Source organism: Solenopsis invicta, chromosome 15 (genome assembly GCF_016802725.1).
Source record: "Solenopsis invicta isolate M01_SB chromosome 15, UNIL_Sinv_3.0, whole genome shotgun sequence".
Classification (NCBI taxonomy): Eukaryota; Metazoa; Arthropoda; class Insecta; order Hymenoptera; family Formicidae; genus Solenopsis; species Solenopsis invicta.
The window spans coordinates 9062576-9130961 of NC_052678.1; the positions used below are offsets into that span (position 1 = coordinate 9062576).

General features: G+C 38.5%; 10 protein-coding genes and 2 long non-coding RNA genes across 22 annotated transcripts in view; 6 read left to right on the forward strand and 6 right to left on the reverse strand.

The window, feature by feature from the left end:
• The first annotated feature begins 932 nt into the window (after positions 1 to 932).
• LOC105193098 lies at positions 933 to 13724 on the forward strand. Its single transcript, XR_850573.3, has 3 exons — positions 933 to 2315; positions 2395 to 2430; positions 13613 to 13724. It is a non-coding gene; the product is annotated as an uncharacterized LOC105193098 (long non-coding RNA).
• Positions 8584 to 11644, reverse strand: LOC105193097 (NADH-ubiquinone oxidoreductase 49 kDa subunit). Its single transcript, XM_011157433.3, has 4 exons — positions 11484 to 11644; positions 10922 to 11355; positions 9851 to 10322; positions 8584 to 9207 (listed from the first exon to the last, which is right to left on the reverse strand). The coding sequence occupies exons 1-4, from the start codon at positions 11582 to 11584 to the stop codon at positions 8802 to 8804; spliced, it is 1413 nt and encodes a 470-aa protein (XP_011155735.1). The 5' UTR covers positions 11585 to 11644; the 3' UTR covers positions 8584 to 8801.
• On the reverse strand, positions 12729 to 20937 carry LOC105193099 (ankyrin-1). 2 transcript variants are annotated; one of them, XM_011157435.3, is made up of 8 exons: positions 19767 to 20937; positions 18665 to 19088; positions 16367 to 16419; positions 15735 to 16078; positions 15311 to 15551; positions 14663 to 14906; positions 13684 to 14310; positions 12729 to 13303 (listed from the first exon to the last, which is right to left on the reverse strand). In XM_011157435.3, the coding sequence occupies exons 4-7, from the start codon at positions 16076 to 16078 to the stop codon at positions 13757 to 13759; spliced, it is 1383 nt and encodes a 460-aa protein (XP_011155737.1). In that variant the 5' UTR covers positions 16367 to 16419; positions 18665 to 19088; positions 19767 to 20937; the 3' UTR covers positions 12729 to 13303; positions 13684 to 13756. The 2 variants fall into 2 exon arrangements, with proteins under 2 accessions (XP_011155737.1, XP_011155736.1); XM_011157434.3 differs by lacking the exon at positions 16367 to 16419.
• LOC120359667 lies at positions 15451 to 15878 on the forward strand. Its single transcript, XR_005576437.1, has 2 exons — positions 15451 to 15590; positions 15665 to 15878. It is a non-coding gene; the product is annotated as an uncharacterized LOC120359667 (long non-coding RNA).
• A 4530-nt stretch (positions 20938 to 25467) lies between the features above and the next one.
• Positions 25468 to 39989, reverse strand: LOC105193100 (broad-complex core protein isoforms 1/2/3/4/5). 6 transcript variants are annotated; one of them, XM_026138554.2, is made up of 4 exons: positions 39434 to 39989; positions 32674 to 33079; positions 30782 to 31238; positions 25468 to 29967 (listed from the first exon to the last, which is right to left on the reverse strand). In XM_026138554.2, the coding sequence occupies exons 2-4, from the start codon at positions 33046 to 33048 to the stop codon at positions 29690 to 29692; spliced, it is 1110 nt and encodes a 369-aa protein (XP_025994339.1). In that variant the 5' UTR covers positions 33049 to 33079; positions 39434 to 39989; the 3' UTR covers positions 25468 to 29689. The 6 variants fall into 6 exon arrangements, with proteins under 6 accessions (XP_025994339.1, XP_025994338.1, XP_011155738.1 ...); XM_026138553.2 differs by lacking the exon at positions 39434 to 39989 and adding an exon at positions 35863 to 36270; XM_011157436.3 differs by lacking the exon at positions 39434 to 39989 and adding an exon at positions 35242 to 35849.
• On the forward strand, positions 37847 to 39405 carry LOC105193101 (DNA-directed RNA polymerase II subunit RPB9). Of its 2 annotated transcripts, none has more exons than XM_011157438.3 (3): positions 37847 to 38195; positions 38300 to 38373; positions 38766 to 39405. In XM_011157438.3, the coding sequence occupies exons 1-3, from the start codon at positions 38067 to 38069 to the stop codon at positions 38953 to 38955; spliced, it is 393 nt and encodes a 130-aa protein (XP_011155740.1). In that variant the 5' UTR covers positions 37847 to 38066; the 3' UTR covers positions 38956 to 39405. The 2 variants fall into 2 exon arrangements, with proteins under 2 accessions (XP_011155740.1, XP_039313886.1); XM_039457952.1 differs by having other exon boundaries at positions 38065 to 38195; positions 38305 to 38373.
• Positions 39990 to 40373: 384 nt separating the features above from the next.
• LOC105193102 (prenylcysteine oxidase-like) lies at positions 40374 to 42685 on the forward strand. Its single transcript, XM_011157439.3, has 7 exons — positions 40374 to 40658; positions 40745 to 40951; positions 41042 to 41183; positions 41255 to 41561; positions 41641 to 41764; positions 41832 to 42181; positions 42269 to 42685. The coding sequence occupies exons 1-7, from the start codon at positions 40571 to 40573 to the stop codon at positions 42539 to 42541; spliced, it is 1491 nt and encodes a 496-aa protein (XP_011155741.1). The 5' UTR covers positions 40374 to 40570; the 3' UTR covers positions 42542 to 42685.
• Positions 42686 to 43259: 574 nt separating this feature from the next.
• LOC105193103 (solute carrier family 35 member E2A) lies at positions 43260 to 45741 on the forward strand. Its single transcript, XM_011157441.3, has 5 exons — positions 43260 to 43909; positions 44149 to 44400; positions 44509 to 44695; positions 44766 to 44969; positions 45042 to 45741. The coding sequence occupies exons 1-5, from the start codon at positions 43630 to 43632 to the stop codon at positions 45232 to 45234; spliced, it is 1116 nt and encodes a 371-aa protein (XP_011155743.1). The 5' UTR covers positions 43260 to 43629; the 3' UTR covers positions 45235 to 45741.
• On the reverse strand, positions 45225 to 49735 carry LOC105193104 (cystathionine gamma-lyase). The gene is made up of 7 exons (XM_011157442.3): positions 49475 to 49735; positions 48403 to 48549; positions 47075 to 47362; positions 46810 to 46941; positions 46422 to 46710; positions 46112 to 46277; positions 45225 to 46039 (listed from the first exon to the last, which is right to left on the reverse strand). The coding sequence occupies exons 1-7, from the start codon at positions 49718 to 49720 to the stop codon at positions 45892 to 45894; spliced, it is 1416 nt and encodes a 471-aa protein (XP_011155744.2). The 5' UTR covers positions 49721 to 49735; the 3' UTR covers positions 45225 to 45891.
• A 914-nt stretch (positions 49736 to 50649) lies between these two features.
• LOC105193092 lies at positions 50650 to 54274 on the forward strand. The gene is made up of 5 exons (XM_011157426.3): positions 50650 to 50849; positions 50934 to 51232; positions 51351 to 51465; positions 51670 to 51947; positions 52044 to 54274. Exons 2-5 carry the CDS (start codon positions 51092 to 51094, stop codon positions 52374 to 52376), a joined length of 867 nt encoding a protein of 288 aa, XP_011155728.1. The 5' UTR covers positions 50650 to 50849; positions 50934 to 51091; the 3' UTR covers positions 52377 to 54274.
• LOC105193093 lies at positions 54115 to 61578 on the reverse strand. 4 transcript variants are annotated; one of them, XM_026138540.2, is made up of 6 exons: positions 61412 to 61578; positions 56738 to 58410; positions 56146 to 56350; positions 55833 to 55942; positions 55263 to 55715; positions 54115 to 55170 (listed from the first exon to the last, which is right to left on the reverse strand). In XM_026138540.2, the coding sequence occupies exons 2-6, from the start codon at positions 58127 to 58129 to the stop codon at positions 55024 to 55026; spliced, it is 2307 nt and encodes a 768-aa protein (XP_025994325.1). In that variant the 5' UTR covers positions 58130 to 58410; positions 61412 to 61578; the 3' UTR covers positions 54115 to 55023. The 4 variants fall into 4 exon arrangements, with proteins under 4 accessions (XP_025994325.1, XP_039314006.1, XP_025994323.1 ...); XM_039458072.1 differs by lacking the exon at positions 61412 to 61578 and adding an exon at positions 60822 to 61019; XM_026138538.2 differs by lacking the exon at positions 61412 to 61578 and adding an exon at positions 60124 to 60450.
• Positions 61579 to 63873: 2295 nt separating this feature from the next.
• The window catches only part of LOC105193090, a 5170-nt gene continuing 657 nt past the window's right edge, over positions 63874 to 68386 (reverse strand). The window contains exons 2-9 of the mRNA XM_011157424.3: positions 67097 to 68386; positions 66839 to 66920; positions 65758 to 66755; positions 65500 to 65677; positions 65256 to 65402; positions 64808 to 65069; positions 64428 to 64689; positions 63874 to 64348 (exon numbers count right to left, since the gene is read on the reverse strand). The exon at positions 67097 to 68386 is cut by the window's right edge and continues 21 nt beyond it. Coding sequence (XP_011155726.1) covers positions 64286 to 64348; positions 64428 to 64689; positions 64808 to 65069; positions 65256 to 65402; positions 65500 to 65677; positions 65758 to 66755; positions 66839 to 66920; positions 67097 to 68362 — 3258 coding nt within the window. The 5' untranslated portion in view covers positions 68363 to 68386 and the 3' untranslated portion in view covers positions 63874 to 64285. The remainder of the gene's footprint in view (positions 64349 to 64427; positions 64690 to 64807; positions 65070 to 65255; positions 65403 to 65499; positions 65678 to 65757; positions 66756 to 66838; positions 66921 to 67096) is intronic.

Consider the following 68386-nt stretch of genomic DNA (forward strand, 5'->3'; position numbering starts at 1 on the left):
GGAACTCTATTATGTAATATTATAAAATAAATGTTTTATATATTTTTTTTTTTTTATTAAATAAACTATGTTAAACGCTAGAACTCTTTCTAGAACTCATCTAGAACTATAGATCTTTTAAAATCCTACAAGAATTGGGTCTGGAAAATGACGCAGGACAAACTGAGACGCTGCGTGAACCTGGCGTCTCACTTTGTCCTATACGTTTTTTTCGCTTTAAAGGCCAGAACTATTTGTTTTATCTATCAGGAACTATAGAACTATTGTAAATAAAGCCAGAACTCTCAACATTTCGTGAGTTTCCATGAAATGATACGCCAGCTTCACACACACGACTTCGTGCCTCTCCATTACAGGAAATGTGAATCATCGTGTAGCTGTGCTGATATATCATAGATAGAAAACAGAAATGCCTAGCCATTTGAATTTGCACGAGTATCAAAGCAAGCTCAAGGCGCATGCTCCTTTCTAAATACATATTCGTGCATTATGACCAATGAAAAAAATTACTTGGTGGATAGACACTCGGAAAAAAATTATAAATTTATTAAAATACGTTATTCGGACATAGATTTAAAAAATACGCCAACCAGACATATGTATATTAAAAAATACGTCAACATACAAATACGAAATCTAGGTTAGAGCTAGATAAACAATTAACATTAAGACTGATGTAATGTCACTCACCACAGGATTCTTCCGTTGCTCGATGCCGCCCGGGCCTCCGCCTCCTCTCAGGTCCAGTCAATGCATAAATAACACTCGCGAATGAGAGATCAATTACAATCGCGCGCTAATTATTATCGAAGCAACGTGCGACACTTCGTTGACGGCGCCCCGGCGAAGCGGCATCACCACGTAGCGAAAGAACACACGACCGCGCGAGGTTATGATCCAGAATGCGTAAATCGATATTCCGGAACGTTCATTTCATTATCGGCCACGAAAACTGGAAAGTAACTGCGCATACAACGCAAAGTCGTTCGACATTGATAACACGCGAGCTGGAATGCGCAATGTGTTGGTCGGACGAATCTCGCGGTGATTCGCGCGGGATGAATTAACCTTAACCTTCATGCCGTCCCGCAACAACAAAAACGCGCGCGTCTTCGAGCGATCTCGCTGTCTCGTTCGAACGCGTTTATCTCACTGCAGGTTACTCACGAAAACTCGGCAAATACGTGTAAAGAAAACTCGGTTCACGACATCGATGACGCTACGCGAAGGAGTACGCGTACGAACGGCACGAAGCTTGCGACGAGAGAGACTCGTTGGTGCCAAACTTCACGCTTCACGTCCAGAAAAAAACGGGCGGTAAACCGTGCGGTGCGAAGATGGCGGACACCCTCCCTCGCGTCCATCGCCCGGCGAAGAGTCAACACAAATGTCCCAGGACGATCGTCACCGTACAGAACACTCATTTCACTGCACATCATTGCGCATAAACACTCGAATTCGGTACGTACCGAGACACACGCGGCGAGATCGGAACTTGCACGGCCGTCAAAATGCGTAGCTGCTCCGGTCCTTCGACTGCTGTTCCGCCATGCTACTGCACCCAGTGAGAAATAATAATGGAATCGATATCGAATCGACATCAAAATGATGATTTTGACGTAGAATCGATGTCGAAATCGTCACTTTGATATCGATTCGATATCGATTCCATTGTCATTTCTCACTGGGTACAGGCTCATCGTCCATCGGTCACGCATATCACGGCGGCTCCTCGGTTGTTGTCAAAATCAAAAATCGAGCTTCCTGCGGATCTACCTACCGCGGAGAAACGCGACACGAAATCGATCCGCGATCCGCCGCATCTTTCACCCGCCGCTGCCGCCGTCCGCGACCCCGCGACGCTTCGCTACTAGAGCAGCAGCGCCGCGCCCCGCCCCGCCGTCGAATTGACACCGCCATTGATCACGGACCAACGATTGATAACGTACGTGTGCACTTTCCAGAAAGAAATCTTTTCTCGGAGAAAAATCGCGCACTAGCTCGCGTGCTATCACCGATGCCGACTTTACTTTATACATACGCGCAGTTACTTCCGAGTTTTCGTGGGCGACAATGAAATGAACGTTCCGACGAAATGATCTACGCATTCTGGATCATAACCTCGCGCGGTCGTGTGTCCTTTCGCTACGTGGTGATGCCGCTTCGCTGGGGCGCCGTCAACAAAGTGTCGCACGTTGCTGATAATAATTAACGCGCGATCGTAATTAATCTCATTCGCGAGTGTTATTTGTGTATTGACTGGACCTGTTGGCAGAGGCCCGGGGAGCATCGGGCAACGGCGAAACAGCCCTGTGGTACATTATATTGGTTTTTTTAATGTTAATTGTGTCGTTTATCTAGCGCTAATCTAGATTTCGTATTTGTATGTTGCAGGTCAACATGGCGTTGCAACTCCGCTGCTGAGTGTCGGTGAGTGAAAAGTCAACGCTTATCTTAGATCGGAATAATGAATCCGTGTAAGATATTTATGCAAATGTATATTTTGCGCTCCGACCGAATATCGATTTACGCTTCATATGCACTGTGCGAAAATAAATGTTTCCATTGAATGTATTTCAATTTATTCTCCACATTGCATTTAAAGTTGTTTTGGCTATACAATACGAGCTAATAAGAGTTATCGAAATTTAAAAAGTAAAAACTTCTTGAGTTTCTTTTTTTTCGTAATCAACAAAAATTTTGATCACAAGTGTCCAAATTTGGGCTTTGAATCCAGCTGCAAAGAAGAAAATAATAAGAAATTTGGTTATAATGATTTTTGCATTGAAAATGACTAAATAAAAATTTTGTTGCAATTTTATATAAATAATTTTTAAACAAGTAGATAATCTAATTAATTTTTGCACGAATGTTTATTAAAGTTTTATTAGTATATGTAAAAATTCTGATTTAATTAAATAATGCTACTTTCTTATCAAATTTGCAAATAAGTACTATAAAAATGTGATGTTGCATAAGAATCAATAGTAAATAGAAAATTTAACAACTTTAAACCAATAAGAGAGTAATGCTCAAATTTTACAGAAATACTTAAACATGATAGAACAATCTATGAAGTTTTTAGATTTATGATAATATTTTGAGACATGACACGTACATCCTTAAAAGATAAACTAGTTTCAGTCTACTATTAGCTAATTTCATCTTAGCTCAGAACGTATTTTATCGTCTTAAATTTATTTTAATCACGAGGATAGTTAATGTTAAAAATTACAAAGTCACGACACTAGCGGTTTATCGCAACGCTCGCCGCAAAGAGAAATACCGGTTTGAAATTTGTCGTGTCCGCACGAGGACGTTCAATGATTCCCCCAGTACATCCTATATGGCATGCTTTGGTAACAAGGCTAATTCTTATCCGAAAGATAGAGCTCGATCGATCACCGCAGGAATGTTAATTAGGATTGCATCGCAATAGTAACACTGCTACGGCAAGTGTAACTTTCCTTCGAAACACGAATTTCGATTCTTAAAACAATATATCAGAACCGTTATATAATTTAGAACCTCATTTCTAATTTAAGAGATTTTTATAACAGCTTGTTTCGTTTATCGCCCATATTTCTTATCTTATTCAAATGCACTTCGCTCGCACCATCATTTCTCAAATCTGTCTTTTGTTATTACGTGATCAGATGTAATAAATCATGCGTATCGTTTATACGATCGCGTTCGCAAAAACTCGAAGAGCATCATCGAGTTAGCGGAAGCAGAGCGGAAACGTCAATATGTAATCGTTCGTTTCTGAATTATGAGTAAACTGAACTGCATCGGATCAGCGAAAGCGATTTCCTATTCGCGTTTTTATTTTTTTATTTTTTTTAACAGTTCCAGAACGCTTTCTCCCATCATAAATTTTTAAAATAATAAATAACTGAATATAATAATTACATAGTAATCTAAAAAAGGATTGCCTGTAAGTTAGGAAATTCTGGTGTACGCCAACGACTCATTAGTCTCTCCCCATCGATATACGTAGAGTTAGCCAGTGGCATTTTTGCTGTTTGCACGATCGCGTCTTCGTATTATATGACGTGTGCATATACACAGGTCGCTATCGACCAGCTTTCATCGGTGACGTAAGTTCCGGCATTTACTCGTTTTGAAGAAAGACTCTCACTTCGTCAAGCGCAAATCTCTTCGATACTTGAATGAGCGTCGCGAGGCGAAATGAAGCGCGAGATAGCTTTGAGTTTGGAAATTTTGCAAGTTAGCGAAATTTTTTTTTTTTAAGAAGTAATAATTAAAATAAATAGGTGTATAGAACTACTGACGTCATTTTTTTCAATTCATCGTATTTTATGTAATCTTATTCTTTTGTATCCTATTTCATTCAAATGCGCTTCGCTTGCACCATCACTCTTCGTCTAAATCTGTCTTTTATCATTGCGCGATCAGATATGTAATAAACGATATTAATTCCCATCGTTTCGTTTGAACTATTGAAAATAAAAAAAAAATATACGATGTTTAAATAACCGCCTTGAATGAAAAACGTGTTTGATATAATTAAGCGCGGCTCGCGCTTTTGCAATAAGCGCAATAAAGTGCATCTCGATGGGCCTAGTTCTCAGAGTAATACGCTGGAAAGTAATGCGTGGGTATAAAGAGAGAAAAGATCTCAAGAAAACTGTCGGACGCCGCAATGCCGCGGCAAAAGCAACAATGTTTTCTGCAACGCACATAAACTTATGGAAATAAATTCTAGGTCGCGCGGCACATTTGCCCGGAAAGAACGTTTTTGCCGACGTACCTAAAAATTTAGCTGGATACAGATCCGAAAATAATTTTTCTGGACCGTTAAAATAATTATGTAGGTTGCTCAATTATGATGATAAATTCTGCAAAAAGCTTTTATATTCCAACAATTAGCTTGCGTGTCCTACATAATTATTATTTTGAGAGGCCAAGAAAATTATTTTTAAATCTATGTCTAGCTAAATTTTTTAATACTTCAACAAATTCGCTCTTTCCGTATCTGATCTCTTAAATGCTTGAACGATAGAAAAATCAAATAACTTTTTGGAATACCATTTTTTTTTAAATACAGATAATAAATTCGCGGCGTATTGCATAGATATTGTGTTAATTAGCATAGATATAATTAGCATAAAAAATATTGATTTGATGAATGGCAAAATCAAAAATGAAAGAGATTTTAGTAATTTGCGAGATTTTTATGAGAGGCTATTTGAAGAAACATTTAAATGTAATTTGCAAATGATGGTCATACATTATCGTTATATGCTCCAGATGCTTAAGGTTTTTTCATAATTACCGCAATTTAAGACATCGCGCACATTAATAATCGCGGACACGATGTTTAATCCTATAATTACGAAAAAAGTGCTGCTAAATAGACACTTAAATGGAATCGGAACATGTCGCAATACTGTATAAACTAACAAGCATTTTACTCATTATGAAGAAAAAAGGTAAATTATTGCGCAACAAAAAAAGCTTTGCTATTCGTATTTTAGCTAATTACATACGAGTATCAAGTATGATGATATTTGATAATAAGTATACTATGTCATTTTCGATTGCTCTTGATGAGATAGAAGCTCATTATCAAAAATATTATTTTGACATTAATCGGTAGTAATCATTACGGCTCATTCCCTCTAATTACCTCTGTGATGAACTCTTACGAACCGAGGTCTTTTCTTGTTTGCTCCGCCAGGAGCATTATTGCTTATTTTAATTATATATCTACGTTAGCAGAGTGTATCAAGGATACTCCTCTTCCGTAAGCAAATAAGAAATTATTTAATTTCGTAATTGAAAAAAATACTCAAATAAAAACCATAAAAAATAACTTTTTTCTTTTACGTAATTGTTTCAAATATTTATAAAAGTATATTTAAAAGATAATTAAATTTTAACACTCTTTCAAGTAAAATAGCTCATCAAACAATTTTCTAATTACTGTTGAATATTCGAATATGAGAAAGTAAAAAATCAAAATTTGATAAAATCATACAAACTTAATTTACAAATAAAATATTAAATTTATTTGATGAGTCACTGCAATTATTTTAGTATTTTTGTGTAATTTAATTAAAAAAAAATTATATTCTAATTTTATATAAATGTTTTTCAAAATTAATTCATCGTATTTTATGTAATCTTATGTAATTTAATCGTAACGCAACTTCTGAGTTAACTTTTTATTCATGACACTTTTAATATAATTAAATTAATTTTATAAATCATTAATCTTAATTTAATTTAGTTAAATTCTATCTTAAATAAAGTAGTTAAACCGGATGTTTTCTAAATTTTTAGGTCTTGAAAAATTCTTTACCGATACATAATGTATGTACAACCAATGTATCTCTCTTTTAATAATTTAACTTATTATCTTCATTATCTTCTTTTTTTAATTACTTTTTTCAGTTAGAAAAAATACCTAATAAAATTAGCACACGATTACATCTTCATATTAATTGTGCGTATTAATATATTATCATATATTTGTAGAGGATAATTTACTTGAGTGAAACTACAAGACTAATATATTATATAATTACGTATTTTTATATTTGAAGTTCCTTTATTGTAATTGTTTTATTATTTAGAATCATCTAATTTAAAAAAAAAACTACTACATTTCAATTTAATATAATTTAAATAATGCCTTTTAAAATTAATTTTTAATATAATCTTAACACACTTTTTTTCCTGAGTTTTTTGTTCATACATTTTTAACGTAACTAATTAATTTTATAAGTCGTGAATTTTAACTTAATTTAGTTTTAAAAAAAATTAACTTATCCAACTTTGATTATATACCACTAGAAATCAGGCTGATAATTTGTGTGATCGATTTTGCGTAAGTTCTCTAAGGCCCGTTTGCACCAATATAGATCAATCTTTAGTTTCGCGGTTTAATTTACTTTCTATCGTTTTTTTAATTCTTAGCAAAAAAAATAGAAAACGATAGAAAGTAAGTTAAACCAAGTTTAATTTATATTGGTACAAATAGGTCTAACTCAATGTATTTTCGTAAAGGGAGTCTCTTGGGTGTCGGCAACTCATTTGAAAATTACATTATCGTCTCGCTGGCATATAAACGCGAACTTCAGTTTTCACCAGGGAAAGGAATAGAGAAAGCCAACGCTTTGACTTCTCGTCGTGCTTGACAGGAGGACACGGTAATTAGATGAACTACGATTTCCTCCCATTGCAACGGACATCTATCGCGAGTATCATCTCCGTCGTCTCGACTCTTGACGTATGAGTCCTCTTTTTTTTCGTCGACATACAACAAAAAGGAAAGAAGAAAAACATGTATTTACTGTCATAAATACATGTTTCTTTGTGATATTACTTTATGATGTTGATTAGCTTTTATTTCTTACGCAGTTGTTTGAAGTGCAAATCCCAGTTACTGCGCGTTGCGCAGCATTGGGTACAGAAGTTCTCTCCTCTCGACGACGGAAGCTCATACGCATTCACACATAAGTGCGGTATGGATAAATGAAATGAAATGGCATAGTGGAGGTCGACCGGTGTCTTGCAGGCGCTGCCGATTCCATTCCATAAGAGGAATGGATTCGTAAGTGTGAATCAACGTGCTTCTATGACGTGTTTCTCTTGCATACCACATTAAAGGACGAATGAAAATTTAACTTGTTCTCTGTTCTCTCTAACCAGTTTAGAAAGCAATAAAATGAACTTGACATTCCATCAACGTCAAATTCATCAATGTAAATGAATTCGAGTATCACGCGCTGCGCCATACTAATTTCGCAAGAACAAGATGTTAAATCTATTGACAGGCTATAAATAGTGATAGATTTATATGCGAAATACTCATCTTGTGATTAGGCAACATCTATAAAAAACAAATTTGTGAAAAAATATTAAAGTTTTCCATTATTGCAGTTGAACAAATTTATATTAAAATGAAAATAAAAACTTTTGAAATTATTTTTTTCTTTGGTATAAATAACATTGTAAAAAAAGATTAAAAATAATTTCACAAATAAACGAAAGGTTTCTCCTCTCATTTTTAGCTTCTTGTTTCGAGTTATAGTGCAAATTGGAATTTGGAATTTAGGTCAGTCATTTTGTTTCTTTATTGCGTTTTAATCGATTCCGCCGTAACATTTATAGTATCTAGATGTAACTGTCCTCAGAGATAATTAATGCCGTTTCATATTTGTATTGAAAGAAGAGATTTGCGAAACGACGTCTCCGTTCTCCGTTCTTGCGCGCAACGAAGGTGTCTTGTAATTCTCTCTTGCCATTTGCCAATTGCATTTTGCATTATAGTTTGCGTGCGGAAGAATTGCGCATCTCTCATAGAGACTCAGAGAGCGCGTCGCGTACTGCGACACAGCGCCGTACCGCAAGCTGTTACAGCGTTTTAATTAAAAAAACTCGCGGCTAGAAGAAACGCGCGGTTTTTGTTTTCTTATCGCACGCGAATCAACGTGATCTCTGAGGATTGGACAGCTAACACTTTAGGTACAACATCACCACAAGAAACTAAAAATGAAAGGAGTTTTATATATTCTCGGTATATAGGAGCGCATCATTCAACGTAAACAATAATATTTATCATCATTTCATTTTATTCCGTGCGATGAGTTATATATACACAATATTTATACGCTCATCGCATGTGTTATGTGCACGCGTGATATTACGCGTAACACGCAAATATATACCAGTTTCGTAAATTCTTAAATATGTAACAAATACAATCATATTTATATTACTTACTTTTTAAATTGTTTTCTACGCTATACAAATTATCGATCATTAGGAAATTATCTATCAATCTCGCCGAACACGACATCCAGCGTGCCAATGATAGCGACTATGTCAGCGAGGAAATGCTTGGGCCCGAAGCGTTGCAGACCCGCGAGATGGGCGAAGCCTGGCGCTTTGATCTTGCACCGATACGGTTTGCTGCTACCGTCGCTGACAAGGTATACGCCAAACTCGCCCTTCGGTGCCTCGATGGCGGTGTACGTCGCTCCTGGTGGTACTTGGAAACCCTGGGTAAACAATTTGAAGTGATGGATAAGCGCTTCCATGCTGCTCTTCATCTCCTCCCGCCGCGGCGGTACAATCTTGGCGTCGTCGCATCGCACTTCTCCCGCGGGCATCTGATTCAGACATTGGTGGATGATGCGCAATGATTGTCGCATTTCCTCGACGCGACACAGGTATCTAAAATCCAAGAGAGGCATGGCGCCAAATATGTTATAAATAATATCCAAATTGCATATATCGCATAATGGTATTTTCTATTCATTTAAACAGCTGTTTCGCAAATTATTATCAAAGTTTGATAAGTTAATAATTTTAACAAAATTAAGTTAATGACTTATAAAATTAATTTACAATAATAAGTTAAGTATTAGACCGAGTACCATAAGGAATAAGAAGAAATGCCACATTTTTGGTCAAAACAAATCTTACTGCTTAATATTTCCATATCAAATATAAAATATATTTTTAAATTCTATAACAAAAAATTAATATTTTATAAAATTAATTTTGCTAAAAATTGCATTAAAATTGAAAACTAATTAAAAAATTTTTAATTTCAAGACTTATTTATATGAAATTAAAATGTCGTAATTATTTAAAATTATTAATGAATTGTTTTGTTATTTAGATTACACTGAATAATAAAACAATTTACTATAACTAAATGGATCATCAAAGGATTTCTTCAGTGTATTACATATATATCTTTGGTTAGAATATTCAGTTATTTTTTCTTTTAATTTTTTAGTAATTTATTCTTTCCTTGGGTTTTAATACCATTTTTTAAATACTATATTAATTCAAGTCTCGACCCTCTTACCTATCGTAACAATCGCCATTCGTGCCAACCGGAATATCAAAATCCACCAGGTGATAAGCGTCATAAGGTGCAACTTTTCTCAGATCCCACTTTATTCCAGAGCCTCGTAACATTACGCCGCTGAAGCCCCAGTTTAGCGCATCCTCCGCGGATACACAACCGATATCGATAGTGCGCTGTTTCCAAATTCTATTCTCCGTTAACAAATCTTCCACCTCGTCCAATCGTTCGGAGTACTTGGAGGCCCAATCGTATATATCATCCATCAGACCCAACGGCATGTCCAAGGAGACACCACCGGGTCGTACGTAGGCTGCATGCATGCGAGCGCCGCTTACGCGCTCATAGAACTCCATCATCTTCTCTCGTTCTTCGAACAGCCAAAAGAAAGGCGTTAGAGCCCCAATATCCAACGCGTGCGTTCCAACGCCCATAATGTGATTCAGAATCCTCGTGATCTCCGCGAAAAGAACTGCAAGCAAGGAGAGATTTCTATTAGATTTGAAGAGCTTTGAATTACAAATTTATAAGAATTATAGATGTATGAGTCAAGGTTTTTTACATTGAATCGAATTGAATCAAATTTTCTTTCTTTCTTTGAATCTGAATCAAATCGACAAAATTTTATTCAAATTGAATCGTTGAGACATAACTTTTAATTAACATAATTATTGTTTGATAAAATATAGATATTATATAGAATATTTAATATATAGATAATAAAAAAAGAATCTTATGAAATATTGATTACAAAGTTATTGATACAGTTATTTTTAATGTAAGTTTATAAAATTCAATATGTGACTCATATTCGAACTTTCTAGATTCACAATTTTCGAATAGGTCAGATCCAAATAAAGATTAAAATCTGAATCAACATACACTTTTAATCAAAATAAACCTCAATGTACACAGAAATGCGTACTCATTCCAGCATGAACTTTTTTAATTCATCGATCAATCATATTATTTGCAAAGCTTTTGCAGAGCAAAATTGTTCAATTGATGAATTAAGAAACTCACCTATATTCAATGTTATTTCAATTAAGAGAGAACACATATTGTTTTTACCTCGAATATATTTCGCGCGCAGTGGCACGTCTATATTCAGCAGCTTCTCAATCGCCAAGGAGAAACATTGTTCATTACACATCATAGAGACGTAGTCCAAGCGATCAAAGTAGGGTAGCGCCTGCATGTAGGTCTTGTATTCGATCAGTTTCTCCGTGCCACGGTGCAGGAGACCAATATGTGGATCTGCGCTGAGCACGATCTCGCCGTCTAATTCCAGGATTAGCCGGAGTACACCGTGCGCAGCTGGATGCTGTGGCCCAAAGTTAAGTTTCACATTCTGTATGGTTTGCTCCGCCAAGGGGCTATCCGCCAGCATAGACTCGTTCTGTGGCGGAATCCAGTCGAGCTTCTCCGTGGCGTACATTACCGGTCGGTTGAATTGCTCGAGGAACTCTCTGTCTGGGTTCCATTGATGGGCATTACGATGCTGACTGCAAAACACGCGTATTGTTAGTAATGTCTGTCATACAGTACGGCGGACAGATAGGTTATGTCGTTACATAACGCACATACGCGATTAAGAACAAAGCCACGTTTAAGCATAATTAATTTTACTCACGCATCAATGATCGCCGGTGCATTATTTGGTGCCAGCAACCTGCTGGCGCCGAAGAATCCTGCGTTTTTACGCAGGATTGAACTCAACAGTCTAGCCGCCATGGCTCATGGCATGTTGCTAGCAAGAGTAGCTAGTAGCGAGGCCGCATTTTTGCGCATGCGTGGCATTTCGGTATAAATTTAAACGCGAAATAATTGCTGTCACTATCAGTTTGTTAACCATAGAGTTCTCCCAATAACTCTATAGATAGAAATTCATTGGGTATCAAGAGACGTGGAACGAACTTAATTTACAATTTACTAAAGAGGAAAAAAAGATGCCTAAATAACTTTTTCATAACTTTTGTCATGAAAAGGACTTGTTCTTCAAATTGTGCATGTAACTTCCATACACTATCCAGAAGGTATGTGCAAAGTTTAAAAAATGAGTCCCTCTTAGATAGAAAGTTATGAGAAAATTAATTTCTAAGGGAGTTGATCTTTGAAATTAATTTTTCAGAACTTCTTTTCTAAGAGGAACTTATTCTTTAAACTTTGCATGTAAACTTCTACACACTACTTGCAATATTCATATTTGTAATTACAATTTTGTATATTTCCGTTTCTATATATATTAAAATTAATTTACTATAAATAGTCTTTCCCTCTATTCGCGCATCTCATTTGAAGCACCGTCCATTTATTTCCGCGAATCTGAATCGTAGTCGCGAGCGCGCGGATCTTGACCTTTGACTACTGCTTCTATTTGCGCCTAAACTTGAAAAGTCGCACCGCGAATAGGCGCTCGTTCGCAAAACGAAAAATCGCGGGGACCGTCGCTTCTCTCATGGATATATTTCGGACCGAGCTTGGAGGAGTGCCATGGAATTTCCATGGATCCTATTCGTGAAACCAATGCAGTGCAATTAACGCACCACTGTCACATAGTTTCATTTCCAATTTTTACATCTTCTTAATATTAATATTATTATAAAAAGATAAAAAAAAAACTCGTTCGTTCACGCGAATCGTTCAGGCTCATTAAACTCGCGCCCGCGCAGGTGTGCAGGAACCTCGAGTTTCCTCACGGGCAACGCGACTGCCAAAAGTTTGACGTAAGTCACGGTATTGAGGCTGCTATTTCGAGGATAGCGATGGTGTATGGATCATTGTTGCTCCCACCAACGTGGGCCAACATTCTGCACGTCGTAATCGACGCGCGGCCGAGCATTCGTAGGGTCCCCTAGGCTGATCAGGCACAGGTGGATAGCGTCCCAATTTCATTCTCCTTTATTTCTCTTCATTGTACATTGAGCGTATATATCGTCGTATATACAAAGGTACAAAAAAGTCGATCACTTCGCGGCTTCTCGCGACCATTGGAAGAGATCTACTCCGGCTGTTTGCCCAGTGACAAACGCGGGGCGACGAACCTATGTAACTTCGCTGTATAACTCCGAAATTCTGTATGCAATATATTGATTCCAGAGTACTTTACGATGAACATACAGTTATAATCCCGGTTATTCATGCGTTTGAGCAACAAGAATCCTGTATCGCTTTTCTGATCGCGAACGTTCTTCTCAACATACGAAGTAGAGAGAAAATACATACAAAACATTTGGTAACTAGAATCGTAATAAGTACAAGTAAAATATATATATACGTATACATATATACTGCTGTCTAAGAATTATATCACTTTATATGCGCCGTGTAAAAGAAGAATACTAAATAGAAACAAGAGGTCGACGCCTCGACAGCCTCGTTATTGTACTCATTGAATTGACGTAGACTCACAGTAGTGCGCAAATACTTTTTGTCTTCCGCATCACCAGCAATCTTAAACAAAAAAAGTAGACGATTGATCTCCCGATACAGATTGTTTTTAGCGACATAACATTCACCTTTTTTTATCTCAAGTCTATGATTTTGACGTGATTGAAGCTTTGTAAGAGAAACCAGCAGTGATCAGTATTAAAATTTTGAAACAATTTCTTTGTATAGTTTTAGATGACATCTATGAAAGTATTAATATAACGTTGGCCAGAATTACGAGTAATATGTTAAGAAATTTAATCAGATCAATAAATTCTTCATTTATGATTAATAATTCGAAAAATATGTACTCAATGCTGTTTCGTATTCCAGAGAGTTTTTAGTTATTCCCGAGTACCAAACCCTGGGCATGGAATATAAGAATCCAAAGCCTTGCAATTTACCGGAAATTTAAGGAAGGGCTCCAACAAATATCATCCATCCTGACAAACGTTTCGATCCTGAATGATCTGCTGGCTAGTAGTAGTCGTAGAGGAGATAACGATGCAACGACTGCGGCACCTGCAGCTTCCTGACGATCTTCGGTAGCTTGGTGCCGCAGAGCTTGCGAACTATCAGTCTCGCCTGATGAGTCAACGGCAACGGGGTCCTGGCCGCCTCCATCACCAGGGCCTTTTGCGCGTCCGTCAGACTGCTGGACCGTCGTATCATGCAAGGATCGAAGCTCTCCGCCGCCTCCAACAGTGCGCGCAGCAGCCGCGGCTTGTCGGCCGTGTTCTGCAGGGAGTTAAGGATGCCGTGCGGATCGCGGAATTGCGTCTTGATCACCACCCGGGCGCCGTACTTCAGCAGCAGTGCCACTATCTCCACCGACGGGTTCTCGTTCGAGGCGACGTACTCGGCGAGCACCGGTCGCAGCGCCGGTCCGTCATCGCTACGTATCACCAGGTTGGGATCGGCACCGCGCTCCAGCAGCATGCACAGGATCTCCAGCCGGTTCGGGATGTTGTCCGCGCACGCCACGTGTAGCGGCGAGCCGATGATTGGCGACGAGGCGTTCACGTCTGCGCCTAGAGAACCGCGATTGAAAGAATATATTTTTTTTTTCTTTATCCGGACGATCTTATGATTCGATTAAACTATGATTATTATTAAAATATTTAGATAGTTATGTAATTTTAGACATAATTGTCAACGTGTTATCTAGCCAATTTGTCAAAATAAAAGCGACAGTCCGTCGACGTCGTTAATCAACACCGTCGAGAACGGCTCTTGGCCGACGAGCGGTCTAATGTACGAGTGAAAAAAAAAACAGTTGCACGACACGGATAGATTTAATACCGGACGCGCGTATTCGGCCTTCGGATGCCGCGCGATTTCGGCCGTATGCCAGCGTTATCGGCCCGAGATACCGCAACTCACCCGCTTCGAGCAGCATCTCGACGATCGACGGGTCACCCTTGAGTATGGCCAGATCTAGGGCTGTCGGTTTCTGATAGTCCGGCCCGAGATCCAGTCGGGCGCCTTGCTTCAGCAGCAGATTAATCACAGCCGGGTCGCCGCCGAGAATCGCGTAGTGCAGCACCGTCCGGTAGTCGTGCCTGGCGTCCGCCGTCGCGTTTACGTCCGCGCCGTAACTCAGCAGCAGGAGCACCGAGGCTATACCCTGCAGCATTCGCGATGAGAATCAGTCTTCTTCGCGATTACAAAGATTGTAAATGAAACATTTAAAAACATTTAAACATTTAAGAACGTTTAAAAACAGTCGAGATTGGATAAGTTAATATTCTTTTTCAACTAAATTAAAGTTAATAGCACGTAAAATTTATTAATTTAGTTACGTTAAAATAATTATGAATGTTGGGAAATTTGAGGATAAAACTTATTTTGAAGTATTAAAAAGATACCCTTGAAAAAGGTTTAAAGAGAAAGAAAATGGAATGAAGTCTTTAGAGATCTCTTTCTTTCTCTTTGAAATGATTTTTAAGTAACTTCGAACCGGCTTCGCGAAAAATATGATTTTACGGTTGTTCGGGCAGGTCCTCTATCTCACACATTGCTTTTGTATACCTGCGGTAGTCTGGCGGCCTTCATGAGAGGCGTCAGACCGGCACGATCCCGTGTGTTCGGATGGGCGCCGAAGGCTAACAGCAGCTCCATACATTCCAGGTCCAAGGGCGATACCAGATTGATCTCGGAGCCAAAGAAGTACCTCTTGTTCGGATTAGCGCCGGCCTCGAGCAGGATCCTCGCGACCTCGACGTGACGGTTCCGTAGGGCCAGGCGTAGCGGCTCATCGCACAACATAGTCCTGAATCAAAAAATGGCGAGAATACAGAATACTGACAAGGTGATCTGACATAAAAAGTAAAAATTATTAATTGTTGAATGGTGCACTTTTTAATGACATTTTTCTTTTACAAGTATTTTAAAAGATATCGATAGCTATGGTCATCAATGACTACCAGTCGATGCTACAAGTCGCACGACGCACCTGGGGAAAAGTTCCCCCGTGTCCTGCCGATGATCCACCTTGGCGCCATACTTCAGCAGCAACTTCACCAGGTCCAGGTAGCCGTGCTCGGCGGCGAGATGCAGGGCCGAGTAGCCGCACTCGTCGGTGGCGTCGATGTCGGCGCCGCGCACCAGCAACAGCTGAGCGGCCTCAGTGTACCGCTGCCAGACAGCGTAGTGCAGGGGCCTAAGGCCCTGGGTGACCGGTTCGTTCGGCTTGGCACCGCAAGCGAGGAGGATGCGGATCTCGTCGAGTGGCTGCAGCCGTATTATCGAGTCGGCCAGTTCCCGCTGCAACGGGTTGGCGATGCACTCGGTCGGCATCTACGTGGCGTAACACGAAGAGAGGTACAGAGATAGAGAGAAGTGCCGAAGTGAGAGAAAGAACGAGAGGGGACGATAGAAGGAAGATTGCATAACGCGTGCATCATCTCTCGCGCAATGAGGATTTTACAGCGAGACGGGTTTTTCATCGATACGTAACGCGAACGTTATTTCTAACAACGAAAATTTAGGATATTTCGCAGAGAGAGAAACTGATGAAAAATCTTTCACGAGGATTTGTCACAGGACAATACACGTGCACGACATGCATCTAACGTTGATACGCACTTTAAGATCGAGTCTGATTTGCCTTACACGACGAGCACGGAAATCCGATAAATCTGCAATGTAAGAAGCAAGGGAGATTAATAAGCATTTCGACTCACACTCATTCTAACTCGCACAATTAGAAAAATATTTTAATGCTGCATAATTTCGCATCTTGTCTCAATAATTAATTAACAAGAGAGACATAACGAATCGTGTTAATTATGAAAAAAAAAGATGGACGTAATTTTTTTAGCGAGATTCCGTATATAAAAGAAATATATACATTTCTGAGGTTTCTCCACCGCATCCCTAGTTTACGATCTTTTCTACTGCAAAAACACAGTAGAAATTAAACAATAAAGATATTAAAAAGTCGCAAGAGAGTATCTGTAAGATTGGAAAGAAACATAACGGTATTGGTAAATGTAAATTTAACTGCAATGAATACAAAAAAAAGTGTTGTACAAATTTTATATCGCGATAAAGGAGCATCCGGTGGGATACAGTGGAAAAAGGCCTCGATTCCAGAATCCGAGCATCGCTGGTATTGCAAATCGCTGTGAAATCGCAGCCGCGCGAAGTCTTTCCTCTGACGGTGATCCCACAACGACCTCCGCGAGACACGATTTGGCTGACGATAGGTGAGTAATGCAATCGCTGTTCCCCGCAGCGGGAAACTTCGCTGACGCGCGTCACGAGCACCAGAGACTCTGCCAAGAGGACAGCGCAATTTTGGCGATGATGCCGGAAGTTCCGCGGCGTCGTCGATTGAGAATCACGCAGTCTGCGCCTCCGCGGAGATCTGGCGCGCGATGCGCTCTAACCGCAGCCACTTGCCCCTTTATTACCCGAACAATCGCGAAATTCAGTGTAACGAAGATCCAAGCGATTTTTTTCGAATTGAAAAAGAGCAACCTAAATTGTATAATTTTGGGATTTATCTTGTCGAATTTTCAGAAAAGCGCAAATTTATTTTGGATAATTTTGAAGTTGAATGAAATAGCTAAATTTAATTAAGGAAATTCTTTGCCACTCTCTATTTTAGTTGGTTAATCTCAAGAAGAATCTCGTTAGATAAAATTTTAATCAAGATCATCTGCGAGCTTTCAAATCATTATACTGAACCTTAATTTCAATTTGCGATTTTATTTGATTGTTCAATGTCAATGGTTGTTAAAAATCGAGTCAGTTATATATTATAAAAACTACAGTTATAATTATTAACTTCAAACAAGTGAATTTTTGTAAAACAAACCCGCGAACGGAAATTAATGTGATAACGACACATTCTGTAAATTTATACAAGGTGTGATAGGCTGATTCTTCATTGCGACTCTTGGATCGTTAAAACGGCAAGTAATAATTATGTATCGAGCGACGTATTCTTAGTTTTCTCGTAAGATAAAGATCGATCCGACCAGCGCGGTAACGACGCAAAAGACTCGATATTCACTGCCAATTTTCGCCGCGCATATCTGACTATCGTAAACATTTAGTCCGAATTGATGCAAGATCTTGATAATATCGCGCAATTTGGCGATATACTTCAAGCATCGAAGCGGAAGTAGCTTGTGCTCCAGATATTACAGTTTGACACCTGTCGCATGACGCAACTGAGACTTCCGTCGTGAAACCGGAAGCAAAAGCTGCCGGAGTTGAGCAAAAAAAGTATTATTAAATATAATAATACCCTATAGCATTGTAGTAATATATTATTAAATTATTCACTAAGTTTAATCGTTTCGAGTAACGCAATATTTTTTATATTTAAATAATTCTACAGTATATCTCTACACAAAACGTGCAGATATCATATATATGTATAAGAAATTTGTTGGCACGTAAGCTATTAATTAAAAGACTTTAGTCGTATATTAAATTAGATTTTACTCGGTTCTCCTGATTTTAATTTAGTAGACGATGTATTTCGATCCAGATTGATTTTCGTGCAAATTTAAGGGAGGAAAAGAAGAGGAAAAGAAGAAAATAATTATCAATCTTACTATAAATTTTTTACAGAATATAGTTTCTGGAAAAAAATATTCTAGGCAGAAATTAATCATGGGGCAACATCGGAATCTCTCGGCAGTTTATTCTTCAATCTTGCATCAATTGGAAATCACAATAAAAATAAAAAAAATCCCATACTGCGAGAACAACCGGATTGCTTGTCACTCTGACGTCTCGACTCTCGGGTGGTCGGTGCTGATCGCGACATTCGGTATCGGTGACCGGTTCAACGACGATGACGAACTCTCGCCCATTTCCCGTACGCACCGTGTATTTGATGTTACCACGTTTATATTGTTTACTCACGTCAAAAATGGTCCGGTGCTCCAGCATGTAGGAACGGTGTCGTGAGAACTGCCTTCTTCTTTGGACGACCCGGTCCTATTTAAAGCCTCCGGCGAAGCCGCGCGACTCGCCGCCCGAAAATAACACAAAGGGGGTACGCACTCAGGAGTTCGCGCATGTGTCTTTTGGCTGCTACGCAATTTTTGTCTTTTAGCGCGTAGACGAGAGGACGCGTAAGCGCAGCCATCCTTTGCTTCGCGCGCGAGCTTTTTTCTCTGATCATCCGACAGACGGAACCACCGCGGATCACGTCGTTGCGCCGCGAGCCCTTCTTCGTAAGGCGGACTCCGAGGATGCCCTGCTCCTCGCTCACGTGCGTTTGTTTTGAAAATATTTTGTGGTTTGACTTGGCACAATCCGCGTGGTAAAAACATATTTGCCGAAACTGCAATGGTAATGACAATACACCGGGTGAGTTGCAAAAATCTTAGAATAATAATGATGAAACAATGCATCTCCCCGGGATTGAGTAGTAACCAATTAAGAAGTTAAGAATGAAAAATTTTTTATTATATAATTTTAAATGAGTTAATTAATTTTAATTTCAATTAGTTATTTTTAAATTTTTATTTTACATATACTTTAACTTATTAAATTTTTTTTCTTAAGTTAAAAATTTATCTATATAAAAGGAAAAAAAAGTAAAAAAATACCTCTTTCTATATAAAAGAAATATTTCTTCGTTACTTCATAAATATAATTTACAAATAAAATATTAAATATTTTATTTAATCATTTATATAGTAATTTTGTTATTTATATAGTAATTTAATTTTAAAAATTATTTTAATTTAATATAAGTTAATAATAATAATTTTTATTTAAAATTAATGGTTTATAAAATTGGTTACATTAAATGTTGCAATGAACAAAAAATAAATTCAAAACTGCATTAAAATTAAATCAATTTCTATTCGATTAAAAGTTAATTTTGGAAAACATTACTTATATTAAATTAGGAAGTTGTAATTTTTAAAAATTAATTTAATAAAAACGACAAAAAAATATTAATTTACCTAAGACTGCGTTTAAAAATACTCGAAAAATTGTGTTATTAATTTACCTCGTACATTTGAAAAAAAGGAGGCTATTTCATTGAGCGAAGGATCCTATCATTGGACGAACTGTATTGTGTATGTGTTTTCGTCGATGAAATTTAGATCTGTGTTTCGGATACACCGCGTATGATTGGCGCCATCCAAGGAATCTGTTTACACAAACAACGACACTGTAACATTAACAAAATGCGTTATAATTCAAATGATTCTTTATGCGGAAATTTATCAACAACAGTGACATTATAGAGATTATTGATTTGAGTATTAAAATAAAATATAGTTAATAATTATTTAATTTTAATATGTAACAATTTTCGACAAGTTTGTAGATAACGAATACTTTTCATCTTTCTCCAAATACCCGGGATACTCCGAGAATCACACTCGGTGCAGCGATGATCCTAAAGCTTCGGGTACAATGAACGAAAAAAAAATAAGAAATAGAAAACAAAGAATATAAGCTATAACTCAATATGTTGAATAAGAAATATTTTATACGCTTTCTTTATTCAACATGTATTGAACGATTTCTTATTCTCTGTTCCTATCGCTTCTGTTTTGCATTGTGCATTAAGCTCAAACGACACATCTCTGTGACCGTTCGGAGAAAAGTTATCAATAGCCTATAATCGTTCAGCACAATAATAATCCTATACAATGCGCACCGCCCTGTAAATATCCGCGACACGTGGCGGCATGCACAAAGAGATTCCTTCTCCATCTTCCTCTCTTTCTCGTCCCACCGGATACATATGTAATAGCGGAGCAACAACTCCGTTGTCCCGTTGTCTACAACTACGTCTTTCGGAAAGTTCACTGATCCTCCGATCCGAAATTAAACCGAACCCCGCGATTTCTCTGAATTTCCCGGCAGCATGCGACCGAAAACACTCGTGACGGTGACACCGGAGCCAATGAGGGGCACAGGGGAGACAAAGAATTGTTTTCCATTCTGCGACGAAGCGAGAGAAGCTTGATTTTTCAAGAAAAAAATAATCATCACTTTGAAAATAATCTCGCTTCAAAACTTACCTCTTACCGTTCGGACAACGTTAATACTTTAAACAAGACCTTCTCCACATGCCAATAAAAAAAATCACCTTGATGGTCACCATTCAAATACAGCTTCACGAAATTTTTAAATCTTTTCTACTGAAAAAAATTAATCGATAAATTGAAAACATTAATTAAATGATCGCGATTTAAAAAAAAATATACATATACATTAAAAATTTCGAAATCAGCGTTATAAAGAATTACGTATGGACGCGTGTCCTGCAAATCTTGAAAAAAAAAACAAGAAAGGCAATTTTACCACGCAAGGTAAACCACAAGTCAAGCGCTGATATAAGCTAAAAATTTCATTCTTGTACGTAACCTTGGGAAGCGCAAAAAGGTCGACGACCAGAATGAGACACGCATAATGAATGAGGAGAAAAAATCGAAGAAAGACTTCTATACGTATATCTCTTTCCATAATAAGAAAAAACCCTGGTCTCATCATGGCTCCTTCAACTCCCCTGTGCGAACAAAGACGTTCGCCGAGCGATACCTGAACGCGCGCGAGATCGACGAGAGAACGTAGGCACACAAGCACGTCTTTTTTTTCAGCAGTACTTTTTATTAGGAAATACTTTGCACTTATATTAAATACCTTATGTTCATAATTTTAATTATAATAATTATTGTTATAGCGTTGTCCTAACTCCCTACTAAGAAGCATGCTTTTTCACTAACACATGGTACATGATCTTAAAATTATAAACCGATGTTTTCTCTTTTATCGTTTTTCTCGTACTTACAACCCTTAAAATACAGCTCTTACAATACTTGACGAAAAAGATATATTTGACGAGTGTGCCGAAATATGCGCCGCGTTTCAAGTGACGATCCGGCAAGATTTTTTTTTTCGAAAAGTCATAATCAAATTCTTACATGACGCAAAAATCAAACGATTGTTATAAGGGAGGGAGACATGGGCATTATCGCTACATAGGAAGAATTGCTTAGACGCGGTTCTTCGTTATAGAATGACTGAACAGTTCACTCGCTATACACATACATACATACATACATATATATATATATATATATATATATATATATATATATATATATGGACATATGTATATGTATATGCATATAAATATGTATACAATATATATAATGTATATAATACAAACATATATAATATATATTTATAATATATACATTATACGGTTTTAAATCTAGATTTGTGGATGCAAGAGAGTTCTACAACGAAGTACGAATTAGATGTCGAGGATGATAGTGATTAAATTAAATAACAATCGTTATCTAATAAATTGGCGCGAATCGTCGGCGGCAAACGCAAATTTCGTACATCCCCTTCGGACAACGCACACTTTCGCAATTTTTTCTTTCTCCGCTATCGTTCTTTTCTCTTCTCTTTCGGAAGCCAGGGCTACTTTCAAAAGTATTCTCATATACATAAAACTCTCCATCATCAAGACATCTCCTCCGTCACGCCGGAAAGACCCTTTCTCTCCTACGCAACTCTGATCTGTCTACGCCTGAAAAACTCATCCTTAGAGTTACACACTTAACATTTTTCCGCTTGTTTTTTCTATACTTTTTTTTTATTCTCATATTCTTCCTGCACGTTGTGTACGTAGTGCCTTACTATATAACGACACCCGTAACCGATTTTAATTAGATCTTACACCCTAACGGTGACCTTCCAGAACTCCTTACCCAGAATTATAAAAGCTGGTTTGTTGCGATCAGCAAAAACCGAACGGCACGGTACATTCTGCGAATATTACAGTCGCGGAACGAGTTCGCTTTGCTTTATCCCTCGTCCCTTATATGTCTCCTCTATTCGCTTCTGTGTATATGTGTGTATGTGCGTGTTACGGTATGTGTCACGTGTTTGCGTTAATTTCCACGTACATGTACATTTTGCCGTATTACACTGAATCTGCACGCTTCTCACCTGTATTCAGTCGCGCTTACGATAACAATAATCTAGTAAATCGAGACACATCGTCACCTCGGCGCCGATAGTCGTATATGAAACATAGGCATACTGCCATACTGCAGAACTAAATGCGTCCGTGTGCGCAAGTCTCGTCTCCGACGAGAAAGAGACGCGACAAAGGAATTAATTGACAAGTACAATTAATTTCAGCGCAGTGCGACGAAATGTCCAATGACATTGCACTCGAAAGCGAAGATGTTAACGCGTACAAGTGTATCCCGTAGCGAAGAGCGTAAACAAACGTGAACGAACGAACGAACGAGCTTGTCCCAATGTGTATCGATATACATCAATGTTCGAGTACAAAAGATTTCTCTTGCGTATGCACACAAGATCGCCACATAAACGATTAAATCAATTAAAGTTACCAATTGTCATTCCTCGTCTATGCATCAAAGGGAAAGCGAACGTTACGCTCATTTCATGTTCATTCGTGGATCTTGGATTCGTCCTTGGGTCCACTTGTGCAGCGTCTTCGAATACAGGCTCTCGTTACAACAGCGCAAAATATACATTTGTGTAGTAATAACTGAACGGCGTATACACTAATAGTCCTCGACGAGAAAGAGACGCGACGAAGGAATTAATTGACAAGTACAATCAATTTCGAAAGCGAAGGGCGTACAAGTATCCCGACAAAGCGAAGAGCGTGAACACAAATGAACGAACGAACGAGCTTGCCTCAATGTGTATCGTTAGCAATATGCGATTACAAACGATTCCTCTTATCTTGTGCCACAACCGTCATATAAAGAATTAATTAAATTTGTCAATCGTCATTCCTCGTGGATACATCAAAGGGAAAGCGAACGTTACGTTCAGTTTATGTTCATTCGTGGATTTTGAATTTTTTAGATCCACTGGCACTCGAATACGAAGATGTTATCACGTACAAGTGTATCCCGAAGAACGCGAACAAACTGCGAATGAGTGAACGAACGAGCCTGCCTCAATGTGTATTGATATCAATGTGCGAGTACAAACGATTCTCTCTCTCTCTCTCTCTCTCTCTCTCTCTCTCTCTCTCTCTCTCTCTTTTTCGCAATCGCCACATGATAAATTAATTTATTTCAGCACTAAAAATCTAACTATGACCATTAAGGCTTGTCAATTATTTGTGTTTATCACATAGCGGTTGGTGTACTCTTATTAAATTAAATTTACCAATCATCACTTTTCGTCGATACATTAAAGGAAAAGCGAACGTTACGCTCAGTTCATGTTTGTTCGAGCATCTTCGATTCATCCTTACAGGATCCACTTCGCATATCGTTTTCGAATACGCTCTCGGCACAACAGCGCAAAATATACATTAGTGTAGTAATAATAAGTGTAACTAATGGGATTATCCTACAGGATCTAAATGCTTAAAGATATAAGTATCGAAAGCTTTTCGCACGTGATGTACAATATAATACTGAATCGCTCGGGACGCAGTATCGCGCGAATACTGCGAAGGGAACTGAGTAACAAGTACTTCGGAGAAACAACGATCGAAGCGATCGGCGGCGATTCGGCGTAATATGGCATTGTATAATCCTGAATACATACAAATCCCTAATAATAATCGTATTAGATTCATTAGTCTACAGTTAGAAAATTGGTTATAAGTTAATCATCTATAGTTGCTACAAAACTTATTTTCAGAACACCAAAGTACGTAATTTCTGTCGTAAATAGGCAAGCAACTATACGTCATGATTTCTTAAGAAGATTACTGAATGCAATTGACTAACATATTTAAAGAAACTGACTAACATATTGTAATGTCTCAGTAAAGCTTTCCGACGTAATATAGAGTTGTAACGAATAAAACAGTCAAAAATATCCATGCGGAATATCTCGATAAAAAGATCCGCTTATTTCAATTTATCCCCATAAAATTGCACCCTCGTGTCTTACGTAGGAAGTATTAAGTCGGAAAGTTTACCGCGTATTTAATGTAATCTATCGTTGAAATCACTACAAGTAAAAACTTAAACTAAAAACAAAATATAAAAAATACTACTTAAGATAGGAATTTTCAATGTAATCATACATATATATATATATATATATATATATATATAAGTGTGTGTATATATATATATATATATATATATATGTATATGTATATGTATATATATCTGTATATATATGTATATGTATATATATATATATATATATATATATATATATATATATATATATATGTTTATGTATATATAGACTCATATTTTGGGTACGTATTATGGAACTATTCAAAATGGATTTCGATCGGAATAATTCCATTTTTCCTAGGTTGTCTTATTATGGTTGTCGAATTATTTCCGTTAACAATCAAAAATATCTCCCGAGCTATGACAATTTCGCCCTCTTTTCTTTCCTTATTGCATTTTTATTTATTAGAATGCGCAAAAAGACTGACTTCGTTTGGAATTCATAATAGCACAAAGCAGAATCTTAATCGGAAAACTTGACAGTCGAAATCTCGTGTTTTCGATCGGAATCGTGACAAATTCCATAAAAGTGCCCAGAACACGCTTATAACAGTGTTAGCGTGCTTTTATGTCATTTTATTCTTGTTTTGCGTCTAATGAACGATAAAGGTAAAATGACACAATAGCGTACTAATTTCGTTAGAAGCGCGTTCTAAATACGAACCGTCTACAGTCTAAAAGTTAATAAAAATCAAATGAGAAAACATCTTTAATCGCATTAATTAAACGAACAGATCTCTGTATGTCACGTGTTTATCTGTGTGTCCTGTCTTTTTTCCTTCTTTTTCTTTTGTTTTAATTGCATTGCCTATTTAATCAATTAGATAATCGGTAACTGTAAAAAAGACTTACAAATAAATGATTCGAGGTTCAATCACTCTAGAGTTATGATGCTATCTACAAATAATAATACCATCGTACAAACGGAGACCAAACAATTACAGTGTAATTAAATATAATATAAACTGCCTCAAAGTGGCTACCTATTTACTGCTATCATAAGTGGCTATTATGATAATAGTCATTAAGTATCGTTCACACTTCTTTGATTGTGGTTTAGTTACATACTTTAAGACGTTATGATACATGTGAGTATGACACGGTGTTCTACTAAAAATATCTGTTAGATACGCTGAGCATTAACTGACTTATAAGCACTGTACTAAATTCACATAAAATTGTATTGTTATTATTATTATTATTATTATTATTATTATTATTATTATTATTAGAAAACTAATTATTTTTCATTGGTTTGAAATACTGGTTTAATAGATCCGTATAAAACCTTTGTCAACTGGGAACTCTTAGAATAATGATTTACACGATACCGATTCTCCTTGCTGGAAAGAATGCTATATACGAGTAAGTCATTATAATTCAACTCTCTCATTGGACATTACAACAGGCAACAATTGCAAGTCATGTTTTTAGGTTTGCGTTAACATCACAATATCGAATATGCGACTTGTTCTTTTTTTCCTTTTTCTCTTACTTTTTCGATATATCTCGATATATTGTGAAACATGTACAGAGACAATCGAGTGTCTTTTTAAATACATAATAATCGCAGATAATAAAGAAATGATAAATGAGAATAAATACATTTATGTAAGATCTGTGACATATGTCTCGATAAAATGTTCAACTTCAGCTTCTTGAAAATGTGTTTGTCAGTCGGATGGCAGCAGTCTTACTGCAATTAATAGAAGCTCTAACAAGCCTTCTAAGTTAGATTAGTTTCTTTTTCCCTCTTTACATGTATTTTGTATATTGTCTAATATAAATAAATTAATGATCCAGTATGAGGCCAGAGAAAGGCAGTTACATACTCTAAGTGATAGATAAACTTTATCTTCTATGTGTTATTGTTCATATCCCACTTTTTTGTTTTGTATCTGGCACTCTTTCCTATTTTAGGCTGCTTCTCAGTTTAACTGTAATTTATTTTGCTGGATTATTGCGTTGCATGGAAAAATATGGCTTTATCCAAAATGCTATTTAACAAAGGCAATACATCGTACAATTACATTGTATGCGCGCCACAGTTGTTGTCACACAATTAAACTTCTTTGAAAAGGCAGAACCAGTGTCCGTAAAAAGCGACGAGAGACTGGCGTTTCGACGATTTTTACAGACATCAGGTAATTCTTATCGTCAATTACGAATGCTGTTATTTTGTACACTATGCATGTAAAAAGCGTTTACAGTACTACCATACGTCATGATCGTTTATCTCTTGTGATGTTCAACAAAGCTAAATGGTAAACTTTGAATAAATACCGGTTCCTCTTACTGTATAAGTTATCAAGGTATATATAGAATAAAGGCAGAAAGAAGAAACCTTCCTCGACAAAGTGCCTACAAAAATATTTATATAATAGATTGAGGATTGCTGTGTGTCTAAGACTTTAATCTGGTTATATTAGCCACGTGTTACCAGTCTTAAACATAGTGACTAATCGATCATCATGGACAAGTCCTCCTGTCTCTTTCTATAACTGTATACATTTTTGATCTTTAAGCGTCACTCTGGTGCGGGTATAAAGCGTGTCGTAATTAAGAATCTCTTTCCCCATCCGTGGGGCTTAGTTAAAAATACAGAAAGATAAATACTCAGTAAATACGTACATGTGTACAGATGCCACAGATAACTTAACGAGAGCAAGCCGAGCTTATAACTGAATATATAAATATGATGTAATAAAAAATAACTTATGCTACGAATGCTTTCCCGTCAAAACATTTCAAGGTCATTAAAAAAATATCGGTTATATGACATAGTCAATCTTTTTTCTCTTTTTCTCTTTTTTTTTGCCTTTTCTTCTTTTTTGAACTGCACTTTGTTACTTTATCTTGTTATATCGATGCAGGATTCAAAAACGTATATCTCATATTATCCATATGGGCTAGCTACATCGGTCACTAAGTAGAAGAACGGAACACGGCTGATAATCAACCATACGCGTAGCGTTCGTCCACAGCATGAAGGAATTCTTATCATAGATACATATATATATATATATATATATATATATATATATATATATATATATATATATATGAATATCCTATACAACTCGTATTCTCGTCATTGAAACTTCTCATTAAGTGCGCTTACATACAAATCCTGCGTATAAAAAAGTCTCAAAATAATAAGATTTTAAACATATTTGTTCAACGCTCGAATCAACTCGTTTTGATCTTTAGTGTCATTTCCCTTATATAAGTATGACGCCGTTACAACAAGCACTTATAAATAGGGAATTAATATTTTTCAATATTAACTCATGATGGATGACGGATGGAGTTCTCGCACAATGTCGCATTTGTACCGAGAACAAACATTAAAAAGGCAGCTTATTTTAAAGTTTTAAAAAAAGAATTTTTTCAAAAATTGTTTTTTTGCGACTTGATTTTTTTAAATCGATGCATCTCAAGATAAAAATCAATTAACTCTTTTTAATTTGAAATCTTTTGGATGATTTTCGTAATTGTGTTAAAAGTTTAAATCTATAAAAAAAATAAAAATAAAAAACTTATATAAAAATAAGTTTAAATAAAAGTAACAAATTTGACTTTAAAGCAGTCATTTTAAAAATTTCAACTTTCATTTTCTGAGATCGAAGTCTCTTCATATTCAACATTTTGATGAAACAATAGTGTTACAGTATTGCAAATCACTTTGACCCTCTATATGTTATTAATTTTAAGAAAAAATTCCAAAAACTTCAAAATAGGCTGCCTCTTAACACTAATGCCATATCATAAATAGCATTAGCATAAATTCATGACACAATTCTCGATTCACAATTTGCAGTAGATTTGCGAAAATTCATTGTCTGAAAAAATACGCTTAAAAGAATAAAAATAAAAAAAATACAATACCTTCCAAACGGTAGAAGATCTTGGAAGATGTAGCAGATATCAAAGAAATCGAAGAAAGTGAACGTATTAGCGGGATAGTATAAGAAAGACGTTCCTATTCTTCCTCAGCTCTGAATTTTCCGAAGAATACAACCGAATTTTTTTTTTATTTTGTTTGCGTTTTTTAGTTTTAGAAGAATAATAAACTCGAAAAATAACTTGTGCCAAACGACAGGATCGAAAAACAAATCTGCTCTCTTTCTCTTTTATTTGATAAATAACTGTTCTGTATCGCTAAGCTATCCATCTCATCATCTACCATCCTATCCAATTTGTTTATATAATGCACTATATAGAAATGATCATGATTCGTAATGATTCGCGCCTTTTAGTTTTATCAAAAAATCACTCTACTGGTAAACGAATCATCCGTTCACACTATTCGCGAATCTCATACAAGAGGCGAACCGAGAATTACATCGAGAAAATCATCTGCGTCACTTGCCACTGGCTCTACATAGCGTTATTATAATACATGTAAGTATACGATCGTACTCCAATACACTCTATAATAACCAGTATCTTTGTACTTAAAAAAAAAAAAAAAAAAAACTGGGTTTCAAGCAGTCTTTCTAAGGACACTGAATTCAACATAAACATGGTGTAAGACACGATCGTCTGCAAGTTTCTTAACTTAATGCTGTGTCCGAACTTTTACATATGGTATCTTCTTTGTATATACATGGAGCGGAGCTGTTCGAGACACAAATTATATTTCTAGAATGCACACTGGATCGGTAATGGCGTAAATGCAGAAATACATTACATGCTGTGAACATAGAAGTCTTGTAAATCAGCGCGCAAACGCGCCACTACGAGTACAAACGAATAATGAGATGCGAGCTGAAAATAAAATTAAAAAAAAGAAAAATAAAATACTTAGTAAAGGAGCTAAAGTATAAAAATCGACGAGACGGTCTGGAACAGCTCTATGATGTGGCGATAAAAAATTTGTCCGATTCAAAACTGAAGTCTAAAAAACTCACTACTTCTTTGTACAGCACTACTGTAGGCTGGAATTTAGGCTCTCTGGCAAACGATAATTCATCATCTGATACGGTGGACTGACGGGACTACTCGGTTGGCTGTTCATACTGAGATTACTGGAGCCGCGACCGCGTTTTCTCCTCTGCAGAATGCCCTTTCTGACCATGTAGAAGCGAATCGTGCTGATCGGTATCTTGTACTTTTCTGAGGCTACTTGAAACGTCATGCCGCGTGCCACCATGTCCGAAGCTTGCTTGAGTTCTTCTTCCGAACGCCTTTGTCGTCTTTGATAACCTTGAAGGATGACATTTAGCTTGTTGCCAGTGTTCCGTTTAAACTTTAACTTAAAATTATCTAAATATAAATTATATATAGGATAAGATAAAGACAACTTGATTTCAATTTATTTGTCTGAAAGATAAAATGTGATTTTATTTATATAAAGATAAAATTATATGTCGTTTTATTTAGATAACTTTTAAATAATATCGCTATAAATCGAATAAAACAATTTTTAAATATAAAAATATTTATATTTTTCTAAATCTTTATTTCTTAAAAACAAAAGTTCTTCAAATAATTTAATCTGACATAAAATACTCCTTTTTGAATTTGAATCAATATGTAAATAAAAATTAAAGTTAGAAAATAGGAGAAATATGTAACTTGTACTATGTAACGACTGGCACAATTCTTTCCAAAAGTTTTCAAATGCATAGTTTTGAGATAATTTTTACATTGCACCACTACTAATCTATGCAATCTGGTCTGCATTACGATATATACTGTCAGTACTAAAAATTTATAATTCATGTTACATGTATTATAGATCTTCAGTAGTGGCAGTGAGTTTTGAAATGATAATTTGAAGGTTGAGGCTAAAAATAATAATTCATTCTTGTCATTATTCACATAATTAGATAATTTGAAAAAAGATAGCGCTTCTTTTATCTAGAATAAAGATGAAAATAATATACATTATAATCTAAATTAAGATAAGATAAAGCTCTTTCTTTATCTAAATGACTACCTAGGTAATTAACGGTAATTATTGCAACTTGTATAGAAATGACGTATAAGTCACAGAAAAATCAGATCGAAAGCTCACCTTCGATCGCGGGGAATGGGCTGCTAGGATTATTACTGCAATTATTACTGGATACCATACTAATGGAATATGGTTTGACATCCTGCTGTTGTACGAACTGCTCATCGGGCTCCATTTTTACCATACCCGGAGTTTCGGTCAGAGTTGCTTCACAAGCGCTGAGAGCCTTCTCTAAATGTTGCAGCGCTTCGCTGTGTTCCATGTTTACGAAGTTGGAGGAGTTGGGGTTATGTGAGACGGGAGGAGTAATAGTGGACGAGTTATTTCCTGTTGTGCTAGCCATCGGCGTGCATGAGAGGAAGTCAGAGGTGCTTCCATCGTTAGACGAAGTATCCGCCTTAAAATTGCTGTCACCGTGAGTAGGAGTTGATGGGGTGACAGGTGCATTAGAATCGCCTGATTGTGTATTGCTCTCATTCGCCGAATTATCGCTTCCCTGAGTGGATAAGCCACGAACCTATAGAAAAATATATACTGTCACACACAAATATTCTTTTGCATATCGGTGTAAAGATTTATGCTATACAAAGTGAGCCAAAATTTGTGAATTAAAATATTATAGTTAAAAAGTTCTCATACTAAAATAGTTATTTGTAATTTTTTATTTGAAGTAGTAATTTCTGAGACATAAGAGTTTAAAAGCTAGATTATGTTTAGGCGCAGTCGCTAATATTACCGTACATCCATGCAAATGTCTAAATGTAGTTTGTCATTGACCAGCTTTAAACCCTTATGTTAAAAAAGAAAAAAACTATTTTACTTAATTTTTCAAGAACTTTGTTGCCACATGTGTGTACATATATATTGATTTGCAAATTTTAGAATAGTCTGTACAATTTCATATTATTATTCTAAAATGCAAAGAAATATTACATTGTTTGATACTATTATACATTTTTAGGCTTTTTATATAAATTTTATGTTTTTACAGGTTTTGCTCGAATAAAATTTTTGCTAAAAGAATTAGATCTTAAAATCCAAGATAATCCAAGATAATCAAAGAAACATGCAACATTGCTGAAACTAAAAACAATTAGCAAGATGCCAGGGCATAATGTTGCAGCAATCAGCTAAAAATATTGTAAAATAGATCATCTTTTTTTTATTTTTTTTTCAACCTTTTTTAATTTGTGGCACATTAAATATTCAGTCAAATTTATTGAAGCACATTATTAGTTAACTTTCTATTTCTTTTTATTTCTAATGCAATTTTCTATTATGACACATTTGTCTTTTATTAGATACCAACACAACGTTCAAAAAAAAAAAAAGAAAAAAATAAAGTTCTCTAAAGTTCTCTTCATTTTGTAGCTTTAAAAGTGATTTATGATATGATTTTAGTTAGAATAAAAGTTAACGCAGTATAATATAGATAATTTTTACAATTTTGAACAAATATTTTTTAGTTTGCTCTTCGCTTGCCTTCTTATTAGTATCTAAATTTTTTCCATTTACTATCTTTCAGAATCTTTAAAAGCATTTAAAACCTTTTATCTTTTTGTTCAAATATTTACGATACATTTGAAGATTTTGTATAGCATACTAATTGAAAAATCCTGAGAGAAAGACTGACTGACTGAATAACTGACTGAGCTTTTATTGAAACTCCAAGGTGTAGCCCTCTAAGAGTTTAAAAACTTACAAAATAGTTCGAGGTCAGATTAATAGAATTAACATAAAAACTAAAAATCAAAAAACATAACAAAATTAATGAAATAGAAGTTACGACAAAAGCAAGAATAAATAAATTAAGAGAAATAACAAATTAAAACTAAATAAACTTATAATAATAAAGAGTAACTTATACTAACTGAATATAACATGAGAAGTAAAATATAAGAAAATGAGTAAGAGAGAGAGAGAGAGAGAGAAACAAATGAAAAATGCTGTACCTGCAAAACCTCCGCTGCTTGCATCAATGTAGCAAGCTGCTGCTGCTCGACATACACCTCTCCACGATACATAAATTCAACCAGAGCTTGAAGCTCCCACATTTTCATGTCCCTCAGGAAGATGACAGGATGGGTGCACGGTATTTCCAGCAGTAAGCGCTCCAAGTAGTCGCTACAGGCGGACAACACAACCTTGTGACACTTTATCGAGCCACCGTCGCAGGCCAAAGTCACGTCGACGAACTGCTCCGAGCTGAGTAACTTTGGAAACGCACTGTGCATGTTCGATTGATGGGAGTTCCAAGAGACACAGAACTGTTGGCGATCCCCACCGGGATAAGTGCCCGGATTGGGCAGGTTACTTCCAGATTCCATGATTACAGTTCAAGCACGCAGGACAAGTCGCCTGTCAAAAAAAACCAGATGTTTTCGTTAAAATCACTTTACTGCATCTACACGAATATTGTCGCAGAACGACATTTGCATTTTGCTCCAAACACATGACACCGCGCAGTTATTATACAGATATCATCACTCCTCTCATTCTAGAATGCTATTCTCATTTTGGAAAACACTTAATAAATGGAATAAAACAAAAAAATGTGAAAAAAAAGCTAAAAAAAGAAATAAGATACACGATATCCTTCAGACGTCTCTCGATCTTTCGTACGTCACTTGGGTACTAATAATTGAACAAAGCGGCACATTCGCTCACGCTAATGGAAACCTGCGAAACAAAAAGCACGAAAAAAAAAAAAAAAAACTTTCTACAAAGGCACACCAACACAGCTAACCTGGGAACGGGTTCGGGGAAGGAGCGCGAAGGGCCTCTTTCCCTGCGAGTTATTCTCGGACGGACGCAATTAACGAAACGAGTGACGGGGATCCGAGGTGTTGCCGAACGCGGCGGTGGCGGCCGCCGGAGCGGTACGGTCTCCGGCCCCTTTCAGCTGTCGCGGGAAGAATACGCGTCGTCCTCCGGAGGCGAGAGGCGGCGTCGCGGGCAGGAGCGGAGCGGCAGTGTGCGCGTGGAACGCGGGAACGTCATCGGAAGAACAAAGACAAAGACGCTTCTCCGGCCTCGCGGGCGGCCAAGCTCTCCGCGCCACCGATTTTCCCAGCGGCGCGCGGCGATCAGAAAAGGGCGATCGTCCACGAAAAAAAAAGGGGGGCGATCGTCGTTGTCTAATCGACCGACCGTCGGAATCCGCGCGCACCACCCGATCGCGAACAACGCGAACGAGCCGCGCGTTCGAACAAAAGGGACCGGAGGCTAGGTTAACGCGGAGAGGTAGAGTTAAAAAAAATTACAATATGGCTGTCTGGCATAGGTCTGCAGCGGAACAACAATATTCGTGCGTACACATACAGACGGGCACACACGCATAAGCGAGAACGAGATATATGGGTGCGTACATACATATGTACTGCACAGGCAGGCGCGACACACACTCACACACACACACATACATGCATACGCTAGACTAACATCGCGCGCGCGCACACACACATCACAGGCAAATATAAAGGCACGCCATACACTCCTCCCTAACGACACGACGCTGTTACTCTAATTTCACGGCGGCGGGAATCGCTGAACGCGAGGCGAGGACATATCTCGCCGGATTTCGGAAATGCAGCGATCGAGCGCGGAGCGTCGGCGAATCGATCGGCAATCGGGCGAGGACGCCGGCGGCTCGCGACTGCCATTCGTTGACGACCGCGTGTGTTAATAAATCCCGGTGTACGTACGCTATCGTACGACCGGATGCACGCTTTCATAGAAGCGGACGAGCGAGACGTTATTCACTCGACACTCACTCTCGATCGTGTTGCAAGCGGATGCAATACTTGGATGCGAAAAACGAGAAAGGAGAAAGGCGATGCGGCCGATGGACGGTTTCTCACGGTTCTCACCCCGCGCCGTGTACGATCACGTGTGTCTCTCGCGTTTGTCGAACAGAGGCATACGAGATAGATAGATAAACCTTCGAGACAAATCTGAATCGGTCGTTGGGCAGGCGGGCGGGTGGGCGCGCGGACGGACGGGCGAGCGGCTGTCGCCGTTGGCCGTTCGCATGAAGCCGTGCCCGACGGAATTGAAGTAACAGACGACGAATCGGAGGAGCCGGGTGTTAGATGAAAGCCCCGCTCCTCTCGCGCCGCTTAATCGTCACCTCCTCCTCCTCCTCCTCCACCTCGTGCGTCTTTCTCCGCGGTATGGAATAAAAACGGAAACCCTCTGCGGGAGAGGGATTCACGCGCGCACGCACACACACGCACGCACACCCGCATGCGCGCGCGCTCGCGCTCGCGCGCGTCGTCACCCCCCACAGAAACGCTTTGGAGCTCCTATAAATTTCACCATTCGTCGATTCGCGTACGCCTTTCTCGTTCTTCTCTCACGCGGTCTCTTCTCCCACGGGACGACGGACGCCGTGAGCGCATCGTCGTGTTCTCGTCTCGTTTCGCCGCTCCGGGGAAAAGCGACGCAGAACGCCGCGCGCCGCACCGCGCGCGTCTCGTCCGGTTTCGCCTTTAATGATTTCGACAAAGTCGATCACTCACTCCGGAGTAAGCTTCACCACGGCTGGCCTCCTCGCGACGAACTCCACCTTTAGAAGTGCTTTCCGTGCTTTCTCAGAAAAGAATCCCTCAAGAAAACATTCGGCTGTGTCGAGATTTCTACTGACTACGAGGGGAGCCGCGGCGACAGGAAGGAGTTTGAGGGGAGAAGAGTAGTAGGTGCGAAGAGACAGCAGAGGGGACGAGAGAGAGAGAGAGAGAGAGAGAGAGAGAGAGAGAAGGAAAGAGAGCGGCAAGACCGGCGGAGAAGGAGGGTGGGGGATACATCCGCGTTAGTCGCTCTCCGTCTGTCTTTCTTTCTTTCTTCCTTCCTCTCTCCCTCCCTAACTCTCTCCCTCTTTTCACATATACGCCTGTATATACATAGGGTGATGGTGCACACACCAGCACACGATTAGCGTGTGCTTTGAAGAAACGCTATTATACCCAACGCTAGAGATTCCGGAGTAAGAACGAGTGAGGGAGAGAGAGATAGAGACGCACGCAGAGAGACAACCCGGGAAGAGAGTGAGCGATATCGAGGCGAATAGACAGCGGCAAATAGAGCGACGGAGAATCGCGACCGGGGGACCATCGCCCCCTTCTCCGTTGATCGATACTTACTCGGTCTAGCCGGGCTGAACCCTCGCGCGTTACCGATGCCTCGACGCCGACGGCCGGGTTCCCAGGCGGCGCACTCTGTCCGCAAAAAGTGTCGCTAGAATTAAGCTAGCGTGCCGCGACAGGCCTCTAGCGCGCATCCGTCGCCGCGCAGCGAAACTTGCGCCGATTCTCGTGGCGACGACTATGAAACGCGCCCGCCGCCGCGCGGCCTACGATGATTCCCGCACGACGACGACGAGACTATTCCCCCCACAACTTTTTCGCGTCGCGACGCCGGCGGCTGAGCCCTCCCCCGCGTACGACGAAAGCGATGGATTAATCGCGCTTCGGTCTGAACCACTCCCACGCTCTCTTCTCAACACCGTGGTTTCGCTACTGTCGTTTTTACGCGCGAGACGCCCGGCGCGCGACGCGAGAGCGAGACCACAGAGTGCGTAAAACGTCGCGAGCGACTCTTTCATGGAAACCCTCCGGCAACCCGCGCGACCCGCGGCGCGAAGTTTGTTCTTTCCACGCTGCGTCTTTTACGTTCGGTTTTCTTCTTTTCTTTTTTTCTTTTTCTGCCTGCCACTTTGGGCAGAAACGCTGATCGTTTCATTTAGCGTGAAAAAGCGAGACGATACGCGTTAAATATAGATAATTAAAAAAATTATCTATTTGCATTTCTGTTAAAAATTTTAAGACGTGCATAAAATAAAAATTGCATAATTTTCTTTATGACCTTCCAGCTATGGAAATTTCTTTAGATGGGTTCTGAGAACCATATAGCTTAACTTTAAACTTGATTTAACTTACTTTTTTTCTTATTTTTAGAACTGTACATTGAAAAACAATAATAAATTATAGGCTTCGTTCAATAGAAGAAACTTTACAAAGATTCTTTAATATAGTTAGTTTCTATCCTTAGTTCCTGCCGGATCTGAATGTTTAAACCAATTATATTAAAGAATTTTACAATAGTTGCAAAGTTGCTTTTCCCGTTGAACGCAATCCCAAAGTTTAAAGTTATGCTGCACTGATGCAAATGGATCTTGGGAGATAATTGGAGTAATAAACGAGAAAAGTATTCTTATGTGCGATAAAAACCCAAGAGAAATCTGCGAAAATGTTATAATAGATTTCTCCGTTCAGGTATCGCGCGATAATTAGAAACCTTGAATCCTTCGTTGCGAGACGCAAGGGAAGTTGTTACGAGATTATATTTTTTTTCTGATTGGCTGATAAGCTTCAAATCCGCTTTTTGCAACGACATTACACCTTCTGCACTCGGAATGAAATAAGAATATGAAATATTGAGGAGGAAAGAGAAGAACGAAAGAGTGCAAAAAGTTCCTTTGAGAACAAGCCCTTTGTCCAATTTCTCTTTACATGCATCTTTCGATAGATGTCAGGAAGTGCAAAAATTAGGCCCATATTCAGATCATACTTTTTCGCGTCCTTCTATCTTCATTATTCATTAGAATAGCGTTTTTCACTGGGAAAACTAGTGCGCACTAAGTGTGCACTCGCCGCTGGCAATTGGACGTTTCGGTTCGCGCGATGACGGTGCCAACGGAAACACCCAATTACCTGCAGTAAGTGCACATTCAGTGCGCACGAGTTTTCCCATGAAAAACGCTAGAAGTAAAAGATAGAATACGAGTCTTAAATTGTTGTGCTTTCTCGAATTTCATTGGTCAAGCGTACTAATTAAATATACCAACAGCCATTGTTCAATGAGCTCATTAGATTTTATAGAGAAATATAGATCTCATCAGATTTTTACAAATTTTGATGATCTATAAGGAGAATATACAATAAAAAGATGAATTACACCCAAATGATATATACTACAATTTATTAAATAGTTTTTCTCACGCCAATTAGAGCTGAGCAAGAAATTTGAAATTATAAATAATAGAAATTATAACTAATTATTTGTACAATTAAATTATAGTTAAAGAATTAATTAAAATTTTGATTTTGAAACCATAACTCCAATTTATTCCATTACAGCGCATCTGCAGGTAAAACAGATCTCTGCACCGCGTCAAGCGATCTTTAGTTTCTCGATCGATAGATGGCGAGCCAGTCAATCCCATCGTCATGCGCATCTTCGGTCACTGTTGATGTTTCACGTCGACTGACAACGTTCGAATTACCGGCGATTCCGACGGATCTTTTGCGGATATTCCGATTGAGGTAGATCAATTTGACGCGCAATTATGTCGAAGATAACGGGGTATGACACGCACGACGACGGTCCGGGATTCGTGGGCATCAGGTTTTGTCAGGAGTGCAATAATATGTTGTACCCAAAGGAGGATAAGGAGAACAAGGTGCTCATGTACGCGGTGAGTATACAAATCTCGCTATTGTAAAGGAAAAAGGAAAAGGAGGAAATCGTTTCAATTACGCGATAATTGAATTGTAATGCGAAATACTGCTTCTGTTTCAGTGCAGAAATTGCGATTTTAAGCAATTGGCGGACAGCAACTGCATCTACGTGAACAAAATCATGCACGAGATAGAGTAAGTTGAAAAACAAGTGGATTGAAGAATTAATTAACATCCATGTAAACATCGTTAAATATTAGAACGAGTCCCACTAAGACCCCTATTCTTTAACAATGTTATGATATCGTTGCACAGCTATTACATAATACAAAAAAGTGGTGCAATGATACCATTATTAAGGTTAAGAGAATAGGCCCCCTGAGTTTGTATGTGGGGAGGTAAAAGGAGGACGTATCATTTTGTGCACGAATATTCTTATTATACAAAATGATAACGATTTTAGTTCGACGAGCCCTAAGCTTGTTGCGAAGCTGAAGAGAAAGTTTGTAAGAATTGATTCGGACCTATGCCGAATACACTAATCGCGCTCGAATTGTGCGCTCATTGTTTACTTTCCCCTTTTTCAGCGAGCTAACGCATATCGTGGCCGATGTGATATCGGATCCTACGCTGCCGCGAACTGAGGAACACCCATGCCCGAAGTGCAATCACAGAGAAGCTGTATTTTTCCAGGCGCAAACTAGACGGGCTGAAGAGGAAATGAGATTGTATTATGTGTGTACGAATCAGCACTGCTCTCACAGATGGACGGAGTGAAGATCGTCCGGCATACTTTTGTCCTGTTTGCTATTTGTAATTTAATTCTTATAATCTTGGAAAGTCTGCTTGCACCAACGCTTGTGAGCTTTAAGTTTAATTTAACTTTTCATCTTTTTGCTTTTTGTAATTCTTAAAAACTAAGAAAAAGTTAAATCAAGTTTAAAGCAAGCTGCATTGGTGCAAACAGATATAATATTCATTTTTACTAATGTAGATTAACTTTGATCTCGGTTTAATTCTTTATAAGCTCGTTAAGCTCTTTATTTTTTTTTAGTTCAAAGAATTAGAAAAAAAATAAAGAGTAAGTTAAAATAAGATCAAAATTAATCTGTATTGGTAGAAATATACATAAATTGTACAGAGTTGTATGTGTGCTGGGAAGAGATGCATTGTAACGTGTGTAACATGAATAAAAATTGTATGTAATAAAAAGAGTAACGAAGAGAACGTTCGTGCACAAGGGCTGATGAATTACCGTAAGGCTCAACGCTTGGCTCGCAATCTCTACTCTCTTGCTGAGCATTTATCCTTCTGGTCACTGAAGCGCACGTGGTTGGCTTTATCGCAAGATTTTTGAGTCGCGCTTCCTAGCCTCGGTGTATTACGTCGTGCAGTCACGACACATCTCGCCACAGGCGCAGAGCCGCATTATCGTGGCCTTTCGCGAGGGTAGATTTTGGGTGGCATCGCGGGACGCTTTCGTGTCGGAGGATTGGAGTATCTTCGTTGGATTTAACCTGCCGATTGTTCCGTCATCGTCGGAGAAGGGAGGGCGAACGCGTTGCAAATTCACGGCGTAGCCACGTCTCGCAGATGCTCCCTGGGACTACTCCCAGCTGTTTATCTGGGCCATGCACAGCCATACTGGATTCAATCGCTATATATTGTGAACTGGGCGATACCGCGGGCTCCGTCCGCAGAGTAGCTCCCTGTGTCACGTGATCGCTATACAGGGGAGGTACAAAAAATCGCAAATCCAATTATTGCAACAAGAAAACAGGATTGGATAGTAACAAGTTAAAAAATTAAATAATAAAATTAAAAAGTAGATATCTTTTAACACAACTCACAAGTTAATTTCAAATGAGATAATTTCAACCAGTTATTTTTAAAACACAAACTCTCTTTAACTTATTATTAATTTTTTTAAGTTAAAAATTTACTATAAAAAAAAATATTTCCTTATAAAAAGCAATAAGTATCTCTTTGTTTTTTTCATGCAGTCATCAAACTGTCGTACACGCGATTCGTAGACACATGCAACTGTACTTTAAGTGTAATTTGTAATTGATTAACTTTAAAATTGTTATATCTCAAAAATTAATGTTTGAAATAAAAATTCATAAATTACTATTTTTCTTAATTTTTCAAGCACTTTCTCGCTACAATATTTTGATTCGTGAATTTTGGGACACTCTGTATATGTGCATGCATGACGCGCTGCATGCAATAACAAATGCATATTTGTGAAATGGAGCAGAAAAGTGCGACGCAATGTTGACTTATCTATGATAATGATAAGGAAGTGATAATGAATGTTTATATATAGAAGTATTGATTAAATATGTGAATTCTTTGTAACTAGTGCTCAATCAAGCAACGTATAAAAATCATGAAGCAGCACGTAGCGTTAACGTTACTGGTACTTGAGGTATTGATACTCCAACAGGGGCTAGCCCTTGTACGGGCACCACGTGTCGGTAAGAGTTAATTTTCCGCTTCAACACGCCGCTTAACAATTTATAAAAGATTTAAGCTTGATCTTGTATTTGCGTTTCTTTTTTAGCCATTATAGGAGGTGGCATTGGTGGTGCATCCGCCTCGCATTTTCTAACAGAGCTGTCAAACGGAACTGTTGATATCGACCTGTACGAGGCAAAGACTATCGGCGGACGATTGGCGACCACCAAGATTGATAAAGATGAATTCGAAGCTGGTGGTTCGATTATACATCCCAAGAACAAGTACATGCAGAGATTTGTTAAACTCTTGGGTAAGTATACATTTCTTGTGTTTTTTTTTTTAGTTCAATTATATTAATGTGTGAGAAATGAGAAACGTTATTGATCAATTTTCACTTCAGGTTTGGAAAAGAGTCCTTACATTGCTGAAGATGGAGCTGATGCCATATGGAATGGAGATGAATTTATATTCCTAGGAGATGATTTGATGTCAAAGATGAAGTTATTTTGGAGATACGGCCTTCAAATATTCAGCCTCAAAAAGTATTTACAAATAATGTAGCAAAGTATAAGAGAAGAGAAAAAATAATATTATACGTTTCCTTTTTAAACAGCCATGTAGACAACATAATGGAAGATTTTGTGAAGATATACGATCTGCAAGATGCTGGGCATTCCTTCGACAATGCCACTGCACTAATATCAGCTACAAATAAGGATTTTCCAAAGTTATTACGAACCTCCACAAAAGATTATTTTTTACGTTTAGGTTTTAAAAAGATTCTAATCGACGAATTAGTGCAAGCCACTACCGTAGTGAATTACGGCCAGGAAGTCCAAAATATTCAAAGTTTTGTTGGTTGTATATCTGTAGCTGGAGCAGGCGCTGACTTGTGGTCTGTTAAAGGTGGAAACAAAGAGGTATATGTTATTTTAATTAATTATCTACTTATCTTATTCTATCTTGTAAAAAAATATCAAGTATAAGTTTAAATCTTAGGTACCGCAGCATCTCATTAACAGAAATAAGAATGTAAATGTAGTACCCAGTCGTGTGACAAAGATCCGCAATCTAGCAAATGTTTCTAATTCGAGTCAGTACGAAGTGACCTACATAAATAGAGGTACAATAGCTAAATATGACTGACAAATGTTCGAATCGTGAAAAATAACACAAGTGATCTATTTCAGGTAGTACAGATCCAATAACGTCTAATTACGACATTGTGATCATCGCCACACCACTTACCAGCGACCAAGAATTTCAAATAGAATTCGTTGGATTTCCAAACAGTTTGGTGTTTCCAGGAGATTTTCAGACAACATACGCGACATTTGTCAAAGCAAATCTTAATGTAACATATTTCGATTTGCAACAGGCTATGAATTCTATTTTAAGTTGTAATCCTAATAAAACGAGGATCAGTTCGGTCGGGAAACTGAATCCTGTTGACGGTTCAGTTAAGAAAGCTCCTCGAGTTTGGAAGATTTTTAGCAGGGAATCTATGGAGTCAAGTGTTATACACAAAATGTTTTCTCAAGTAAGAAATATGCTACAATTGTTTTTTTTATGAAATATACAGAGAAGACTTGATATATAACCAGTAATAATTTTTTTGTTTTACAAGGTCATCGAAAAAAAGGAAATTGTTTGGAAAGCATATCCCCATTACTCGACAAATTTGAAACCCAATAATTTCAAATTGCACGATGCTCTGTATCATGTCAATGCGATGGAATGGATCGGAAGTGCAATGGAAATGAGCGCGATTGCTGGAAGAAACGTCGCTATTTTGGCATACAAAGATTTTCAGGAATCGTGTGTTCATGATTTCATGTCAGACAGAGAGGCCTTTCAACATTCTAATATTAAAAAATTACGCATGAGAGAAGGCTTGTAGTGTGATATTATTCTTGCTATTAATTTTCTTAACGAGTTTTATGCTGGGATTATCAGAAATGATATTATTTTTGTAGCAAAAGTATGATGTAAAAAAAAAGTTAAGAAATAAATTAAGCAAAAATAAAATAAATGTATCAAGTAATTTGATAAAAACGATTATGTATTAACATAGAGAAAGATATTTGCGTTATCTTTACACATATGAGATTTCTTTGTTAATATCTCCATCTGCTCAGCGAGTTTTGTATAGGACTGTTCTCTGCAACTAAACTTTATGTACAATTCATCTTTTCTCTTTTTCACAATAGAGAGAAAAAAAAAGTAAAATAAATTTTTCCAAGAAGTTCAGCTAAAAAAAACAAATTTAGAGCTGGTTTCATTAATAATTAACTAATAGAACTTATTATTTAAAAAATCAACCAATTAAATTTATGAATTATCAACTGCTAAACTTAAAATTGATCTTATTATTTTATTTTTCTCATCCATTTTCTGCAAATTATATAATTTATTTATATAATGCAAAAGATAATACTTTTTTAATATAATACATAGGTATTAAGGTATTTAATTATAAAAAAAAATTAAAAATGATTAATTTTAAGTTTTGTAGTTAGCAATTTATAAATTTAATCAGTTGATTTTTTTATGTATATAAATTAAGCAGAGTTAATGTGAGATCGGCTATCAATGACCCTAATACTGCTGCATGATATGACTTGCATGTACACATAGGTGGGCCTAGTGACAAGTTGGTAGGTAAAACGAAAGAGTAATACTGCACCTTGAGAGGGATAGGTAGGTACTCGTAAAAAAAAGCAAATGAAGAGACGATTGTCATGCGAGGACGGAGACAACGGCGAATACCGGTCAACCGGTTTGGCCGATTATCAACGTTGAGGAACTACGGCGCGATCTGAATGATCTAATCGGCGTGCACCGTCACCTAACCTAACCTAACCCGCGAGAGCGCCAAGGGCGGAAAGAGTTTCTCCAGTTAGCGTGAAAAATGTGATTTCTAGCGCCTTGCAACGCGCGCGAGTCTCGCGTTTACGCGAGAAAAGATCGGAGAGGAAGGGAGCGCAGATGAAAGAAATGGAGAACTACTCCGTGCGTATTAATTATCCGCAGACTGCCCGTGGGGACGTCGACGAATCGCCGGCGACCCACGACGCCCAGCCGAAGCAGCACGCGGATCACATCAGGAAGAGGGAGGACGTGATCGTCCTGACGAGCGACACGAAGGGCGGTCTGTTTAATCCTCGAGCCCTCCTTTTTCTCATCCTGTGGTACGTCTTCAGCGGATGCACTCTGTTTCTAAACAAATACATACTGTCCTATATGGAGGGTGATCCTACTATTCTGGGTAAGGGAATGATCACTTCGAAGTCTTTTGAGCGATATCGTTGACTATAGTTATCTCTGACAATAAAGATATAAAATTTATAATTTTTATCATAATTGTTATACTATCCTTATATGGTTATGATACTGATATCAAAACATTAATCTGAGAATATTTGAGACAACAGTTGTTAATGCTTTGCTCATAGCCTTCCTTTTGCATTACATATTTTTTTTATAAATACTTGTTTTGAATTACAGGTGCTTGTCAAATGTTGATGACCGCAATATGTGGATTAATACAAATGTATTTTCCCTGTGGTATGTACAAAGCTAGCCCAAGATTGATGAGACCACCAGGTTTTTACAAGCACATGACACTGGTAGGCTGTACAAGGTTTGCCACCGTAGTCTTAGGTCTAGTATCATTAAATTATGTAGCTGTAAGTTTCACAGAAACCATAAAGAGTAGTGCACCTCTTTTCACCGTCCTCATCAGCAGGTATTTATTAGGTAAGTATTTACATGTCTTTGTATCTGTATATATGATGACAAATTTAGCTTTTGATAATTAGTCAAACAATTGGAATTGATTATATCAAGTTGATTGTATTTTTTTAGGGGAACATACAGGATTATATGTAAATCTATCTTTAATACCTGTAATGGGTGGATTGGCACTGTGTTCCATCAATGAAATTAGTTTTGATCTTAGAGGATTCATTGCTGCTATGGCCACAAACGTAACTGAGTGCTTGCAGAATGTTTACTCAAAGATGTTGATCAGTGGTGACAATTTCAAATATACGTAAGTAATATCGAATAAAAGTATGCATAAGCTTGCAAACTGTAAAAGGGAGAATGTCCTGTCTTTGCAGACCAGCAGAATTACAATTTTATACCAGTCTGGCGTCAATTGTGGTACAAATACCGGTATCAATATTGTTAGTTGATCTACCTACTTTGGAGCATTCCCTGAGTTTTAAATTATTCGCAGCATTCCTTCTCAACGGAGTATTCTTCCATTTTCAAAGTATTACCGCTTATGTACTTATGGACTATATCAGTCCTGTGACACATAGGTATGTTGTCTTTCTTACATGCAAATCGTATCGTACACTCCATTTGATTCTAAAATTGTACTGATGTTATAGTGTTGCTAATACTGCAAAGAGAGCCTTCCTAATATGGCTTTCAGTTCTATTGTTTAACAATCCTGTGACGGGATTATCGGCGCTCGGCACTTCCTCGGTCATAGTGGGAGTATTGCTGTATAATCGGGCGCAGGAGTACGACAGGATAAATAGAACAAAGTTACGATATTCGTCGAAGATCAATTTGCAATAGGACAATTTTTTAATCTATGAAGATTCATATGTGTATGGGAGAGGAAACATGCCACACTGCACCAAAATTATTGCATTGGTAGAGTACAAACGATACCCAGTTTTTATACAACAGTATTCTACGGAAGCAACGGAACGCAGAAAAGTAACATATTTGTAGGATTAAGACAAAGTGTGCAATCCATGGAAATTACATTTGTTGAATTTAGTGATTGCCAGTGAACTTTTGTGACCTGTTACAAATAATTAGCTTTTCCTTGTTCGCAGTTTGTAATATATAACATTATTACTGTAAAATGTAATTTTATATTGTTTCTGAATTTTGAGAATAGATCTATTTGCACGTTCAGAAATGTCTGACAAGTATATGTAAAAAAAAAAAAGACGAGTGATCACATGTGTCAAAAAGTATCTGATAATTGTATTATACAAGTGTTCCTAATGTAAATGTGAGAACTGTGGAATGTATAAAAGAGTTTTATAAAAATAAAATTTCTTTATATACCTATTGATATCGCAAGCAGTATCCTACAAAGATCCGTGACAGAGTGTGATAATCTGATATTATTTATAGTATAATTAAGACAAATTAAAATACCTGCCTGGAAAACACAGTGCCAACTGTGTTACTTTCACAGCTGTTTGATTATTCGTTAATTTATTGACAAGCTTGCTCCAATGCTTGTTTAACATCGGCTATGAGATCTTGCTCCGTTTCAAGACCAACACTTAATCGTATGAGTTGATCATTTATGCCTAATTGTTCTCGCATATCTTCCGGTACAGACGCGTGCGTCATTACAGATCTAAATAAAAAAAATATATATAAATTTTTAATCTATATACTATATTTTTAAATATATATTTTAAATACTTACGGCAATTCGGCTAGTGATTCGTAACCGCCCAAGGATTCAGCTAAAGTGAAGACTTTCAATGCTTTCAAAAAGCGTCTAGAATCTCCTTTCAGATAGAAAGAGAAAATTCCGCTGTGTCCTGATGATTGATTAATTGCTAACTTATGTTGTTTATGAGACGGAAGATCTGCAACGTAAGAACATTTGTATTCTATCTTCACGTCAATATTTTCTCATCACGTTGTTGAGGCAATAAATAACTAAAGTATGCTTCTAATTGAAAAACAAATGTCACAAGATAAGGAGATTAAGACATTGTACAGATACATACACGGATGAAATACTTTTTCGACGCAAGGATGAGACTCGAGAAACTTAGCCACGGCTAAACTGTTCTTCATGTGTTGCTGCATCCTGAGTTCTAGCGTTTTCAAGCCACGGTTGACCATGGTGCAGTCGAATGGCGATGGAACAATACCCGTGGCATTCTGTAAGAATCGCAATCTCTCCGCGAGATCGTCCCGGCGCGTAATCGCAGCACCCATGATAACATCGGAATGCCCGTTCATATACTTCGTCAATGAATACATTACGATATCGGCACCAAGATCCAGAGGCTTCTATTGTTTAAGAGCACATAACTTATTGGTTGCAGTTTCTTCCATATTAAATATATATAGTTGTATGCATAAATTTTCTTAAATTTAAGCTAAACTTACTTGAAAGTAGCATGTTAAGAACGTATTATCGACAACTAGTATAATGTCTGGGCGAGATTTCAAGGTGTCAGCGACGGCTTGGATATCCACAATTTTTAGTAAGGGATTTGTCGGCGTTTCCAACCACACCATCTATAACAAAATAAATTAAATGTAGAAAAACTGATACGATATTAAATGATATATAAAATGATATGGGTTTAAAATATCATTAAATTATAAACAAAGTAATTCTAAATAACACATTTTAATTTTTTAATTTCACCTTCGTGTTTGGTTGTATGGCATCTATAACGTTTTGCACATTGGTCATGTCAACGAAGGTATATTTCACGCCTTGTCTGCTCAAAACCTTCTGAATGTAACGATTGGTTCCACCATATAAATCATCTCCCGAGATGAGATGATCTCCCGCTTCCATCAAAGACATAATAACACTCGTAGCACCTAATCCGGAAGCGAAGCAAACACCGTATTTGCCCTTGTCAAGAGCAGCAAGACACGATTCCAGTACGTTACGCGAAGGATTTCCACTTCTGCCGTATTCGAAGCCCTATGAAACAATTAAAATTGAAACATTATTATACAAAGTCTTCTTCTCGATAGTAATATTCAAACTCATTTAGATATAATTCAAAAATACTTTTAAGCCTTTATTAATTATATTCAAAAGATTAAAGCTTTCACAAGTTCTTTGTAAAAAATTCTATGCAAATGAAGATTTGATAACATACGCATAATCACTTATGCAAGCATGATATTTATAATTTTAAAAAAATTTTGTCTTCTGTCTGTATCTTTATCAATCTTGAGAAACATATATACGATTCATAAATAATAGATACGAATTATTATTTGACTTTTGAACTGCATATATTTATATTTATACCATGTTTAAATGGTATATATTTATACCATGTTTCTCAATCTCGATAAAGATAGGAAGAGAGGATAAAATTTTTCTAAATTATAAATATCATAGTTGAATAGGTTAATATTTCTTTTAACTAAATTGAATAAAACTTAATGACTTGTAACAGAAAGAAATACCGATAGTGACAAGAGAATTATGCGCCTGTTCTCTGTGCCAAAGATCCAGGTTCACATCTAGAAAATATTCGATTTTTAATAATAAATTACAAGACTTTGGATAAATCCCGCCTAAAATTATTATCTTTAAATATAAATTTATATGAAGCTTATAATTAAAAAATAAATAAATTTAATATAAATTTTAAATATTATTTTTTAATATAAATTTAATAATACAAATTTATTTAAAGCGTATAATTTTACGCGTTTAATATTTTCTCGATGTTTATCAGTTTGGAAACTTTGTCAGATGTGCTGTGAAGTCTTGATTTATCTAGAAATTAATTGTGTTAATATTGATAATTGAAATGTAAGTTATAAATTTATAAAAAAAAATATTATTTTATTTTCACAACTTGTATGTAATTTTAATTCGATAGCTACAGAAATTTAACACAGTTTCTGCTAGCTATAATTGACATTAATTGATTAAGAGGTGGCAATTGCTAGGAGCTACGTATAGATGGATTCAGATGAGTCATTTATACGTTTAATACTTACACTATGCTGCGCTGGAGCATCTTGTTGAAAAGTTGTGGACATCACTAAAGGAGGTACAAGTGCGCGATGAGTCCATTGGTGAGGATCTTGCCCGGCATGAATGGCTGTTGTCGCAAAACCTTTTTCCATTGAAGTCATATTGTCTACCTAAAAAAAATTTTTGTAATATTAGTATCAAATATTAAAAATATTAATAATCGGAAAATAGGCTAATGAGAATCAGCGCGGGTAAAAGTGCGCAATCACAAGTATTAATATTAAATCATTTATTCATTTTTAAGATATATAATTTAATATTTATGATTAAAATAATTTAATGATTTAAAATAATTTAATTCTTGTGATTGCGCACTTTTATCCGCGCTGACTCTTATTACTCTATTTTCCTATTATTGCGTTTAAATTTCGAGAGTCCTGAACTAAGTAATTATCAAATATTAATTAAAAATATGATTTATTTTTATTTTCTTATAATTAATAGTAATATTATTTATTAGTGATTTTTAATCATATTATTTTTTACTAATAATTTTGTTAATTACAATAAAATAAATTAGTATATTAATAATTAATTAATAGCATTAATAATCTATTTCTTAACATTTATTTCTTTGCAAATAAGACTAAATAAGATTAAATATATGGTATACATGATATGATAACAACTTGCAACTTTTAAGATAGCGCGCTATTTCTGTAACATACAAGTTACTGATAAATTTCTGATAATGAGAAAATTATAACTGCGTGTGTCAAATTTAAATTAAAAGTGATACAAAATGTATCTTGTGATTCACACAAAATTCTAAAAAAAAGAATCCATTCTTTCTTTTTTAAATTAGAAGATTGGAGCGTATGGAGTCACCCGGTAGACCTCTCGATTGCCTCGTTTGTTCTCATGGAATTTAATTTAAATTTAGACACTTGGACTCCGTTCGAGAGCAGCTGTACTTTCTGTACTCGCCCCGCTCAAACTTACGCGGTTCGCCGCATCGTCGATACGGGAAAGTGCAGCTGATCGAACGGAGCTGTTTTCTTGGCAGCTGATTTATGTCTGATGAAACCTTCTTACCAAATGACGAATGAGCCTCTCCTTAGAATCGCAAGAAATTCGATTCACGTTGACGTGGATATCACTAGACGACGCAGACTGGAATGATTCGATTGCACTCGCGAGCAACTTTATATACCTTGCAACGTTGACAACCGCGTGGCCGATAAAGGAAAAAGCAAACAAGAACTGACAACCACGGTGACATCTTACGCAACGATGGTTCGATATATCGCAATTATTTCGATGTGAGAGTATCGATTTCATAATTTGTCGTGGAGATACCCTCGAAAGATACCCTAATGTTCATTTTTATCAATGTAAATTAACTTTAATGTTTGCTTAACTTACTTCTAATTTTTTTCTAGTTCTTTAGATAAAAAATAAAAATTAAATGAACATTACAATTTATCTATATTGATAAAAATGGACACTAGGGTATCTTTATTATTTTTATACAGATAAATTATAATTTATTTAAATGTACAAGGTGTTTCCAGTAACTCATTTAATTTTTAACTTTAATTTGGAACATGAACCTTAATGAGAGTTTTATTAAGAGAGTTTAAACTATATTATGTATAAATATTATTTATCTGATTTTACTATTTCCGATATTGGTCGTGAGAGCGTTGCGGTACGCTAGTGTACATACAATATTACGATCGTACGAGGTTCGCTTGATGAATCTCTGGCTACGCCGCGTATTTTGTCAAAGACATACAATTTAATGATTACGCAGTTAATTTTATAAGTCATAAGTATTCACGTACCTGGCGATGGCCAAACCTTCATCGCGTTATCGATGTATCTGGGCAAGGAAACAAAGGAATGCAGAGAAAATCCAGACTCCGAGCCCTAGGAAACTGCACGACTCCTTTGAGATTCCATTATTGGCGCGTAGTGGCGATGGCACTCACTGTTTTGCACATCGTGACAACCATACGACATCTCGCAAAACATTCGCGATCACCATTCGCATTCGCGATGATGACAACGATCACGAGACGTACGAGACGTTCAATACCTGTCCTGACATGTTCCGTTGAAAGAAGCAGGTTCGAGAATCGCAATATCGAAGTTTAAACTTTCGAGAATCGAAATTATTGCGACAGTCGAAGTGATGAGCCAATCAGCGTCTCGCTGCGCTCTGGTCGCCATCGTGTCAACCGCTCGTCGCTCCATCGCTCGTCGCGATCGCGTACTTCTCACGTCGAGATCTGTCGAGATCCGGACGATCCGAAGCACTTGGCGCGAGGGAAATTGAGGGAAATCATCTGTATCGAATATCGGATCTTCGATCTGCCCACTCCGATTATCGAAGGATTTTTAAGTGAAAAGGCAATTGCCCCAATGTGATAAATACGAAAAACAAATTTCGAATTACATGACCAAGGTAAATATAAATCGTGATGCTGTGCCCTTTGGAAAGGTGGAAATCTAAATAAATAAAAATTCGTCTGCTTGTGTCAACCCTCAGCTATCGGCGGACCCCGATGTGATTGTTAACGGGAGCAGCGTCGTAGTATCGACGTGGTGAGGATAAACACGACGAGGCCACTTCTTACGAGGCTTACTCCTTAGAAGTTGAAGGGTGAGAGGTACGCAGAAAAACGGTAATAGAAACTCGAGACAAAGATGACAGGGAATGTCGAAATCGCTGCTTTGCTGGTGTCACTTATCACAGAATTGACTTTCGGGGATGTAGTCAACAGTATCTTAAGTCACAGGGATCCCTGCATCAGTCTGTGTGAGAAGACTCCTATTGGTTTCCCAGATGTACGCATTAGCTTTGTGTTACTCTAAATTATAATACATATATTACTTTCATCCATATTATACACATGTTGACTTTTGTATCTTGCAGTTGTTTATATGATCAATCATTCTGTTTTAGAGCATGTATTTAAAGTCCTGCTGTCAACGAGGCTGCCGGTTCTTTAATCTAGTCGATGTACGCTATGGATGGGAGCAAAACAGTTTGAATGGCACTAGGAGTGCCTGCGAGGCTTGTACGTGACATCCATAATTGTTTTACTTATTAAAATTTGCCTTTCATTTTCGAAGATACTTGTCAGTAAAATACAATTGATTACATTTGCATATTTAGCAGAATTTATGTTTTTTGTCTGCATTATTTCTCGTGGAGTACATAATTCAAGCCTTTTAATATTATCTTCCATAATATAAAATTGCTCTTGTATTGTTTGTGACAGCATGTACTGAGGCTTACACAAATCTGAATGATCGCTACGTCTGTAATACCGGTTGTAACTTCATGGCCAAGCAACGAATTTCAGACCTGTTGTCTCTATTCACTATTGCCGTGTGCATGGAAGAAAGTGTGGATATTTTACCAATGTCGCCTGACATTCCAGAGAATGATATATTGACCGATCCTGGACTACGCAAGGAATTACTTCCTAGATGGTGGGATTCTGATGGCTTTAAATTGCCACAGACCCATGTTAAAACCATACCAATGGACGCTAGGGTAAGCGTAACATTTTCCACAATTAATACTAATTGTAGTAAGTGACTATGTCAATTTCTTATATAAACGTAACATGCATTATTGTTGAAATCATAGACTGTGGATTATACTCTATTCTCTGACTATTCCGGGGAAACTAAACAACCGGCAGCCACGTCTAAATCTGAATCGTTTCAACGGGAAATGGATCAGGTGAAAGACATCTCCATTCTGTCTTTTGTGTTCGGACGACTTTACGTGATTTTCGTCCCTATGATAATGTCCGCAACGACGTTATACCTTATATCGAGGAAGGATATCTCGGATAAAAATATGCCTTATAAAAATATCAACTCTTCGTCCGATCTTACGTTATTTATACCGGACGAAGCGGTGATGTACAAGGTACCGCCACCTAAATACAATGAATCGTCCAGTCGTGCCGTTTAAATCTCGACGTTTCGATAAAGATTTAATGCGCGATTTAATTGTATCGCATTTTAAAAGCCTTAGCATAATATAATAGTGCAATGATACGAATAATAATTACTGTGAATATTCTTTGATTTTTAATCGCGCTCTAAAAATTTAGATTGCATTTACAGCGTGTGCATTAGGGAAATCAAATTGTTCTTTTTTTATAAATTGATGATAGAGTATTTGTATATGCGCGTATTTAGTATGTTTGACATAACTTGAAGTAATAACCATGAAATGGTAGCAAGACAAAGCCAAACTTATTCGGCAATATAAATTTTTCAAATAAAATTATGCTCTATTAAATATCGAGCTTTTTGAAGACTTTTATGTTAATAATTACATTACAGACTGATCTATTAGTTTTTGACGTGTATATATCAAGGAAGATACAAACTTTTAATATCAAATTGCGAAACCTTTACGTCTTTTCTGAATGCGATTACATAATTTGTATATGTATATATTTAAGTCGATATGTGAATTATCATACAACGAACAAGTTCAAATTCGCAGAAGGAATAGACGTAAAACTTCTCCAGCGACAATATAGGTACATAATCAAAAAGTTTGATTTAATCGCTCTAATTGTTTCGTGGCAAGCCATTATCCGAGAGTCAAAACGATAAATAGTACAATATATAAAATCATGGAGAAGGCTTTGTGCACGTCGTGATATATGATATATTGAAATCTGTTTACAAGAGAATATTGTAAGGTATATATATATATATATTTTGTATTAAAGATTTATGTCTCATAGTCTCTTTTCTCATAAAAAAAAGAACTGAAATTTGTCCATGCGAAGATTTCTTTAATTTACGTTTTTGCTTAATAGATTAGAATTGTATTTGCAGTTTCTTCAACATGGCACATTGTTTTTGTCGTGTAGCACACTCGTTACAGTGCGATCGAAATATTGTGTTCTTGTAAACAAGAAAAATACGAGAGAATTAAGATTATCTTTGCGGATTATATAAAATTATGATGCGATATATACAAGTATATAATTACACACACAACACACATTTTAGTATACACACGCCTTTCGCGCAAATCTTTTCGGGATTTTTATAAAGCATCGTCTGTATCATATGTTAATTAGAATTTGTTTATAGCATACATATTGTAAGGTGATATATTGTTACATACATATATAACGCAATTTCAATTTAATAGCAATTGATTAAAATCTTGCTCTTTATACACAAGATGACAAAGTATTAGGATATTGACATGTTACGTTTATACATTACGTTAGAAAACTTTCAATTCCTATTTGATCTTGCAAAGCAAGAATTACACTTTTTAATCTCACACGTGAATAACGTTACAGCTAAGCTTTTATCTTTTCCTTTTTATAGGACGTCTATATATGTTTTATGTAAGAATATGTTGAAATCTTCATGCAATGATTGATTTTAATAGCGTCGCGATTTTGGACGCAGTCTTGAAAGTTTCAAACTAAACTAAATTTACAACCTATAGGAATATATGTATAAAAGTAAATGTTCAAGTTCCTGTTTGTAAGACTTATACTCTTTGAATTAAATTTCATCGTTATTGATATTTATAGTATAGAAAAATTTTGCGCGTGTTCTCTTCCGATGTAATTTGTTGAAAGTAACTAGAGCATTTCTGCGTGTTCGCGTGCATATCTCGAGAGGTTTGCGATTAGATGTTAGTCTCTGGAGAATGTTCTTACAACGTATTTATAAATATCAAAATATTTATTGCATAATAGAAAAGTACATGTAAAACCAAAGTATCGTGTTCCTTAACTTAGCGGTATCTTATATAACTATGTTCTACAAATGAATATGTTACTTCTATAGATGTAACTTGTGAAAATAAAATATAAATTTACGTGACTCAAAATTGTCATAAAATTAGCTGATTTTTTTTCCTTTTCACATATCCAACAGTTTTCTCTTTGTCAGAACAGTGCTGTAGAACTCTTAAAACTTTTAGACTTAAATTTAACGTTAACAAGTAACAGTTTGAAGATAGAAAATATTTACTTCTATTTTTTATAAAATACCGCGTATGAAAAGGCGGAACGTGTATGTACATTAAATTACGCAATTGTGCATGTACACACATCTACGAATCGGTACCGGTTTGGCTTGCGATAAATCGTTCGCGGGAGGTCTTAGCAATATGTCTCATATGTGTTGCATAATCTGTACAATACGGAGCATGCCTTGGAGTTGAGTTATATTCTTATTCTATAAAAAGGCTTGATTTGTACAAATCACATGTATAACGTTGCGAAGATCGAATTTATGCAATATCATTATATTATTGCCAATAAAAATTAAGATCATCGCTGTGCTTTTTCAGAGAATATGCAGATACATCTCCAACGGAATTCAACAGTAAACCAAACCCGCCTCAAATATTCTTGTTATTAAGGAGCACATATTCGTGCAAAACATACCTCATTATCTGTAAAAGAGATCTTTAACGATACTTCATATGTACAACACGAAGACTCTCTATAAACTAGAACGGTGACGTAATCTTAATTTACAAGATTTGTGAAGCATAAATCTCGTAGATTAAAAGATTCGGCGCACAATATAATAGAGATCGATTTTACGCAAAATTCGTCTGTATATTATTGCCAATATAATTCAGGATCATCTCTACGAAACTGAAGCTTCAAAACGTGTCTGTATATCTTCAAGGCAGGACCCAGTAGTAAATTAAGTCCGCATAGAACATCCTTTCGATTCATCATTAGAAGTGCGTGACCATCTATCTCCTGCAAATGTAAATGTAGACGAACATGATATAATGAAACAATTGTACAAAATACATTTTGTGTTCACTTAGTAAATTAGATAGAACACTCACCTGTTGTCGGAAAACTTCGGCTTCTTTGGGAAACAATCTAGCAAAATATTGATACACTTGCTCGGAAGTCCAATTTCTTGCATCAGGAATATTGAGATCGATGGGTCCTTTGGGACCATCGTCTTCAATCTGTTCGGAAAAACCTCTCGTGGGAGAAACTTGTGGACTTAGAACCGGCGGTAAGATAGTCGTACTGGATGGGCTATCTGGCCTGCTTGTTCCATTGATTGAATGAACGTTCTGAGTATCGTTTATTTTGCACCGTTCCTCTTGTGTCCGACCTACTTGTTCCGTTGACTGAATGAGTGTTCTAATTCGTTTTGTATCATTCGTCGGTTGCTTTTGCGTGCATTCGTTGCAATACCACTTGGAGCTTGATTTTATGGTAATACGAGTCGAATGACAGAAATAGTGATAAGCGTCGTCGCAGTTATGACAAGTCACTAATGGACCCTAGATTGAGAAAAAAGTGAAATAAGAATTAATAAACGAGATAAATAAAAAACAAGAAAAAACAACAAAGTTGCATGAAGCATCACACATAAAGGAAATAAAGCGTAATAAACTTACAGCATCAGAAGTTTCGCAACATACTGTGCAAGTTTTACAACGCTCGCATTGCCAATTGCTCTTGGCTTTTTGTAGTACATCTTCCGGACTATAAATGCAACTTGGATGCGCTGCAAATATAAGTAATGTATGTAAAACCCAATTCACACTAGCGATAGACGATTGGCGATTAAGCAGTCGCCGATTGCTTTGCTCTGATTGATTGAAAAGTAATTGTCAATCGTCAATCGCTAGGTGTGATTTGGGCTTAAGTTAAACGTCCATGGAAAAAAAAAACCAGAATCAATTTCAAGGTATTGTATTCAAAAATTACCTCGCACTGTACAATCCCTACAAGCCACAAGAGCCTCTTGTTTTTCCTTGGCGCAAAGACTGCATCGTCTGCATGGCCCATCCTTGATAGTTGGCTTAGAAGATTCTTGAGAGTCTTGTATCAATGAATTTTTGTGATTAACTGGTCTTCCACGTTTGCGCTTTACCAGATTGTTGTCCGAAGGATCAAATACTTTTCTGGCTCTCTGAAATACAAGAACAAAGACTCTTTATATATTAACTGTTAAGAATTAACTGTTTAAATAAATAAAAAAAATAAAAAAATTAGTTCTTACAGATCCATATTAATAATTTTTAAATTTTAAATTTTAGAACTACACATTATCTTCACACTTTCATGTAAATATATTTCTGAGAAATTTAGACATACAAGCAACTCTCTGAAATCATCCAATAGATACTGTCACATTTAAAAGAAGTGATTTCTTTACGAAACATAACAAACGTGACATTTTGTGTATTCTACACAAAAATATTTATGTTAAGATAAAATTGTATATAATACTCCAAGTCTCAGACATCTTTCAAAATATTTACGGTATTTTACTAACACTACGTTACATCTACGATACCTTTCGCCTGGCGCTACGGAATCCACCGGTGTTTACATTGGACGGAGTCGGGGACGTGTTCGTCGACGAGCTTCTGCCAGCGTCCTCGTCCTCACGATCCTCGCTGGATCGTCGACCGGTCTCCTCGTGCTTTTCTCGATCATCCTTGCTACTTCGGTAGTCCTCAAATTTAATTTCAATATCCATACGATCGTCCGTTCTCGCGAACAGACGCTGTTTGCGCTCAGCTTTGGTGGACCTTTTAAGGTTAGTCGTCGTCTTCTGGGCATCATTGCTCTTTGGTTCCTTGACAATACCGTTCTCCACGCCGGACGTCGACGTCGGTATCGCTATTTCCACGGACTCGTGCTCTCGTCGACCGCCGTCGGCGACGTCGCCGTTGCACGCTACCTCGACGGTCGGTGGAGACGCGCTGCCACTTCGCTCGTTTTTGCCAACGTTGACTTCGTAACATTCCTCCTTTTTAGCATAATCCTGCCGCTGCTGCTCCAGTTTCGGACTATCGTTAGCCTGCCGCGAGGACGATCGCGAGGTGTTGGATGTAGTGTCGGTAAGGTTATCCGTCTCGTTGAACTCGTAGAGCTCCGCCGTCGCCGTGGAAGTTGTTGCCGCCGCCGCCGCCGTCGTCGTCGTCACCGTCTTCGTTGCCTTCGTCGTCCTCGTTAAACCGCTGCTGGTGCCATTGCTGGTGACGACGGCGGTGCCGTTGGTAGTAACAGTCTCCTTACCGACACGCCGTTGCGTCGCGTTGCCGTTCTCCAGGGCGCAGGCGATCGCCGCGGCGGAGGAGGATGGCTGCGAGTCACCGCCGCGTCGCGACGGTGTCGCGTCCGTCGTCATGTCGGGCGTCGCTACCAGCGAGTAATTGCCGTTGGACAGGCGCGCGAGATTGCCGCTCGCGACCTCGCGGCCGAGAAACTCTTCGACCACGCGACGGGATGTCGGGCTCGAGACGCCATCGAGCAGCTGCTCGATGAGGCGGCTGGCGGGAACGCCCTGATCGAGGTAATCAGGCTCCTCGACCACGAGCTCGGCGACCGCACTCGACACCATGCCAGAGTTGAGTTTCTCTTTGAGGAAGCCCTCCGGTCGATTCTTGAAGAGCTGCAACCGGGTCCACTTCTTCGCGTTGCGGTAACTGGTGTTGCCCTTGTAGTCCACCTGGATCACCTTCTCGACCTCGATCAGCCGGTGAAGATCGGCGATCGTGTCGCGCGCGTCCACCGCGTAGTTGCGGAGCAGATAGTTGCATATGCGATCGGCATCGGGGCGCGCTTTACGTCGCCGAAGCTGATCGATCGCCTCGAGAATGTGGTCTTCGTGCGTGATCCGCGCGCCCGCCGCTGCCACCGGCGCCGCCGCCTGCACCGGGTGCTGATGCATCTTCGTCATTCGTGCCACGATACGGGGCGCGACTCTGCTGCGCCTCCCTCCGCGTGTCGCTCCCTCGCAATTCGGCCGGTCGCCGTTTGCGTTCAATCGCTGCTGCCGCTGTCGCCGCCGCTGCTCGACGACACGGCAATCTCCTCTCTCGCTGCAAGGGATGACGACGACGATGATGATGACGACGTCGACGACGACGATTCACGTTGGTCACGTTGATCACACGTAGAGGGGGGGAGGAGGAAGCCTAGCCGGGGAGACGAGTAACGATCAGCACAGGGCTCCGATACCTTTGAAAATAAAACGTAGATTTACGCTTTGGAAAAGCGCGCGCGACGCGCGATGAGCGACGATCCACGCGCGATCCTCTCCTTTCGGCGTGTCTCGCGTGTGCGTGCGCCGGTTTGCGCCACCGCCGCCACTGCCGCTGCCGCTGCCGCGCGCCGTCCGTCCGTCCGTCCGTGTAGGTGCGTCTGCACCGCACCGCACCGCACCGCACCGCACCGCACCGCGCCGCACCGCACCGCACCGCGCCGCACCGCACCGCACCGCACCGCACCGCACCGCGCTGCACCGCACCGTACCTTATCGTACCGATGATACCAAATTTAAATTCTGCGTCACGTAGACCCCCAGATGTGGTGGTCCCGCGAAGGACTACTTCTCCACTTCCGACGGACTATCCACGTTCCGTCGCGACACACGGAAGCGCTGAGACTCACGTCTCGTCGCGGGAATTGCGCGAAGCCACTCTCTCTCGCACCCTCTCCCGCTCTCCGTCACGCCGACGGGCGCGCTCTATCGAGCTCGCACTCTCCGGCGCGGCACGCACGCTATCACCGCCACCGCCACCGCCACCACCACCGCGTGCCCGCGCGATAAATCCGATCCTCGTGCCGCACACACGACCGCACGCGAGATACGGCGGTGTAGAACTCGGGGAGAAACGCAACCTCGAATGATCGAGAGAGGCGGCAGTCGATAGCGCGAATTATGGCGTCGCACACCGTACCGAAACGCGCCAAATGTCTCTCGTATCGGAGCGACCCCTTCGATTGGACCGCGCGCTACTCCGCCGCGATCGTCGTTGTCCGTCGTCGTTGCCGCTGTCGCCGCGCGACGGACGGGACGAACGAGACGAACGGCGACGTATCGTGTCGCGTCGCGCCACGCCGCTCTTTCCCCCTTCCCCCTCCTCCCGTCCCGATATCTTCTCGTCTATTGTGAAGCGTAGCTGAGCCGACACTTCCGAGAAAAGTTTTTGAATCAGAGCCTTGCGCGCGCGACTCCCCTTATCTCGCATCCGAATTGTCCTGCTCCGCGCTGGCGAAGTGTTCCGCGAACGCGCCGGGAGGAAAAAGAAAGAAAAAAAAAGAAAGGAGCGAGGCGTACCGCGCGAGGACACGCGCGCGCGTGATAATCTCTCTCGCCGGCGCGGCGCGCCACGGATCGAACATCGAACTGCGGAGCGCGATGCGCGTTTCACACCCTCCGCTCGCGCTCCAGGAGACGCGAGATGCCGGGGGGAAAAAAACGCGTCCTCCGAGATCCTCGCTGCCTCCTCCCCCTCCTCTCGCCCCAACGGCCGAGTTCTCACGAAAAACGTTTGTCGCACGAAACTCCCGGTGCGCCGCGCCTACACCGCGCCAATCGCGAACATCCGATCAGACCCGTGTACGTACGTCCTCGTACCGCGACACTACGCGCCGGACCGGACCGAAACGGCTCTGTCTCTCTTTCTTTTGGAACAATTCTCGCGCTCGCAAACAATGGCCACATACACATACAGGTCGCGGTCCGCCGGTACGAAAACACACGTCGCCCTAATCGCCCGATCGGCAACCGATCAACCGAAGGACGCGATCCTCTCTCGGACAAGATGACACACTCTCTGTCCGAAAGAGCGAGCGAGCGAGCGAGCGAGTGAGAGAGAGAGAGAGAGAGAGAGAGCACGCGCGAGCCCGGGGACACTTTTTTCCACGCGCGTCAAGGGAAGTACTCACCTGCGTGCCGAAAAGCGCGTAATAAGTGCGCCGCACCACCGTACACCTTGGTCCGCGCACCGCGCGAGGCATTAAACGCGCGGACGAGACGAAACTGCGCGCGCCACGTGACGATTTTACTACGCTTCGCGCGATCAACGTAGCTGTAACGACGATGCCAGGAAGGTTACGCGACGCGCGGTAGAAACACACGGTCCGGGATACACGAGCGAGCGAGCGAGCGCGCGCGTGAGGAAGATGGCCACCCTAACCTCCAACGAACCTCGCACGGCCGCGACGACTGTGCGAATACCGCCGTGAATACGTCGGTAGCCGCCGCCGCGGCGGCTGCGGCGGCGGCGACGACGACGACGACGGCGGCGGCGCGCGCGTGTCGTTGTGTGCGTGCGCGCGCCTCAACGTACGTACGCGCGTGTGAGGTAAGGGCGCACGCGCGCGATCGCGCTATGAGCGTGTGCGTGCCCACGTAATGCCGGCGCGGTTCTCTCATCAGCTGCTGTCGCGGCGTTCTTCCCGGTTTGCGGCGCCGCGTTCATCCGCCCCGATCATCGGATCTCTTTTGCAGTCTCGTCAGCGATGTCGCGTCGATTCACCGCGACGTCGCCGACGACGCGACGGCGCGTATCGATGTGCAAGATCACCCGTCGATCGTGTCCGTCGCAAGCACGCACTACGTACGCACACGCATATATACTTACACATATACATACACCGAGATGCTTCTCTGGACGCTTTCTCATGACTCATATTTCGATCGCACTCTAACCAGGAACGATTGGGCAAATCGAAACGGCGTCTTTTAGCGCGGAAATATCCGGAGGGACCGCCGGTCACTGATTCGAATTGGATCGGAGAAAATAACGGCGGAGAATCGGCACGTGCTCTCGCCAAACTGCGCCAAACTCACCGTACTTGCCGGAGGAACGCGTGTCTCGTCCTCGTCTTTCACGCGCGTTGCGCCACCACCGCCGCTCGCCGTCGTCTGCTTCCCTCGCGCGCGCGTGTGTGTCGTCTGCTCTCGTACGCACGTCGATTTTTCTCGACGGTACAACGTGCGTCGCCGTACCGATGCCGCGTACTCCAACTTTAACTTATCGGAAAAGTAAGCGCGACTGTGTCTCCTTTGCGCTAAACGGAGTGCTCGAACCGGCTTGTGGCGCGCCGTTCGGGTCAGCCGACGGACACGCGCGCGCGCGCTCGCTCTTTATCTCTCTTTCTCTCTCGCCGGTCGAGAGGAATGGCGCGTTAACCCAATCGCGGGCCTACCCAAAATGATTCCGGCACATACCTGTGTGGCGTACGACGTGGGCTCCCATAGACGTCCGCGTCTTGTACCTCGTTCGCCGTGGAACCGTTCGCGGAAGGTCCGACGGGTGCGCGCTGCCAGCCACGCCGATTTCGACGGAAAACAAACGGTGCGCACGCCGGCTGCGACCGAACCGTGATATGGACGGACCGCCAAGATGGCACGCAACGCGCAGTTCTCGCGCCGGCGGCAGGGCCGGTGGCAGGCCCGCGCGAGTGGGGTTCATACGGCCGTGCGTAGCCGCGTCGGAAATAGATTCGCCAGGAATTTTTTCAACCGAATTTAAGTTTTATTTTCACAGGGATTTTTTTTTTGAAAAGATTAAAAAGTTTAGGAAATTTTTTAAGGCGGAAAATATAAAGATTTATAGCATTTTTATATTCCTGAAAAAATTCCTCGCGAGATAACATTTAATAAAACTCAAATTTGCAAATAACTGAAGTAAAAGATGCATCCTGAGTAAAATCTAAAAGCACTGTTGAATGCCCTTAACGAAATTTAATACTGTAGTATATATTTGTGATTAATTCACAGAAAGAGAGAGCATTCATTAGAATATCTTCATTTTCCAAATGTTAAATATTGAAATGAAATTACGTTAAACAAACATAATTTCTTTATACAAAGAATTTTATAAAATTTTATTAAGAAAAATATTTTAATTATTCAATAATAATTTCTATGTGTGTGAATTGAAAAGAAAAAAATATAGGATAGAAAATAACAATATTTTGAAGAATATAAATTTTTTAATACAATTGTTATCAAAACAATCGTATTGTGCTCCTTCAATTATTATTGATGTAAAAATATAAAATGCTAAAATTTAAGATGATCAAATTCTTTAAAGAAGATTAAATTATATGTAAGATTATTATTGTTTCGAGAATATAATTTCTTGTTTATATATAAATATAATAATAATTATTAAATAGAAAATATTAGTTTTAATTTGATATTTTTTTCTGTGAACTTATTTCGAATATTAAAAACTGTAATTAGTACTTTTAATACTTAAAATAAGGTAAGTAATTATTAACCAAATATATACTGGTATTACGTTTTTCTAAAGACGCACGCAATTTTGAATATTATATTTTAATTAAATAAAGGAACTTAAACTAAAACGGAGACTATTTTTTGTTTCTACCAACTTATAACTTTCCAAATAGTACAAATCACCATAACGTTAAATTGATGCCAAAATGAATCGTGACTGATTGAAAATTTTATACATACGTTGGATTACTTTTTAATTTTCATTATTTTCATAAGTACTTTCATAAAAAATTTTTTTAATAACTCTCACATATACTTTAACATCTTTAGGCAATATATAAATGTTTATTTAAAAAATGTATATAAATGTTATAACTATAACTAATTACGATGCTCTTTCAAAGCTTTTCAAAGAAATGCGCTAGATCATTCATGTCCGAATCAGCCCGAATGCGGGTGCAGAGGGTTAATATTCATTTTGAAGTCATTTTTGACGCCATTTTGATGTTGTTTCTGCGACTTTGTCTTGCGTACGTTTAATTTATTCTTTCTTTTTTTAATTCTTCGAATTAGTAAGGAACGAGTGAAAAAAATGGAGAAGTGTCGTGGAGAGCAAACGGGTTAAAGTTTTTATAAAAGTTTGCGAATCGGTTTGCGAGCAACGCAGCCTTTCAGGCATCTCTTCGACTGAACTCGGATCAACTTGATCGGCTATCGACACAACCAGTAGAGTTTTGTTCTACAACAAAATTTTGTATTCATTTCCTCTAATTTTCGACGTCCTTTTCCCCGCGTGAAAAGTTAAAAGTTTTATTCGCATTAATGAAGATACCACGGGTGTCACCCGATAAGTTAATCGCCGATCAACCTGATCAAAATTCGACCGAGATCGTTGCTGATCGCTGCCAGCGCATCAATCACTCAAATTACGTTGGGGGCGGAACGTGAAAAGTCGCAGGAGAGTCATCGCTCCGAATCCGACCTTTTTCGATATACTACTTACCCGAGCTTTTCCCGGGAGAGAAAATCCTTGTGGAAGACACCGTGGCGCCCGCAGAGTCAGCCGGGCGATACAACATTGCCTCTATTCTTCCGAAAACCGCGGCGCCGCCGTCTTCTACTTTCAGCCGCGGCGGCGATCATGTGATCGATGCTGCGCGCGCACCATGCGTACGGAGCGTGTGGAGGGGGAGAGAACGGCGCAAGCGCGGAATAATCGCACGGGCCGGCCTTTTCAACTTAAAATTTTAATTACAGACTCGACACGAACGAATATCAACATTTTTTTTGTTTAATGCCATCTATAAAAACGCATATGATAAAAATTTTTGTCATAGATAAGCGAGCGGCTTCGATTCGCAATGCGTTGAAGATTTACTGAGCAGCATCTCTAATACATGCTACATCAGGAGCGGGGAAGGAAAACGAAAATTTCAAGGCATATGTTATCAAGATTTTCAAAAATATCGGAAGTATATATCTTGAACCTTCCTATATATAATCTCTTTCTCTGAAACTCATCTTGATTCTTTCGTAAACCTAGAATCTCATTATTGCATCGTTTTTTGTATCAATTTAAATCGTCTACCAAATTGCGTCGATAAATTCAAAAATACGTTTGTACGTAATACCCTAATGAGACTATTTCAGAATTCGCGAACCTGTCGAGTCGCACACCTTCTCGCCGAATATTTTATTATAAAAAAACACAAAAACAAATATCACAAAAGTAAAAAAAAATTTAAAAAGAAAATCACGTCTCTTATGACGATTTCTTCATGACACAATCTCCGATTACACAATCGATATCATAACGGTATGCGATTGTTTCGCTTCGCTTCTGCTCTCGCTTCATTCTCAAGCGTAATAGTTTTCCTTCTCGGTGAAGTCGCTGATACTGTGCCGTTTAATCTTGGAAATCTGCGCATAAATGTAAAACGTGTTGGTCGTACAATGGCACATCTGCACGACATTCGTACAGAAGATGTCACAGACGTACCAAGTTGCGTGGCTTAACTTTAGAAGTAATCCTGTTGACTTCCTTCAGTGGACTCTGCTGAATCTTTCCGACATTCTTTTTCTCGCTCAAGGGGGAATATCGTTGTAAACTGATCGAGTTCCTGCTCAAACGCTGCGGAGACTGCGGATTATTCGTATTGAGCGACGAATAATGCCTCGGCGGCGTCAGAAACCTTGGAATGCCATCCGTTTGCTGGCGCGTGGGTGTCGTACACTTCTTCGGCGTTGGCAGCTTAGACATTCTAAAATGTAAACAAATCCGATCGTTACGTAATTTTGTAATTTTTTTTCTTTTTTCACTTTCGGTAAATGAGAGGCAAAGAAATGATCATTTTGTTAAATTGCTTGGTTTGCTCTTACCTTTTGGGACTGTCCTTTCGTTCATCATTTATGTTTACATACGTAGTCACCGGCGAAATGTCGCAAGAAAAGTTACGTTTTTTATTAGAGGTCGTTAACGGTGCGCTCTTGCTGTTTTGGCCGTCCGGTGTTGACGAAGCTATCGGTTTGGATTTTGCAGATTTTTTAAACATGTAATGATTATTGTCTGTCGGGGTACTGCTGATTATTTTATTGGATTTAGGTGGTGTGATTTGAGAGGACATTTGTCTTCCGATTGATGCTATAAAAAAATGCTATGTTGTAAAAACTAACAAATTATATTATCAGTTAATAAAACATTAACTCTTAGTTATCAATTATATAAAATTACCAATTCTAAGTTATCAATTATTTAATAAGTATTCGTGGACGTTATCAATTAATTAACCAAGTTTTCTCGAATTCTTTTCACAGATTTTAGGCTTACCTCTTTTCTTTTGCATATTATCTACAGGATGCACTGCTTTTATAGGGCCTTTTTTATTAACTATATCCGATCTTTTCTTCAGCTTATTTTTTACATCGTTTATACCAATGGATTTCTCTTTTCTGCTATCAGGTCTTGCAGCTTCCGCTGAAATATGTTCCAATAATGTAATTCAATTATCTATATTCTAAACAAATAACCATTTAATACAAATGTACGGAATACACGTACACGTACAATTTACCTTTTCTTGTGTTACACGTATTTTGATTCATAAGTTTTTTATTTGATGGAGTGTTAATAAATCCAGGGTCGCTTGAAAAACGTTTCTGCTTGTTCTCCAATTCGGATGTATCCTTACGTCTGCGTATTTGCATACTCTTAGGCGATGACTCGATTGCGGATATACTTTTTCTGACTGTCTTCTCGAACGGTAGAAAATACAATAATGCATAAGACAATAATTTAAATTATCATAGAATATAATAAAGATTTTACTTACTTTAGATTTTGATTCCAAGCTTTGCCTGTGCGCTACTCTTGCTGAACGTGTGAACAAATGCGCGTTATTATCAGATTTTTGTGCTTTTACAGGTGTAGTCTGAATATTTTGCTTCTTTGCCTGCATTTTACTCTCAGGACTATTATTTAATGCAGTATTTAATACTTTTCCTATATTTTTAAGTAACTGTATCGTCGTATCATCTTCAGATTGACCACTTAATAATTTTTTAAGATTTACTAACAATTCTACCGCAATCTTTTTATCCACCTGACTATCTCCTTCTTTAGCTTTATGCGTGCTGTCTTCTATTAAGTCAGATGATTCTGTAATATTCATTCGACTTTCGCTTTCATCTTTACAGGATGAAGATGTAACTGACGATTTCTCAATGCTGAGAACGTCTTGTGATTTATCTTGTGATTTATCTTGTGATTTATCTGTATCTTTTAATTTTTTACAGTTTGTGTCCGTCAATGATTTTTCATTATTACAGATCTTTTCTTGTGATGATACTTTATCGCTTTCTTCCTCATTTTTATCTATATTTGATTTATCGAATCTTTCAATGCTATCCAAAGATGTTTTCTGAGGACTCTGTGACTTATTTGACGTATTGAGACAGGTTACTAACAATTCCGTATTATTTTTATAATTAATATTCAAAATACTTTCCAAATTATCAAGTAATTTCTTAGCTTCCGGATTACTGTCGGGTTTAACTAATTTTCTGAGATCTGACAACAACGAAGTTATGTCTTGTTTTACGATAGATGCACCAGTAAATGACAACTCCATTTTCTTCAATGAATTTTCTTCCGCACTATTAATACTTGTAGGAGATTGCTTCTTATGATTGTTTCTATCTCTTGAGTACTCTTCTTCTGGTGACGTAGGTAAATGAATTAAATCATTTACAACAGGTTCATCTTCAAATGCTGGTAATAATTCTGACATCCACATAGTATTATTTGAAATTAAATCATCATCTACACTAGCTGGTAAAAAAAAATTACAAAAAAAGAATAATTAAAAACTTAAATTAATTGCAAGTGTTCTAATAAATATATAAAATACTTACATTCAGAATTTAATGCTAATTCCTCAAAAGTCTTTGCAAGCTCCTTGGCCTCTAACAGTATTGATTTATCGACTTTATTATTCTGTAATCAATTTTTATTTTCTGCTTCAATATAAAATAGTTTAAAAATAAAATAATTTTGTACAATTATTTATATTCTAGTGTTGAAATACTAATAATAAATTAAAAGTCAACATTTTGTATTAATTTTATAAACGTTATGCAATATAATATATTAAATTATATTAAATATCTTACAGTGAACACAGAATCCGAAGAACAAGTGGAAGATGAGCTTCTATTAAAATTTTTATTTTGTTCCGGAACAAATGCATCAACATCTATCAATTTATTATTCGCAATTTGAATATTACTTTCCCCTTTCATGGAACTAGAGTCATCCTTCTCGGTTATACTCAAAATACTGGTCATATTATTTATACTGAATTTCAACTTGTTAAATCTTTCCGCCAGATCTGACAAGTCATACTTTATATCCATAGAACTCTCAATCGCATTCATCTTCTCCTGACTGGTTTTCAATGAATTGTCATCCATGAAAGCGTGATTCATAGGATCGATCGAAAGTACCAATGAAGACAATGAAGTAGAAGTCAATTTCGTTATAGATGAGACGTTCGATAAACTGGAGAATACAGATTGGTCGTTCTGTTTGTTCTCCAAGAAGCCCCTGTCTAATAAGGACATGGTGCTGTTGCCACTCGACGTCAATGATGTTTTTCTTCGATCATCCGTCACGGACTGCGATCTTTTGTACAGACACGATAGTTCCGTTGATGATTTTGCGGCCTCCCTTTCCGACAACGAACGCTGAACATGCGATAATTTAAGGTGTTTGATGTCCGAAGGAAAAATATGCTCTTTGAATAACGAGTCTTTCTCTGGAGAAAGTGAGATCTTGCCATTTTTCTTGGGAATTACTTCCAGTAGTGTATCGTTCATTGCAGACTGATTTAGGATGGATAATTCAAGTGAGTCTGGATCAGTAACAGATATCTTATGTTCCTGCTTAAAGACAGACGCATTATCTATTCCATTATTGTCACAGACATCGACGATTCTCGCATCAATACCACCACTCTCCGTCGTGACTCTCGCTTCTCTCTTCCCGTTTTCGTCATAGAAGCCAAACCCACTTTCGAGCAACGACTCATCGAGCATACTCAACGTCTTATTTATTGCTTTGAGGTACTTCTTCTTACGCGGAGTATAGTCGTCCGTAAAGTCCACAGATCGTGCACTCCTACAACCTTTGGATCTCAGGGCTCGTTGCAGCATCACCTCGAAGGGATCGCCTTTCTTGCTGACGTACTCGGCAGTCTCGTGTAACACTTGATCGAACGGATTATTGCCTTCGCCCTCACGTTTCTCTGTCACCGGCTTCGAGCCCGCTTCGTTGCCGCACTCGACACTTTTCGGAGCTGGGATCAGCGGCGACGCCAGTTTTGTCAGTTCCTGCGATCCCCTCACGTTTGGACTATTCAGATCTATCAAGTCGCACATCCTGATCTCAGATTCGTCCCGGTG

Bases quoted from the DNA above. Each gene is read 5' to 3' on its own strand.
- LOC105193103 (XM_011157441.3), top strand. From the start codon at position 43,630: ATGAAAGAAATGGAGAACTACTCCGTGCGTATTAATTATCCGCAGACT. The intron at 43,910-44,148 runs GTAAGGGAATGA...TTTGAATTACAG, and splicing joins GGGTGATCCTACTATTCTGG to GTGCTTGTCAAATGTTGATG. The intron at 44,696-44,765 runs GTAAGTAATATC...CTGTCTTTGCAG, and splicing joins GGTGACAATTTCAAATATAC to ACCAGCAGAATTACAATTTT.
- LOC105193097 (XM_011157433.3), bottom strand. From the start codon at position 11,584: ATGGCGGCTAGACTGTTGAGTTCAATCCTGCGTAAAAACGCAGGATTC. The intron at 11,356-11,483 runs GTGAGTAAAATT...CGTGTTTTGCAG, and splicing joins GCACCGGCGATCATTGATGC to TCAGCATCGTAATGCCCATC. The intron at 10,323-10,921 runs GTAAAAACAATA...CCTTGCTTGCAG, and splicing joins GCGCGCGAAATATATTCGAG to TTCTTTTCGCGGAGATCACG.
- LOC105193104 (XM_011157442.3), bottom strand. From the start codon at position 49,720: ATGAAATCGATACTCTCACATCGAAATAATTGCGATATATCGAACCAT. The intron at 47,363-48,402 runs GTAAGTATTAAA...ATTGTTTCATAG, and splicing joins ATGCTCCAGCGCAGCATAGT to GGCTTCGAATACGGCAGAAG. The intron at 46,040-46,111 runs GTAAGTATTTAA...TTTTTTATTTAG, and splicing joins GAATCACTAGCCGAATTGCC to ATCTGTAATGACGCACGCGT.
- LOC105193101 (XM_011157438.3), top strand. From the start codon at position 38,067: ATGTCGAAGATAACGGGGTATGACACGCACGACGACGGTCCGGGATTC. The intron at 38,196-38,299 runs GTGAGTATACAA...CTTCTGTTTCAG, and splicing joins ACAAGGTGCTCATGTACGCG to TGCAGAAATTGCGATTTTAA. The intron at 38,374-38,765 runs GTAAGTTGAAAA...CCCCTTTTTCAG, and splicing joins AAAATCATGCACGAGATAGA to CGAGCTAACGCATATCGTGG.
- LOC105193093 (XM_026138540.2), bottom strand. From the start codon at position 58,129: ATGACGAAGATGCATCAGCACCCGGTGCAGGCGGCGGCGCCGGTGGCA. The intron at 56,351-56,737 runs GTATCGTAGATG...CTTGTATTTCAG, and splicing joins TCCGTAGCGCCAGGCGAAAG to AGAGCCAGAAAAGTATTTGA. The intron at 55,171-55,262 runs GTGAGTGTTCTA...TTACATTTGCAG, and splicing joins CCGAAGTTTTCCGACAACAG to GAGATAGATGGTCACGCACT.
- LOC105193099 (XM_011157434.3), bottom strand. From the start codon at position 18,691: ATGCTGGAGCACCGGACCATTTTTGAC. The intron at 14,907-15,310 runs GTATACAAAAGC...CGAATGCTGCAG, and splicing joins AGGCCGCCAGACTACCGCAG to GGTATAGCCTCGGTGCTCCT. The intron at 14,311-14,662 runs GTGAGTTGCGGT...GCGGTTCTCTAG, and splicing joins CGAGATGCTGCTCGAAGCGG to GCGCAGACGTGAACGCCTCG.
- LOC105193102 (XM_011157439.3), top strand. From the start codon at position 40,571: ATGAAGCAGCACGTAGCGTTAACGTTACTGGTACTTGAGGTATTGATA. The intron at 40,952-41,041 runs GTAAGTATACAT...TTTTCACTTCAG, and splicing joins GAGATTTGTTAAACTCTTGG to GTTTGGAAAAGAGTCCTTAC. The intron at 42,182-42,268 runs GTAAGAAATATG...TTGTTTTACAAG, and splicing joins TACACAAAATGTTTTCTCAA to GTCATCGAAAAAAAGGAAAT.
- LOC105193092 (XM_011157426.3), top strand. From the start codon at position 51,092: ATGACAGGGAATGTCGAAATCGCTGCTTTGCTGGTGTCACTTATCACA. The intron at 51,466-51,669 runs GTACGTGACATC...TGTTTGTGACAG, and splicing joins TAGGAGTGCCTGCGAGGCTT to CATGTACTGAGGCTTACACA. The intron at 51,948-52,043 runs GTAAGCGTAACA...TTGAAATCATAG, and splicing joins CCATACCAATGGACGCTAGG to ACTGTGGATTATACTCTATT.
- LOC105193100 (XM_026138554.2), bottom strand. From the start codon at position 33,048: ATGGAATCTGGAAGTAACCTGCCCAATCCGGGCACTTATCCCGGTGGG. The intron at 31,239-32,673 runs GTACAGCATTTT...ATTTTTCTATAG, and splicing joins AAGCAGCGGAGGTTTTGCAG to GTTCGTGGCTTATCCACTCA. The intron at 29,968-30,781 runs GTGAGCTTTCGA...TCATCCTTCAAG, and splicing joins CCCATTCCCCGCGATCGAAG to GTTATCAAAGACGACAAAGG.